Source organism: Pipistrellus hanaki, assembly GCF_964339955.1.
Source record: "Pipistrellus hanaki genome assembly, chromosome: 3".
NCBI lineage: Eukaryota > Metazoa > Chordata > Mammalia > Chiroptera > Vespertilionidae > Pipistrellus > Pipistrellus hanaki.
Genome location: NC_140505.1, coordinates 22,598,968 through 22,671,056, shown reverse-complemented (window position 1 = coordinate 22,671,056; position 72,089 = coordinate 22,598,968). Strand labels below are relative to the sequence as shown.

The 72,089-nt window shown below is 41.4% G+C and overlaps 3 protein-coding genes across 6 annotated transcripts; all 3 read right to left on the bottom strand.

Moving 5' to 3' along the window:
• Positions 1-11,497: 11,497 nt before the first annotated feature.
• MBD3L1 (methyl-CpG binding domain protein 3 like 1) lies at positions 11,498-12,079 on the bottom strand (the record flags this gene model as incomplete). The annotated part of the gene is made up of 1 exon (XM_084880217.1): positions 11,498-12,079. The coding sequence occupies one exon, from the start codon at positions 12,077-12,079 to the stop codon at positions 11,498-11,500; it is 582 nt and encodes a 193-aa protein (XP_084736343.1).
• Positions 12,080-27,905: 15,826 nt separating this feature from the next.
• GINS4 (GINS complex subunit 4) lies at positions 27,906-38,305 on the bottom strand. Of its 2 annotated transcripts, XM_084879787.1 has the most exons (8): positions 38,104-38,303; positions 37,385-37,492; positions 34,600-34,686; positions 33,164-33,277; positions 32,882-32,979; positions 32,632-32,720; positions 29,642-29,732; positions 27,906-29,558 (listed from the first exon to the last, which is right to left on the bottom strand). In XM_084879787.1, the coding sequence occupies exons 2-8, from the start codon at positions 37,478-37,480 to the stop codon at positions 29,462-29,464; spliced, it is 672 nt and encodes a 223-aa protein (XP_084735913.1). In that variant the 5' UTR covers positions 37,481-37,492; positions 38,104-38,303; the 3' UTR covers positions 27,906-29,461. The 2 variants fall into 2 exon arrangements, with proteins under 2 accessions (XP_084735913.1, XP_084735914.1); XM_084879788.1 differs by lacking the exon at positions 33,164-33,277 and having other exon boundaries at positions 38,104-38,305.
• An 8,179-nt stretch (positions 38,306-46,484) lies between these two features.
• On the bottom strand, positions 46,485-65,440 carry GOLGA7 (golgin A7). 3 transcript variants are annotated; one of them, XM_084877133.1, is made up of 6 exons: positions 65,328-65,440; positions 64,970-65,102; positions 59,244-59,396; positions 53,302-53,403; positions 51,980-52,042; positions 46,485-47,872 (listed from the first exon to the last, which is right to left on the bottom strand). In XM_084877133.1, the coding sequence occupies exons 2-5, from the start codon at positions 65,078-65,080 to the stop codon at positions 51,995-51,997; spliced, it is 414 nt and encodes a 137-aa protein (XP_084733259.1). In that variant the 5' UTR covers positions 65,081-65,102; positions 65,328-65,440; the 3' UTR covers positions 46,485-47,872; positions 51,980-51,994. The 3 variants fall into 3 exon arrangements, with proteins under 3 accessions (XP_084733259.1, XP_084733258.1, XP_084733260.1); XM_084877132.1 differs by lacking the exon at positions 65,328-65,440 and having other exon boundaries at positions 64,970-65,324; XM_084877134.1 differs by lacking the exon at positions 65,328-65,440 and having other exon boundaries at positions 51,980-52,047; positions 64,970-65,247.
• Positions 65,441-72,089: the final 6,649 nt, after the last annotated feature.

Genomic DNA, 72,089 nt, shown 5'->3' with positions numbered 1-72,089 from the left:
CACATTAGGCTTTTATTATATAGGATTTGTCCTCCATGAATAATAATCTGAGAGAATGAACAATCTTTGGGGTTAAAATCTTCCAAAGACTAAAGATTCCCAGGACACTGGAAATTGGAGCTAGAGGCATACATGGCACAAATACTCATGTATTACTCCAACCCATTGGTTGTGGGTGCCCCAGGTGTGGCCAGCCTAGGAGCCAGCAGTGCACATTGCCTGCCTCAGGATCTGTCCCACCCTTCCCAGATCCTGAGGCAGGCAAATAGTTCAGTATGCAGTTTCAAAACGATGTGATGGATACAAGGAAAGTGTGGGAACAAAAAATATTGTTTATAAGAACAAAAGTCCAACTTCTGGGTCTAGGTAAATGACACTCCAAAAAAAAAAAAAATGTACTAAACTATATACATTTGAGGCAAACAGAGTTTTTCCAGATTCTTAGCTGATAAAGGGCTGAGGAGGTGGGGGTGGGGGGAGGGAGTGGTATCAAGTTTTTACAACATGAACAGTTGAGCATGCTTTAAGGAACATTGCTTTAGGCAGAAGCTGACAGCGCAAGATACCGTAATTTCAAAGACACAAGATAGTTGCAAGTATGTAGCCAGAAAACTAGCCTTTCCAGATGGAGAGGAAAGTGAAAGAGCACATTTCCCTGCCGTCTACCACAGTCCTTCAGACACTCTGTCAGGCCTTTTAATCACATATAAAAAAGCTTTATTGACGTTTCTTCTGTTTCGGCACTCCAAAGGCGTCTCTGCAAACTGCAAAGGGCGCCATTCCCAGGTTTCCTGAAGGAAATCTCATCCCTCTGGTCGGGAAGTGAGTGAGACAAGAGGGCAAGGCATGCAGGGCCTTCTGCGTGGTTAGGAGTTGAATCCTGTCTCCCTACTATGTGATCTGGAGCAAGAAAGGTCGGAACAAAGTTCCAGGACAGGGGAAAACAACACCCCCTGCGCGAGGAATCCAAGCTTTGCCCGTGGGGAGAAAGCCACGCCCGGGGCTCACCACCTCGTAGGCCCTCAGAGTTCAATGTCATTCTGATATGTGAGCTGGGTACACACAAGGGTTTTGCCCTTGATTACTGTTCCCCAAAAGCTGTTGAGCACACGAAAGAGAAGCAAGATAGATGGTGCCCACCGGGCTTGGGGGACCTGGAGGCAACGCCTCCTGTAAGGCAAAGCGGTAAGTCTCGCCTCCGCAAAACATGGGGCGTGGGAACACAGGGCACTTCTTTTGAAGGAGCCCCAAGAATCAGAGGTGATGGCGCATCTGCACTGGCTTCTAGAAACCCAGCCCTTGCACCCGCAGGAAGGCTCCCTGCACCGCGCATTGCTCTGGGCACAAGCTCCGAGTCCGCAGGTACCTGGAGACCCGCGGAGTCCCGGCTGGGGGCAGGGATGCCCAGTGTGTAGGTGGTTTCTGGGCGCGGGAAACTGGACGCGGGATATGCGCCCTCTTCAGAGTCTGTCCACAGCCTCTTCAAACCTGTGCTCCGACGTCAACGCGAGCCCCTTCCTGTCTGCGAACACCACTTGCTTCTTGGGTCTCAAGAGGTCATGCCAAGCAGGAGCGAAAGGATGACTGGGACTGCAGCTCCCCGGGTCCAGAGTGGGCTCCAGGGTGGGCTATGGCTGAGGCAGAGGCGCATGGGGCAGGTCACAGAAGGCGAGCTGGCAGCACTGGGACCTTTGACAAAGGAGGAAGGAAGTGCCGATGAAGGGCAGAAGGACCAGGTGTTCTCAACTGCAGCCTGCACCTCAGTGCACGCCTCCCTGCTCACAGGTATCTAAAGACACTGGACAAAGAGCAGCACAGGCTCCCAATCGGGAGTGGCTCCATGGTTAAGCGTGGAACTATGAAACAGAAGGTCATGGTTCGATTCCCAGTCATGGCACATGCCAGGGTTGCAAGCTCCATCCCCAGTAGAGGACACCAGTGTGGGCATGCAGGAGGCAGCTGATCAATGGTTCTCTCTCATCATTATGTTTCTATTGCTCTCTCCTTTTCCCTTCCTCTCTCAAATCAAATATATATATATATATATATATATATATATATATATATACACACACACACACACACACACACACACACACACACACACATATATATATATATATATATATATATATATATATATATATATATATATATATATATATACACACACACACACACATACATACTAGAGGCTTAGTGCATGAAATTCATGCACTGGAGGGGGTGTCCTTCAGCCCAGCCTGCAGCCTCTCCAATCTGGGTCCCCTCAGGGGATGTTAGACTGTCTGTTTAGGTCTGATCAGGCAGTCGGACATCCCTCTCACAATCCGGGACTGCTGGCTCCCAACCGCTTGCCTGCCTGCCTGATTGCCCCTAACTGCTTCTGCCTTCCAGCCTGATCACCCCCAACTGCCCTCCCCTGCTGGCCATCTTGTGACAACATGGGGGCAGGCATCTTGTGGCAGCCATCTTGTGACAACGTGGGGGTGGCCATCTTGTGACGATGTGGGGGAGGCCATTTTGTGATGATGTGAGGGTGTGAGGGTCAGTTATATAGGATACCAGCATAGGAAAAAAGTAGCAGTGGGAGCTCTCAATTCCTGGAGAGAGAAGCACTTACCCCACTCAGGTCCAGGCAGTAAGCATGGCAGAGAGGTCAGTGCTTATAGTCTAAGACTAGTGTCCCCAACAGGAACTATGTATATGCTCCTGACCCCCAGTGGCACTGAGGCGCCTTTTATGTCTTATACCCTGGTTGGGGAAGTGACAAGAATTGTGACTCAGACACTTTGCCCCAGGCCACCAGCACTCACTCTGGCCAGGCAGCTGCAGGGGTCACTCCTGGGTTACCTGTGGTGGGGACTCTATGATCAGGAGAGGAAGGACAGTGATGAAATGGAAAACCTTTTCAGTCGTGAAGCAGACAGGCTTCGAGGAATGAGAAGGTTCCCAACACACTGCAGATGATTTTTCCAGAATTCTTTTCTCTGCCCTTCCTGTAAAGGAGTCCACTTTGTTGCTTTTCCTACTCTTACGTGCTACCCCTTTCTTATCTCTTTAAAAAAAAAAAAATTTTTTTTATTGATTTCAGAGGGGAAGGAAGTGTGAGAGAGAGATAGAAACATCAACGATGAGAAGGAATTGATTGGCTGCCTCCTGCATGCCCCACACTGGAGATTGAACCCACAACCTAGTGCTCCGACTGAGAATGGAACCGTGACCTCCTGGTTCATAGATTGATGCTCAACCACTCAACCATGCTGGCTGGGCATCTTTCTTCCCTCTTATCTCCACCTCGTGGAGTCTTCCCAGACTTCTGTTACTTCCTTCTAAATTTCTGTGTTGATTGACTCTGCACTAGTGTGAGTGTGTGTGATCCAAAAAGAGAAAGCATTGGGTGTGGCATCCATTGACCAATGTAAGAGCTCCCATAAGTCCTTGGGCATGGATCTCTGGTTCAATCAGTTTGTGGCCAACGTGGCAGGGTCACAGGATGCAATGAGGAATCCCACCTGGTGTGAGTACCTGGAAGGCACTCCTGGGCTCTGTGTTGCACATGGTCAGTTTGTCTCGGGAGGTGGACCATTTTCCTGGTGTTCTTACCTCCGGCATCTTTCTCAGTCTCCTGTATAGGCCCAGGTCACTCTCTCTTTCCCTTACATCTTAACGTACCCCAAGTCCTCAGCCCTCTATATTTTCTACTTTATACCTTTCCCTTGGATGGCCTTATTCAATATTGACAATTATTCAATTACTTTCAGAGGCTAACTCCAAGTCTATATCTTACCCCATCCTTTCTCTTGTACTCCAGAGTCCTTGGTAGCAGTTTTATTTCTTGATCTGAGTGGTGGTAACACTTATGTGTTACCTGTGTAATTTTCTGAATGTGTGCTTGACTTCAATCAACCAAAAGTTTATTTCAAAAGAAGCAGCAAGGAGGTAAAATTGTGAGTTATATAGAGATTTGGAGAAAATATATAATATATTTTCACTTAGTGGGCATCTTTTCATATCAGTATATTATAGATGTAGCTCATTTCTCATCATGGTGCATGGTATTCTGTCATGTTTCCACCTTACTCTATGCAGACATTTAGGTGGTTCTCTCTCTCTCTCTCTCTCTCTCTCTCTCTCTCTCTCTTTTTTTTTTTTTTTGGCTAGTAAAATAGTGTAACTAACATTCTTATATACATAGATTTATGAGAGTTTCTCCATGACATATATTTAGAATGAAGACTGTTAGTTCAAAGGGTATGTACATTTAAAATTTGGGTAGGTCCATATAACAGGAGATCTTTGAGTAGTTTTAAGCCAGGGGACAACATCTGAATTTCCTCTCATTTCAACCCCTTGAAGGTGCAGAGTCCCTTGATTCCCATCTGAAGAAGATGTGGGGACATTTTCAGGTGGATAGGACTGCACAACAGAGCACCAGGTAGACCAGGAACCCCCATAGGGCTGGCACTGTCTTCTCTGTCAGCTTGTACCTCTCAGGAGGCAGCAGACTTTGGGGATAAGGACTGACCTGGTGGGTGGGGTCTCCCAGCTGCCCTGGAACCTTAGGCCAGTGAATTCTGTTTCAGGAATCAGTTTTCTGAAATGTCAGATCCTGGGTTGAGTTAAATTGGAGTGTTTTTTTTTGTTTTTTTTTCCCAAGTGTTTCCTTTATAAGCAATGGATCTCTTTGTCAAATGTATGTCTACAAGAATGTTAGTTGCATTAGCAAAGCAGATCGGCTTCGTAGAAAAAGGAATGCAGGACCCATGGTAACTGACTGCTCCCATGTCACTGACAAACCGAGTACAGTTGGCTGAGCCCTCGGCACAGGGCTGGAGCAGTGCAGCAAGGCAGAGAAAGGCTGTGGTTCTTGCAGAGGCTCCACAAGGTACCCTGATCTCAGCCACCAGATCTCAGCACCAGCGGCAGACCCACTCCGGAGACCAGCTCAAGTGCAGCCCCTTCCTCAGCAGAGAGGCACAGCTGGGGCACTTGGGTGCGATGGGTCAGCCCCTCTCAACTCTCCTGGAGCTGACAATAGGAGAGCCCAGTGAAAACACTCACCAGATTGTTTGGGTCCTTTGGGTTCTGAAGTAAAAGGGATTTGCCCTCAAACCCTTCCACAATAGTCCCCAAATTTTCCACATTTCTCCCCCCCCCCCCCCCCTTCTCAGGCAGAGCTCCATAGAATTAAAAAAAAAAAGCCGAGCACCAAAGACCAGCGGGTGAGCAGGAAAGGAAGAAGGGAAGGGGGACAGAGCAGGACACGATTCAGTTAGTTTCTCACTTGAAATTTCTCTGAAAAATTCCAGTCTATCTTGTCATGATTGACAGGAAGAGGGATGCAGTTGGTACACAGGCAGGTGGGGGCAGTTTGGGGGAATAGGAGCCCCTGGACATGGGAAACAGGGGTGTTGATGCACTGTCCCAGGAGGGGAGGAACTGCCAGAATTAGCAGGTCCTGGCTTCCATGCTGGTCCGTCAGCCAGCACTCCTCAGGCTTCGGGGGGAGAGGGGGTAACTGGGTGGGTAGGGTTCCCTTGTCCCCTAAGTCAGCCACCCTGGGAACTGGGTGTCATGCCCATCATAGCGATGAGTGAATGGAGCCCCAACGTGAGCCGCCTGTCTGGTTCCCTGGGCTGTAGACCTGAGGAGTCAGGAAGCACGTCTGTGGGTGAGACCTCAGTGTCCTCATGACATAAGAGAGGGCTGGACTAGAAGGTCTTTAGCCTCAGCTCACGGACCACCCTTCTCTGGAGAGTCTGAGAGCCTGAGGAGTCAGCCAGCACTGGGATCCCAATTCCACTGCCTACCAGTCCTGTGACAGGTGTGTCACCTCACCTTTCTGGACTCAGTGTTCTCTTCTCAGTGTTCATTTCTGCTCTGGACTCAGAAATGGGTGATGCTAAATGACTGCTCTCAGGCCAGGAACAAATGGAGTACAGTTGTCTCAGCGCAGGGAGGAAGGCTGTCGTTCTTCAAGATAAACTGACTCTATGCAGCCACCAGGCCCCTGACACAGATCCCAGCACCAGCGGCAGACCCACTCCGGAGACCAGCTCAAGTGCAGCCCCTTCCTCAGCAGAGGGGCACAGCTGGGGCACGTGGGTGCACTGGGTCAGCTCCTCTCAACTCTCCTGGGAAGGAGAACATTATGAACTGTCTAGGGTTCCTTGAATCTCACCCCCTATCACTGACATGTCTTCCCCAGCACCTGTTACTTATTGGGGAGAGGAGATATTTATCTGTTATAAATAGTAAATGTCAGATTTGAATATTGAAATCCTGTTTCTTGTATGGTCTGGGAGTTGTGGTATATATAGCTCACTTCCTGTGCCCATCGAAATGAGATTCAGAATCTCACATTCCTCCTTGAATTCAGAAATCTTGCATGGTCATTGCTATACCTGGGAGAAGGGAGATGGGAGAAGGGCCAGCCGCCCGCCCTGGCTCTTGACACCCCAGGTACCCCTTACTCAGAGGAGAGGTTCATTTCAGCACCCTTAACCTGGACAAGGAGCAGGGACAGCCCCTCGGAACTCCTGTTCACAGGCATCGCCACACCTCTGGGTATGGAGGTGGCTTTCAAAATCACAATCCCAGAACCCCTTCCTGTGGCTGCCTGTGTACAGCTCCGGAGGCAGAGGACACATTCTCTTCTCTTGTTGAGGTTTCTTTTGACCAACGATTTAGGGACTTGTGGTCTGTTAGGCCAGCCTCTGGACGTGCATCGGCACTAAGTAGGGAAAACATCATTAAGAGATTAAAACGTACATGTGGAGAGGATGAGGCCAGAGGAAGATCATTTGCAAATGGACCAAGGGCAGGCAGCACTTTCCATCCTCAGGCCCTTCCAGGGCCTCCGTGATTATCCTTTACCGACATTTGAATCCTCCTGGGATCCTTATCCAGGATCTGGAGATTCCTTCCTTGCTTGTTTCTTATTAGGGGAAGATTTGTGATACAACTTTTGAAGCTACAGCTGGGCCTTGTTCCATAAACAATGTGGGAGGGGCAGCAAGTGCTGCCAAAACAAATGAAACTTACATAAACAATGCTCCCTATCATCTAGAATGTCCACCCATCCTGCAGCTCCTCATGCAATTGTCTTTAAGGCAGAAATTTCCCAGGAGGATGCCAGCCCCTCTATCAAGTACACTGTGGCTGCTCCTCCCTGGCTGGGCCTGACGGATCACAGGTGAGCTCTGGGTTGCCAGGGTGAGACCATAATCCTGGCCAATGCATGACCCCATTGTAGGAAGCAGATATAGGGTTAAGCCTCGGACTGACCTGCTGGCAAAGTTGCAGACAAGTCCCAGCTTGGAGGGCACAGTCCTCTAAGCATAATTAAGTTTGATCTTCTAACTGCTCCCTAAATCTTTCCTGGGTAGCTAGTGGGCTGTGGGAGGGGCAGCAAGTGCTGCCAAAACAAATGAAACTTACAAGGACATTATAAATTACCTTATTTGTCCCTGACTATAAATAAAGCGTCAGTTTTGCAGGCTGGATCTGTTGTGTGGCCTCAGCCAGGCACAGAAGATCCACCTAGACCCAGCTTATTCTCTAGTCTGTCTTTTTTCTTTATCTTTCACTGGCCCTCCCTCAGGCTCGCCGAACTCTTGGCTATGCTGGCGCGGCACACCCCATAATCTCTCTTGCTGCCCAAGGTAATTTCTGGGCCCTTGTGGTTCTGAGGCTCACGGTCTCAAACAGTCACCAGCTTACGTGCTCAATTGTGTTGTTACCTATGAAACCTAAAGGGAAGCTGTACCTGGGCCTCTAGAGCTTGTAGCCCCTGGGATCTACTAATACTTCTCACGACACCCTCCATGACACACACTCAGCACAAGACCGTGTATCTCTTCCATGTTCTTGTGCTGAGTGTACGTCATGGAGGGTGTGGTGAGAAGTATTAGTATTAATTAGCATCCTGAATGTTTTCAATCTGGGTGAAAAACAGACACTGCTCTGCATTTACCCCCAATACCCACCCTGTGGTCAGGAACTAAAGGTTTACCACCTGTTTTGGAACACTGTCTTTTGGAAATATCCTATAAGAGCAAGGGCCAGAAGAATTGCTTGACACTTCTGAGTGACCTCCCTCTTTTCTGATGGCTGCAAATGTCACCCAGACACTCATCAGGTGGACTCTGCCAGGAAGGCCTTTTCAGGACAGACAGAGCTGAGGATAAACGCTGGTTCCTGGAAGCCCAGGGCTTCCGTGATAGCACACAGCTACCCAGGAAAGTGGTTATCTAAAGTAAAGAAAGATAAGGCTGTACTTGGCCTCCAAAGAGAAAGAGAAGTGCCCATTCCTAGGGCTAGGCCAGGGCCGAGAAGAAGGCATGGGCGTCCGATGGGTTTCTCCTGCAGGGCTATGAGGCTCCTGAGAACCAACCCTACATGTAGGAATCCTATATAATAAAGAGGTAATATGCAAATTGACCGTCACTCTAACACACAAGATGGCTGCCCCCATGTGGACACAAGATGGCTGGCAGGGGAGAGCAGTTAGGGGTGATCAGGCCAGCAGGCAGAAGCGGTTAGGGGCAATCAGGTAGGGAGGCAGGTGAACAATTGGAAGCCAGCAGTCCTAGATTGTGAGAGGGATGTCTGACTGCCTGGTGAGATCGGGCTTAAACAGGCAGTTGGACATCCCTCAAGGGGTCCCAGATTGGAGAGGGTGCAGGTTGAGCTGAGGGACATACCCCTCCTTCCCCACCCCACCCCATGCATGAATTTCGTGCACTGGGCCTCTAGTATTTAATAAGTCTTATGCCCACCATATGGCCACAAGGGATAATTTATTGTGTCTTTGGGTTTCCAATGGCTCCAAATGCACGGATAGTCAACAAGAAGGGACCACATTTACATCAAGGGTCTATTGTAGCAGCCTTTTAAAAAAAATTCTATTTTTACATTATATACATATATATTCCTTTTGTATTTATATATTATACACATTATATATATAACATATTACCGGTACTTAATATATAACATATATTATTTATTACATACTAGAGGCCCAGTGCACAAAATTCATGCATGGGATTGGGGGAAAAGTTATCCCTCAGTCCAGCCTGCACCCTCTCCAATCTGAGACCCTTCGAGGGATCTCCGACTGCCTGTGGCATTGGGCCTAAATGTGCAGTCAGACATCCCTCTCACAATCCAGGACTGCTGGCTCCCAACTGCTTGCCTGCCTGCCTTCCTGATTGCCCCTAACTGCTTCTGCCTGCCAGCCTGATCATCCCCTAACCACTCCCATGCCAGCCTGATGGATGTCTAACTGCTCCCCTGACAGCCCATTTGCCCCCAACTTCCCTCCTCTGCTGGCCTGAAGACTCCTAACTGCCCTTACCTGTAGGGTTGATCACCTTCAACTGCCCTCCCTTGAAGGCCTGGTCCCTCCCAACAGCCTTCCCCTGCTGGCCATCTTGTGGTGGCCATCTTGTGTCCACATAGGGGCAGGATCTTTGACCACCTGGGGGCAGCCATATTGTATGTTGGAGTATTGGTCAATCTGCATATTAGTCTTTTATTAGATAGGATAGAGGCTTGGTGCATGAGTGGGGGCCAGCTGGTTTGCCCTGAAGGGTGTCCCGGATCAGGGTGGGGGTTCCCTTGGGGTGGCCTGAGCGAGGGGCCTGTGGTGGTTTGTAGGCCATCCATGACCCCCCAGCAACCCAAGCGGAGGCCCTGGTATCTGGGATATATTTACCATCTACAATTGAAACTTTGTAGCCCTGGAGTGGAGCCGAGCCTACTGCTGCTCTGTGGCAGCAGCTGTTTCTGTTTGGATTTGTTTACCTTCTATAATTGAAACTCTGTAGCTTGAGTGGAGGCTTAGGCTGGCTAGGGCAGGCGGAAAGCTTGGCTTGACTCCGTTGCAGGGGAATGCCTCCCTCCTGCTCTCTGTGGCTGTAGCCATCTTGGTTGGGTTTATTTGCATACTCGCTCTGATTGGCTTGTGGATGCGGCTTTTGGGCGTGGCTTTTGGAGCAGAGTGATGGTTAATTTGCATATTATTGTTTTATTAGGTAGGATTATATATCATATAATTACACATTATATGGTATAATATATATGATGTACTCAAACTTATTCATAACAGAATAGAGAATACTCATAATCATGAAATACATGTTTTTGTAGCTGTTCACCTTTTCATAGCTGGTATTTATAGCTACCATCTTCCATTGCCCATTTCATATTCCCTTTGTTCTTATCAAGCACCTCAGCAGTTTGTGTTTCTTTGCCTGGTTGTTTTATTTGTAGTTTTCCACTGACATCAATCACAGGGCATGGTAATATTAAGAAACATGCTAAAGAATTTCCTGAATTCCAGACATCATCTTCCTAACCTCCATTGCAGAGTAGCAGAAGGAAGCCTGAGTCCAAGTAACACCAAGGCTATAAAGACAGTGCCTGCTTTGGATATAAAGACGAATAAAACTCAGGGGGGGAAAAACCTCTGGGAAAAACAATTAAGTCTTTTCCTACCCCCACTCCCACCCCACCGCCACTTTTCTCTGCATTGAATCCAGTTAGACAGTTCTAGCAGAGGCTGCCCAACAAGCAGCCCAAAGCATCGCAGGCATGAAGCAGGCTGTGCTGTCCCGCTATGGGTATGTTTGAACAGACTGCATGTCTACACAGACACCACAGCTGAAGATACCCAAAGGCTAAAAATTAAACTTACATCAATGCCACCCATTCCCACATTTTTGGTGTGAACTTCACATCCTCAGTCATTCTCTGGAATGCTTTCTCTAAAGATTATAATAATAATAATATTAAATAATGATAATATCAACATGCTTGATCAGGTAAGTAGACAAATAAATCCCAACAAGCAGTAGCTGATTGTTAGATCAATGAGGCTGAAAACAGTGTCTCTTGATGTTGTAATCTCCCAAATGGTATGCCAATCTTCATGAACTCAATTGAAACACATATAAATCTAAAAAAAATGAAGTAAAGTCTGGTATTTTATTATATGCAACTCTAAATTACTATGCAACAAAGGACAGAAATAATACAGACCTAGAAGTAGATATCTTATTTTAGAACATAAATATAAAAGCTATTTCCTAAAATACTATTTTGGAATCTACTGGAATATTACACAAAAAGGACAATCCATTCTGACCGGTAGGTTTTACCCTGTGACTGTAAGGGCAAAACACTAAATAACCCCATGACTTTGATAACTCTCTGCTGATTTTAAAATACAAGTATATAACACACTCAGCAAAGGAAAATGAGAGTACAACATGAAAAGGAAAAATCTTTCTCTCTTCACCTGAAACCAAATCTCTCACCTCAAAGAGATGACGGTCTATATATCCTATGTCACATGAAGAAAAAGGAACGCATTGGTATATTTTAAAGTTTTAAATGCTCAAAGCAAGAAAACATTAGGGACTCTGCAAAGAGACATTAATAACATGTTGTACTCCATCCCATCTGCACCGTCTTCTCTTTTTCCCCCCTAGTGTTTTTCAGGATGTTCTTCTTGGTCCCTCACTTTCTCTGTCTCACTAGCGAGTCTGTCTGCAATCAACGCTCTCGCCAGTCTCTCTCTTGCCATCTTCATTTTCCTTTCCTGTTTCTTGATATCTTTCTCTGTTACCAGAAATTGTTTGCAGGGGAGCTGTGGGACACCCCGACGAGCTCCTGGAATCATCTCTGCCACACGTGCGGTGCCGGCAGCGCTGGACATGGAGCTGCCGTGAGGACCACCTGTGAGAACACCAGGCCGGGACTCACCTGTGCAACTAGGCACAAGTGTTTGCAGGGCTTTGGTAAGATCAAAAGGACTTAAGAGTTGTCCTGTGCTGCTGCAGGCCTGGAGTCCTTGAAGTCTCTTCTGCCAGCACACTTGTTGGGGCTTGTCCAAGGTTTCCTCCCATTGATGGTATCTGACCTCATTGCCTGGGTAGGATGTGATTCTCGTAACTGGACTCTTGAATATGTTACTGGACATCCTCAGTGGGATGGAGATGCTTAAATCAGGCTTTGGTTTGGATTGGTTTACCCAGTCATGACACTTCCTCTGTGAAGTCTTGACCATCGTATCTCTTTCCCATTTACTCTATAAAAAGAAATCGTGAAATTGGATCTACATGATAAATGAAGCTTGCCTTCTTAGGACAATTATTTCCGCTCTCTTGTACTTCCACCCTCCCTCTGGGGATAGATCTGACCTGCATCCTGGGAAATCATCAAGCAGATTTGTCAAAAACAGAAAACTCAAGGTCAAAACCCAGAAGTTAGTCCAGATCATTGATCCTCCAACACCTTATAAGACCCTCTCCTTTATGGATATGATTTTATTCTTTTTTTGTCTTTGTCACTCTCACTACACGTGATTTAGTCTTGGTACTCTCTCATGATACACAGTACTCAATCTTTTTCTAAGTCCAAATTCCTACCATTCTTTTGTATTATGTGAATATTTATTTGGTTAACCCATTGACCACTTGGATTTCAGAGCTAAAATCATTAGTGATATCACCAAGCAACCCACTTTTAGTGACTCACTCCCATATCCTAGAAGTTTGGTCATGTTCAAAAATAAATAATTCAGAAAACATATTCATCCACTACAAATGTCTGATTTCTAGTATTTTTAAACACTTATACAATAGATACCCATTCTTTAAGATTGCAAGTTATGCCAGATCACCAGATTCTTAATTTCCCCACTTCATATCAATTAGAAGGCATGGTTCTTTGGAAAAGACAATAATTTTGAGAAAAATAGAAGGCAGCAAGAAAAGAGGAATAACAAATAGTAGATGGATTGACTCCATAACAGAAGCTATAGGCATGCATCTGCAGGAGCTGGAGAGAGCTGTTGAGGACAGAATAGGGCTGTTGGACATAACTCATTCATAGGGTTGCTGGGAGTAGGAGCTGACTCAATGGCACATAACACACACATTCCTATTAATCCTGGATTCCATGGATTATGATCTCAATAATTCCCTGGAATAATCCAAAATTCTTTATCACTCATCATGTCTACCTTGTATAAAACTTCAAATTTAAAGATCTGATTATCTGCCCTACTATAGCTACTGCTGGTCTTAAGATAATTGCATGATATTTGGATACCACTGTAAATACAAAATCACCTACTTTTATTGTGAAACACCCATAATGCCTGAAAATTTTACCGTCTTTTTATGTGTTGACATATTTACTCCTCAATTTTTCCTAAAAACTGTTTCAAATTTTCTCAACTTTTTTTCCTTTATATATATTTGATATCCCTTAATTTGTCTTCTATTTCACAGAAAACTTGTAAAATACTACTAAATTGAAATTTTACCTATGTAGTTGCCAAATCAGCAAATATCTCTGATAAACTTCCATTGCTTCCCAGTTTGCTCTAATAATATTTAAACAAATTTCTTTTATTCTCCAATGGTGATCTGGATCTCATCTCTTCTTCCTTCTTACTAAGCTCTTCCCACCAACATTTCCTCCCCTGTACTTATTTTTGTTGTTGTTAATCCTCACCAGAAGATATTTTTCCATTGATTTTTCTTTTCTTTTCAGAGAATGGAAGAGATGGAGAGAGACGGTGAGAGAGAAACATCAACTGGTTGTCTCCCGCATGCACCCTGACCAGGGCTGGGGATCGAGCCTGCAACCAAAGATAGATGCCCTTGACCAGAATCAAACCCGGGACCCTTCAGTCTGAGGGCTGTTGCTCTATCCCCTGAGGCAAATGGCTAGGGCGCCCCCTGTATTTTAATCTTTTATGAACTGAATCATCCCCTCAGCATTTACGTAACTGCAAGTCTTTCCTAACTACATGGAAATTTCTCACCTGATCACTCTGGACCCCTCTTCAACCACTGCTCTTCCTACTCCCAACCCTTCATTGTGAACCATTGAGAAAGGTCATCTGCAGCATGTGTCTCTGTGGCCTCACCTTCACCCACCTCCTCAAATCAGCCTCGTCCGCACTGCCACCTGCCCTTACCATTCTAGGCTAAGGTCACAATGACTCCTTTGTTACTAAACCCAACAGGAACTTTTCATTGTTCATCTGACATGATCTTTAAGTGGGAAACTTTTAAATATACTTGGATAACTTATTTATGTGAATATTATTTGATGGCTGTGAATCTTAAAAAATCTAAAGTGAGAGTTTGTTATAAATGGAATGTATGACCTGGACTTCTGGACTCAGTACAAAAAATGTAAATGAATTTAATGTTTACACTGATGACATTTAGAAATAATAGCATGATTCTACTGTGTGAAAATATACAACTAAACTACTTTCACCTGTTTTGACTTTATTTAATGTGGCTACTAAAAATTATATTTCATAATATGTAGATTGCTTAATCCTACTATTGGACAGAGCTGGTCAGGCCATGAGGGAAAATAAAGCCCACAGAATGTGGTCAGGGAAAATTTTCTCAAGGTAAAATTTCCCCAATGCAAGATGCAAACTTTCTCTCTCTCTCTCTCTCTCTCTCTCTCTCTCTCACACACACACACACACACACACACACACACACACATGTACACTAACAAAATAAAACCAGTGTTGTCCCAGAGTGCCACCACCACTCAAATGCCATGAGGTTGCATTCCTACATAGTCCTATCTGGACTAATTTCAAGTGAGAAGTCAGAAGTCAGTTAGGAAGATCCAAAACCAGAGACTAAGAGTCAAGATTTTTATTAATTCCCCTTTCTTTGGCTTCTATTAAACATTCAATATGTTTGAAAAACTTTTTCAGGGAGGGCTGTTTTAAAAATCCCTTTACCGCCAAAACTGGTTTGGCTCAGTGGATAGAGCGTTGGTCTGCGGACTGGAAGGTCCCAGGTTCGATTCTGGTCAAGGGCATGTACATTGGTTGCGGGCACATCCCTGGTGTGGGGTGTGCAGGAGGCAGCTGGTCGATGTCTCTCTTTCATCGATGTTTCTAGCTCTCTCTCTCTCCTCTCCCTTCCTCTCTGTGAAAAATCAATAAAATATATTTTAAAAAAATAAAAAAATAAAAATCCCTTTACCTTTAATATGTGTAAATATCTAAGATATGTAAAGAATAATTACTCTAGCCAATAAATGAGAAGGAGATGATAGAATAAGACTATCATTATTACTAACTCACTGTTGGATTAGTGAGCCAGTCAGGGGGACAGATGACACTGGATTGATTTGGACCTCAGTAAGCTGATTCTGATTAGAATACTATTACGTTGATTGCTCTAGGCTGGGAACTCTGAAACTGTCAGCCCTGCCTACTGTTTAATTACCAAAGCCCACCAGACAGGCAAGTCCTTACTGACAAATCCCCTGGCTCCACTCCTCTGACAACACCTGGAGGGGTTTCCAAAATCCCACTTTGTCATGACACCCTTCTACCTGCCACAGGCCAAGAAAACATTTTCTGTGGTGCCCATTTCTGGGGGTGACACATGGGTAAAGGGAAAATCAGAGTGCAGACCTAGTGAATTGCAGGAATTAGCACAAAAACGGGTTTGCTGACAGAGAAGAGAACCTTTAGTATGTATAGCTATCAGGGTCCACAAAGCCCCAGGGGTCCCTACATAGTATTGAGGAAGAAGGTGCAGGACAGATCAGGTACTTTTGGGTGTGATTGTGCTTGGTGATGCCTGTAGCATGACATGGGTGATACTGATAATGCATTCAACAATGTTGTTCAGTGATTTATTCACTTTATGTTATGGAGTGCTTTCAATATATAATACATTTAGGCACTAGTACCCACCCTTTGGAGTTGATAGTGTCAGAAAATGTTTTACATTTTCTTTATAAACTATACATATAACAAGCCAGCGATCGGAACACTGGAACGAACAGAATGACTGGTCCCTATGATGCTCACTGCAGCTGGCCAACCGGCCTGATCAAGGGCAGGGCCAGCTGGATAACTGCCTGTGACCCCTCTCCCCAGCTAGCCCCACCCCTGATCGGCCCCCCACCCTGGGGACAGGGCTGGCTGACCTCCCAGCCTGATTGGCCCCCATTTGGGCGGGCCCTCCAGACCCCACTCGTGCACAAATTTGTGCACCAGGCCTCTAGTAAGTAGATAAAGCACATGCGGGAGTAGTGAGCCAGCAGACAGAAAGGAGATTTCCTTGGTTGGCTAGTATGTAAACAAATTTTCTTTGAAAAGTGTTTTCTCCACTTGAAGTATTCAAGTCTCCTATGGTTATTGTTATTCTCAAATTCATATATTCTCTAACAGTTTATGCTTTATATTAGTGTAACACTATTTTATGTGGTATGTGAAAACTGATTACTATTATATTTTCTTGATTATTTTCTCTTATATCAATAGATGATAAATCTCTTTTTAAAAAAATACATTTTATTGATTTTTTACAGAGAGGAAGGGAGAGGTATAGAGAGTTAGAAACATTGATCAGCTGCCTCCCGCACATTCCCCACTGAGGATGTGCCCGCAACCAAGGTACATGCCCTTGACTGGAATTGAACCTGGGACTCTTCAGTCCGCAGGCCAACGCTCTATCTACTGAGCCAAACCTGTTAGGGCGATGGTAAACCTCTTTTTCTTAGTTAGTCTTTTTGCCTTGAATTCTATATTGATAATTCTAGTAATAGCCCTATTTTGCTTTGTTGAGATCAGTCTGCTATAGTTGTGTTTATTTCTCTATTACCTACTTTTCTTTTGTGTATGAAGTTATTTTGTGGGGAAGAGAATTTTTCTAGATTTCTCTTCTTTTTCTCTTGTGCTAGGGACTTTCAATTAGTTCTAGGTTTTCTTTTTTTTTTTTTTTTAATATATTTTATTGATTTTGTACAGAGAGGAAGGGAGAGAGATAGAGAGTTAGAAACATCGATGAGAGAGAGTCATCGATCAGCTGCCTCTTACACACCCCCTACTGGGGATATGCCTGCAACCAAGGTACATGCCCTTGACCGGAATCGAACCCGGGACCTTTCAGTCCCCAAGCCGATGCTCTATCCATTGAGCCAAACCGGTCTCGGCTAGTTCTAGGTTTTCAATTGACCTGCATTGTGTAAAAGTTTGTTTTTCTCTATTTGCATTGGCTGAGGCCAAGCATCTGGCTCCGCGTGACCCTGGCACCACCATCAAAGCGAATGCAGACTGATAGAGTGATTTCTTCAGTCAATTATTTTGACCTTTTATCAGGATTTTGCGCATTTGTTTCACACGCTTACACCTGCCAAGTCTGTTAAACACACAGGTGCATGCACGCATATGCAAATGTCTCAGATTCTAGAAGCTTTTCACCCACAGAGAGACCTTGAGTCAGAAGAACATACTCAACCAAAGGGAGAACTGGAAAAGATCTCCCACAAACGAAGCAGCCTTAGCACTTAACGCAGTTGGAAACTGGGCAGTTGGGCAGTGATTGTGTGTGTCAGTGCCATCTGAAGGGTGCAAGGCCAGAACGTATTTCTGCTTGAAAAGCCCTGTGGGGTCAGGGCAAGAGAGCAAGAGAAGCGGTTTTCTGAGTTAGAAGTGGTAAGTTCCAGTCTTGGCCAAATCACTTCCTGATGATCATGGGAAAGCTCTGATACACCTGCCAATGGGAAAGTGGGACCACTCCACATCAATGTATAACAGACAAAGACAATAATGATTTAACTATTTATAATGCAAAGTATTTTCGAATTCTCCACATCCTTTCCGACCTCATCTCACTTTTCCCTGGCAACAATCCTGTTATGTTGGTATTATTATTATTATTATTATTATCCCTATTTTACAGAGAAGAAAGTAATTTCTCCAAGGTTCCCGAGTTAATAAAAAATGCAGATTCAGGACTCCAGCCTAGTTTTCTGACTCTGAATCCTGGGATCATTTCATTGTACCCTGCCCCTTGTCAAAACATTTGGAAGACAAAAAGTACAACGAAAAGGAACTGGTGTTGATTTTCTGAAAGAGACATATGTGGGACTTCTTGTCAACCTGCAAAAGACTGCTGGGCTGAAGGCAGATAGAAAATTGGAAGAAAATGCAAGAGGTTTTCTGGTCCTTCCCTTTACATGTGTTAGACAAGCAAGTGTTTAAACCTTTTCAGGACAGAAAAACATCAGTTACTGTTTTTGGCATTTCTATAATAACATCCTAGCTGACACAATCTTCTTTGATAACCAATTCCAGGGTTTTGTTATCTGGATGACAAAACAGACAAACAAAAACAAAAAACCCACATCTTTTTCTTCATGATACAATATAGGTCTCTTTCCTCTTCATAAAAAGTTCTAGGTTTGGCCTTCTTCATCACTTGTCACTGTGGTGGGGTGCTTCCCTTTTTCCGCGTCCCGCACGGAAAGGGAGAAGGACAGGTTCCTGAGTGGAGGAGCTGGGGATTAAGAAATAAAAGAAAGAAGAGACAAGAGGCAGAAATAGATCCACAAGCTGGGTGCCGGGTGGAGGCTGTCACTCTGATGGAGGGACAGTCACACTCACAGGCAACACAGCACATTTATTTATCCTCCAAAATACAAAGGGGTTTCACCGGGAAAACTTAAGATCAAAGGAGCTTAGGTGGACCCAGGTCTTATTCATTTCCTCTTTCCAGGATCTAGACTGGATATACATCTCAAAGCCCTCTCCCGAAACCTGGACAAAGATAAATCAGGACTGATACCCCCCCTTGCCTTCTTGGGGGGTTGTAACTGGCAACAGGACTCTGCCAGTGCCACGGGCTCAGCTGATAAGAATTAAAAGAATGTCCATGTGCCTTCCCAGAGGGCCCTCTACATGTCACTTTTCTCTTTTGTTCTCTTTTCATGTTCCCGAGTGTGCCAATTTCTGCTTTAGAAAAGCAGCTTGATTTTTATGAGACTCCCAGTTTCTTTTCCATTGCTTTCCTCCTACTAGTCATAATATTAGAACAATTTTGGTCTTTTAACATTCATTAAAAACAATACTTGTTTTAATTCCTTCCTTCTTCCTTTCAATTAAATAATTCCCTAACCATTTCTTTCTGAATTTTTTATCCCACAAGACTAATTTGTCTCTTAAAAACCAGGATCAAACTGGGTCATCAGATCTACTAGGCCTCTAATTACCACATGGACTGATGGCTCATCATGTCCAGATGCCTGGCTATTAGAGCTAATTCACTAAAATTAAGCAGTTTCATCTCAGAGGTCACTGAAGTCTAAGGCATCTTGGTTGACTGTGAATGACAAGCAGTAAGGGATGCTCAGCTTCCCATCTGATGGAGGGCGGAGCTACACCTTTCCCAGGGTCTCCCAGGGATGGAAATTCCATGGATCTCGATTGCTGTCTTAGTTTGGGCCTCTATAACAAAATACCATAGATTTGGGTGACTTGAAAAACAGACATTTGTTTTTCACAGTTCTGAAGGCTGGATATGCGAGACCCTGGTGCCAGCATAGATGGATTCTGGTGAGAGCTCTCTTCCTGGCTTGCAGATGGCCGCCTTCTTGCTGTATCCTCACATGGTGGAAAGATAAGATGGCTTTGGCCAATTCCTCTTCATATAAGAGCACTAATCCCATTATTGAGGTCTCACCCTCATGGCCTCATCTCCAAAGACCTTGCCTCCAAATACCATCACGTTTGGGGTTGAGGATACAAACATTTAGTCCATAACAATCACCTCATTCATTATTTTGGCTTCTAGGTAGTCCAGAGGCTGGCCTCATGTTCAGAGTACATTTCTTTTGACATAATTTTATTCTTGCCAAGTCTTTTTAAAAAAACGAACTACTGTTTAGCATTATTCTAAAAATCCTTTATTCTTAAAAACATATTTTATTTTTCCTGTGCTCCGCTATTTAAGCTAAAGAATTCCTTCTTTTCCTCATTAGGCCTGTTTTCCATTCATTTTATCATTTTGCTCAATCATTTAACTGTAGCATCAAAAAGGAAGTGTACACAACAATATTTTATTGGTGGTTATTTTAGAATGGTGAGATTTTTATTTTTTCCCTCAGCTTTTCTTTTCTTTCCAAACTATTTACAATGATATATATTTGAGCAATTTAAAGCTAAAAGATATTGTAATGAAAACAGTGTGGTTTTAGAATAAGAAAATATAAATAGACTAATGAGGGAAAGAATGGACTATTCAATAAATGATACTGGGATAAGTGGCCACCCATATTGGAAAAAGTTTATATTCCTACAATATACCATACCCCCAAATTCATTTTAGGTGAAAAACAAAACTTTAAAGTTTTCAAAGAAAATATTGGAAAATATATTGATGTGGTTGGGATGAGGAAAGGTTCCTATACATAAGAAGCACAAACCATAAAGAAAATTGAGTATGTATTCAATTGACTACTTCTCATGATAAAGGACACAATAAGAAAAGCCAACAAGCACCGCACAGACTAGCAGAATATTTCTGCAAAGTACATAACCAACAGAGGATTAGCATGCACAATTGAGAAGGTACCACTGCAATCCTACTTATCTTACAGCTACTCCTACACACAAATTAAATGACACAGACACAAGGCTATTCAATGCAGCAGTGTTTGTAGTAGCAAAAATTTCAACAACTGTAAATGTGGTATGAAAATATCTCATTTCTGTTGGTAAAAGAAAGTCACAAGTAGAACTGCTTAATATTGCTATGACTTGTAGCCTAGATTCATAACAAAAGAAAAGTCTAAGCGTCATTTAGAGCAGTGGTTCTCAACCTTTCTAATGCTACAACCCTTTAATACAGTTCCTCATGTTGTGGTGACCCCCAACCATAAAATTATTTTCGTTGCTACTTCATAACCATAATTTTGCTACTGTTATGAATTGTAATGTAAATATCTGTGTTTTCTGATGGTCTTAGGCGGCCCCGCTAGCAGGGTATTAAAGGGTCGCGACATTAGAAAGGTTGAGAACCACTGATTTAGAGTCTAGTGAAAAGGAAGATGTAATTTTTTTCTTAATCAGGTTCTCAGACCCCTTGAATTGAACAGGCTGTGAACCCCAAATTTGGGATCAAAATTATGTCAAAATGTTGCTCAGTCTCTTGGCTACCACTTGGCCTGGACAAATTCTGGACTCATCACCTCTTGGTCTGTCTTCTCCTAGGTCTTGGTGAAGCAGTTCCTCACTTGCTCATTAGTTCTTTTATGTCTGTAGGAAAATGCTTTTTATATTTCATCTTATTTTTAAATTATCTCCAGTATAGAATTGACCCACTTGCCTAGTTCACCATTACAGGAAGCAGAGGTGCCTGCATTCGAGTTATCTCCACCTTTATGTATGCAAGGCTTTATGTCTTCTCATTTTGATTGTCAGCACAGCCATGGGTTTCTAATCCTCCAGTATGGCCTCCATTCTCCAGTCACCAGAGAAAATTTTCTAGATGCAAATCAGGTTTCTAAAATTTAAATCTGATCATATTAGGTCTTAGCTTAAAGTCATTCTGAGGCTCCCAAATATTTTAGTGTAAAACACAAATTCTTTAGTAAAACAAACTCCTGTTAAGACTTCTATATTGTATAAGTCTCCTAAGTCTCCTATAAGACTTATAAAAGGGGGAAATGGGGACATCTGTAATAGCGTCAACAGTAAAAATACAGAAAGAGCCCAGCCCATGAGGCTCAGTTGGTTGAGTGTCATCCCATGCACCAAGAGGTCACTGGTTAGATTCCTGGTCAGAGCACATGCCCAAGTTGTGGGCTCCATTCCAGTAGGGGGTGTGCAGGAGGCGGCGATGTTTCTGTCATCAGTTTCTATCTCTCTTTCACCCTTTCTCTCTCTCAAATCAATAAAAACATACTAAAAAATAAAGACGTTTACAAGATTCCTAAAAGACAGGAAGTGGCTCTCTTCTCACACCCCAACTCTCATCCTATGCTCTTGCCAGGCCCAACTCCTTTGAGTATCCAGAATGCTGAATGTGCCCTGTAGCTTCTGCACCTTTACACATGGTATGTCTACCCGAGTCATCCCCTCTTTCCTCCTTGGACTGACTAACTCCTCTAGTGTTTTAAGTCTCAGCTCAGGCACCAGCCCTACTGGAAAGTTTTTGTGATTTGTCTTTGAAGTCCTTCCTAGGTTCTTTCACAATACCCATGTCCATTCCTCCTTTTATTAAAAGCACATTATTCTGTGATTTGTGTTCTTGTTGGTCTCCCTCACTAGACAATACACTGCTTCAAGTCAGGGGCTTTCTTCCTCTGAATGCGCAGCACACACCGCAATCTCTGACCCTCCATGTCCATTTACCAGATTAAATGGAGAAATACTTGGCATACTGTCATCTGTAGTAATTTAAACCATTCACTCTTTTTTTTAAGTGCTAGGGTGATAAGACACTATAACCCTTGCCTTCATCACCACTTTTGCCTATGTGCCTCACTTAGGAATTTGTATGCTGTTAAACGGCTCATTCCCATACATGTCTTAAAAACTAGGAACTCTAGGTTATACATGTCCAAGTTATAACTAGGTACTTATTTACCCTTTACCTAATTATTCTCCAAATTTGGGTTAGCTTTTTAAAATGAAGACAAAATGGTAAAAATTGTAGATAAAAAAGGAGATCGGAGACTATTTAATTAAGGAAAGATCCAGGTCAATGTTACAAGAAGCTGGGGTGAGAGTGAGCATAGTCATTGGCTCTGAGCTCTAGAAGCTGAAAAGTGGAAGCAATAGGATTCATCCGATAAAAGGAGTCATAGAATTTTGACTAGATAAACTTACTTGCACTAAATTCTGAGAAAAGTTCATTACATGGATCCTCATAAAGAAACAAAGAGATGTTATTCACATGGCTATTGTTTTTACTAAAAGCAAGGAACTAATATATGTCCAGGTATTCTGCTCTCTGGGATCAAATTTAATTCAAAAATAAAACTTGGGGGAACAAGAGAAATGAACTGATGACACACTCTTGTTTCATTTATTAAGCTGCTGACATGCTGTGGTTAGAAGTTTATTCTTGACTGAGTTGACTACAATGTAGAGACACTTGGTGTTGTTGGAGATCAGAAAGCTTTAGATACAAGATGGTAGTCGATGATCTATTATACAAATGAAGGAGATCTACTGTTTTGAATTGTCTGGAAACTAAGGGCAGCTCAAACCATTCAAATAGCTGAGTGAGCAGCATGCATGCTGTTTGTTAACAATGAAGTTCAATAAGGCATATGACATTTTAAATTGTTATTTTCATTATCTATCTTGGAAGTTAGATTGCAGTTATGACCAAATCATCTAATTTGCTTGTGTTACACACATGAAATTACTTAATTCCCCAAAGATTTTGGTGGGATTCTAGTGAAGATAAAATAGGAAAACTAAGTATAAAAAGGAGATGAAAAACCATTTAGAAAAATAGAAAGTATTAAGTGGTGAGAGACTAGTGGCTAACTCACAGGGTTGTTGTGAGAATTAAACAAGGTAGTTTGTAGAGAGCACAGATTCTCAATACTAATCTCCTTCCCCCCCTTCCTTTTCTGTAGGCAATGGAGATTTAGGCAATTAAATGTTCAGAATTATACTTGAAGGAAATGATTGGTTCCAAAATAACAGGAACAGGAATTCGAAGTTTTAAAAAATTTACATTGAGGTGGAACCACTTTGGGTCCCAAGGAGTACTCCATTAAGAGGCTTAAAACAGTCACATACAACAGTTTGAACCCAAGGAAATAATTTCCTTTCAACCTTCTTAGTCCTGTTAAAAAGCAAATTTTTCCCCTTGAGCCAAACAATATCTTATTTTTAGATTTACACTTAAGGGACTCTTCTTGGGATTCACTGTAAATTCCTTGGGGGCAGAAGTAGTTTTACTTTTGTTCTTTGTTCTCCCAGAACCTAATAGCACTGGACACGAAGGCAGACTTAAATAATTGTGTGCAGAATTTATTTTGAATGTTTTTTTTTTCTTAAGTTAGGTGGCATTTGTAAACATTGTGGTGTATAGAACATGATCTATGAAAATACTGCAAAAAAAATGCCATTTGCTCTGAAGTAATGTGAATGGTAGTGGAGTTTTTTTTTTCTCAAAGACTCAACCTTACTCCAGTGAAGCTATCTTTGCACAAAACAGGTTTGGGTCCTTTCCTTCTGTGGTATTTACTTGCAAAATACCACAAGGTAGTCCAGGAGATGAACTCTGGCCTCATTGGGATTTGCATCCCATCTCCTCTACCTAGTTATTATGTGGCTTTCGGTACCATAGTCTATTTCTCATCTATAAGACAAGGATACCAATATTACCTATGCTATAAATGTATAAAGATTAAAATTTGTGAACATTTATATGGTAGGAACTGTTGACTCTCATGCAGGTATAAAATGAACACGTGCCAAAGATTTTTATAACTTGCTCTTTAATGAGAGAACCAGGAAAATGCTACAAGTGGTTCAAATGAGGATTTGATTTTATTATTCTCTACAGGACAAAATCATTTGCATTCCCATGGACAGGAATCCTTTACATAGCAACAGTTAGGAAATATTCTCATTATTATCAGTTTTATGTAAATTAACTTCTACGTCTATTGAAGTGTCAAATAGCCTATTCACAGGCATGATCAAGCATCCCATTGAGAGGATAATGCAGTAATTTTTTTTACTCATTCCAACCTGTTAGTATTTCCTCGCACAGAGTTGTTGTGAAGACTTAAAAGTTTACCTAACAGTATGATTCATAATAAATAGTGGGTAAACCTTACTCATTACTATTGTCTTCAGAATTTACAGTTCATTCTTTTGGATATCTGTGATAGTTGCTTTTCAGCCATGGAAGGAATACTCAAATTTTTTTTAGAAACAGCTAAGTTATTTGAAATCAAATCTGTTAAATAAGTAAAAAATACTGATTTTTTTAAAAAAGTATTTTTCTTTTCTTTTTTAAAAATGTATTTTATTGATTTTTTACAGAGAGGAAGAGAGAGGGAAAAGAGAGTTAGAAACATCGATGAGAAAGAGTCATCGATCAGCTGCCTCTTGCATACCCCCTACTGGGGATGTGCCTGCAACCAAGGTACATGCCCTTGACCGGAATCGAACCCGGGACCTTTCAGTCCGCAGGCTGACGCTCTGTCCACTGAGCCAAACCGGTTTTGGCTAAAAAAGTATTTTTCTTTTTTTACAAGATGAGTCTACTTCCATTAGATACACTAAATCAATTTTTAGAGGATTATGGGAGGATGGTAGAGCAGAAAGCACCAGGAATCTCTCTCCATCTAGACAAGTGCACTAGCAGAATCTGTCTGATATAACTATTTTGGGACTCTGAAGTCTGTTGAAGGTTTCCAAATTCAGGGAAGATCTGAACGGTAAACTGCAACTAACTTTGGTCAGTTTCAGCTCTTACACAGTAGTAGCTACCCCTGGCCAAAGATATAGGTGACAAAAGAAAAAGTTGCCAAAGCAAGTGTTATGAAAATTTAAAAAATATTTTATACATAAAAAATACTATTCATGGAGTAAAAATGCAACCCACAGAATGGGAGAAAATGTTTGCAAATCATTTATCCGATAAGGGATTAATATCTAGAACATACAGAGAACTGGCAAAATTCAAGAACAAAATCCTAATTTAAAAATATTCTAAGGACCTGAATAGACATTTCTTCAAAGATATAGGAATAACCAATAATGACATGAAGAGATGCTCAACGTCACTAATCATTAGGGAAATGTATATCAAGACTACAATGACATAACACTGCACCCACATTGGGATGGCTACTATAAAAAATAATAGAAAACAAGTGTAGGCAAGGAATTTGAAAAACTGGAACCCATGTGTATTGTTGGTGGGAATATAAAATTGTGAAAAACAGTATGGTGGTTCCTCAAAGAATTAAAAACAGAATACCATATGATCTAGCAATTCCACTTCTGGGCATATATGTAAAAGAACTGAAAACAATTTGAAAAGGTATTTGTATACCCATGTTTATAGCAGCACTATTCACACTAGCCAAAGGATGGAAGCAATACATTCCCATTGACAGATGACTGGATACACAAAATGTGGTACATGCATACCATGATATATTATTCAGTCTTAAAAAGGAAAAAAAGTCTGATGCATGCTACAACAGGGATGGACCTTGAGGACACTATGCTAGGGGAAATAAATCAGTCATAAAAAGAGAAATACAACATGATCTATTTATTTAAGGCATTTGGAGTAATCAAGATTATAAAGACAGAAAGTAGAATGGTGGTGTCCAGGGACTGTGGGGAGAAGGGCATGGGAAGTTAATGTTTAATGGATATAAATTTTAAGATTTACAAGGTGAAAAAAGTTATGGAGACGAATGGTGGTGATGGTTGCATGAGGTAAATGTATTTAATAACACTTAAAAATGGTTAAAGTGGCAATTGTTGTGTTACGTATATTTTACAACACACACAAATGAAAAAGAAAAATCAGTTCTTGAAGAATTCCAAATGTTTGGGATGTTTAGCCTCCCATGATAAATTACTTGGACTTGGGCACAGAGCACACACAGCTGGGTCCTGTGGGAAGGTCACAGCTGACACACGGTTGCAGCTGGGGAAACCCAGACATGAACCTGCAAGCATTTCTCAGGAATAGCCATCTTGCTGGTGACAAGCTCATAAGAATAAAGTATGATGCAATCATTGGAAGAAAATGTTCCGCCATGCTTCCTGTGATGAGTTTTTAACAATAAAGCAAAATACCACAAATAGAAAAAGTTAAAGTCAATGAATGTCACATTAAGCCACATCATTTCCCTTTCTACTTGGGTTTGAAATTCAACTTCCCATTTATTTTAAAGCCAGTCTTCCTGTGAAGAGGTGATTAGGAAATGGAGCAATTTACTCTGTGGCTTCAGTAGAGAACTAAAACTCCTCTGTGCAGCCGGGCATGCACAGGACAGGAGCTGGAGACATGAAAATGCAGGGTCCTGCCACTCAAAATGTGGTCGCTGGGTCGGCAGCAACTACACAGCCTAGGATGTCCTCTGAACCATGGGCCCCACCCCAGAACTCCTGAATCAGAATCTAACATCTGAATAAGATCTCCAGGACCTGTGTACCATATATTAAGGCTTAAAAAGTACTTACCCTAAATAATAAAAGGCATGCAAATCAACCGAATGGGGGAACAATTGGTTGCTATGATGTGCACTGACCACAGGGGGCAGATGTGGCTCAGCCAGAAACCAGATATCCCCCAAGGGGTCCCAGACGGTGAGAGGGCACAGCCTGGGCTGAGGGGCTCTCCCTTCCCACCCCCTCCGTGCATGAATGTCATGCACTGGGCCCCTAGTAACAGAATAGTTCACGTTCCTCTCCTGGCTGCTCAGCACGATGGAGGCCCTGGTGAGTGAGTCACAAGCATACTTGTGACTAGGAAGGACCCTTAGGTTCTGGTCTCAGGTTTATCACTGAACATCCCGCTTTGTTTCCCACCTATTACACTCTACCAGCCCTGCCTACTCTCAGGACTGCTGGGAGGGCCGAATGGGATCTCTGCTAACAAACCCATTAATGATTTGGGCCCAGCCTGCCTCTCAGATCTTATCCCGCACAATTTTACACATTGTGTTCTAACCACACTGACTGAAAGCAGAGCCCGTTTCTACTTCAAGGCCTTTGTCCAAGCTGCCTTCTCTGCCTGGAATGGCGTTCCTTTTGATCTGTGTGTGTGCCTGGCTCCTCCTCAGTGATTCAGATCTCAGCCTATTATGGTGAGATTCACTGAATTCAGTGAGAACCTCTGAGACTACTCAATCTAGTCACTCTCCACTGAGGCACCTGTTCCAATTCTCTGCAAGGCATTTCTCACTGTGAGCAGGGACAGTTCCTGTCTTATTCTGGGTTGGAGCCTCAGTGCCTTGAACCATGCCTATCGCACTAAATGCTCAATACATGTTTTTTAAGATGACCAGAGAAGGTAAAAACATTCTGGAAAAAACAAGCTACTACATAAAATATAAAATGCTTTATTTGTAATCTCCACTTAAGGATATGTTTTCATTGATTTTTAGAGAGGAAAGGAGAGAAACATTGATAGGTTGCCTCCCATGCAACCTGACCATGTTTCGAACCCACAACCTTGTGAGGTATGCTCCTGGACCAGGAATCAAACCCACAATCTTTTGGCATACAAGATGATGCTCCAACTTTTGAGCTGCCCGCAGGGCTAAAATGCTTTTATTAATGAAACCTTCCTGCTTTCACTTGGCAATTTCTCTTGGAAATCATAGCAATATTACATTGATTACTCTAACAGCTTATATCACGTAAATAAAAACCGCCTGCCTTTTCATAAAGCAAGAAAAGACCGGGATGCAGACTGCTTTTTATCATGTTTCAAGGGAAGACAATTCATTCACTGTTCACATCCCTTCTTCAGGCATCAGGGTGATAGTCTTCATTCGTATAAATTTTAATGTCATTGGTTTCCCCTGATAAAGTGAAGCTTAAAAAAGACAATCTGCTACTGCAGTCACAATATAGGATATTAATGCCATTCCGCTAACAGAGCCTTGCCAAGGATGACCAGATGGCCCGGAGGCTGGCTTGGCGAAGCTGCCTGAGGTTCCGGGAAGGCTGCGGGTCAGCAGCAGGGAGAGCATACTGCGTTCGACTGCAAGCCGAGAACTGTCCCCAGGCTCCTTCTGCCACAAAACTGAAACTTAACGATTTATTGGATTAGTTGTTAAGCGAAACAGAAATCGGTTTGATGTCTCAGTTAAGCGAAACAGAAATCGGTTTGATGTCCAATGTTAGAGGTTCCAAAGGTTTATACAATTTAGAGACACATCAGAGAAGAAGGTCACAGCTGTTTTCTTTAATCTATTTACACTCTTTCCACTACGAAGGTTAAATGAATTCTGCTACCACCAGGTCAGCGTTAACTACAGTAGCCAAATCATAGGCAATGATGTCTCTTTATGAATTACCTTTGCCTCACTTTCTTTAGTTCAAAAAATACCACAAAGAGCCTGGATGGCATGGCTCAGTGGTTGAGCGTCAACCTATAAGCCCTCTCGAGGTCATGGTTCAGTCCCTGGTCAGGGCACATGCCCGGGTTGCAGGCTTGATGCCCAGTCTGGGGTGTGCAGGAGGCAGTCAATCAATGATTCTCTCTCATCATTGATGTTTCTATCTCCCTCTCCCTTCCTCTCTGAGATTAAAAAAATATATATTTAAAGAAAAAAAACCCCCTCATATTTCTACAGTAAATTTATAAAACACAAAACAAAACACTGCAAAGGGAAAAGGTGCACAGAGTGAGTCATGTACTTGCCCAGCAGATTGAACAGAGCAATGGCCCCACCTGCTGATTCTAGACAAACCGGCAGGAAGTTAAGGTACGTGGCAAGTTAGGAACCCTGCCTGAGTGCCTTCTCAATGCCCAAGTGACTCACAGCACTGCTGAGAAAAGCCCATTGTCCTTAGGCACAGAATGATATGTGTGGCTTCTAAATATTTCCTCTATGGTTCTATGTCTTCTTTCTTGCTAATTTATTTTTGGTTTTAAATTAGCTGTACAGCTCCCGAAGCAACTAGAGGTGCAATGGTTTTATATCGGATCAAGTGCTGCGAGCCTTCCTCCAAGTCAATCACATAGTCCCTGAAAAAAAAAATGTGCAGAGCTCAGCTGGTCGTCTATCGGAAGAAATATTTCTTACTGTCAAAGTCACACGCATCACTCACCTCTGCTCATCTGTTTCTGGTTCTACCAGGATGTTTTCTTGTCTTTCCTTCACTCTCAGAAATACATATGAATCCAGATCTGGTTTGGGAACTGCCACAAAAGCAATAATGTAATCAGAAAATGCTCAGCTAACACAACCAATATGGAAAAAGTTGCTGGGATTAATTGTACTGAGCACTAAAGGACCCGTGATGTAAAAGCATGTTGGGAGTAGAATGGTTTGAGGAGAGATCTGGCTTCTAGAAACAGCACACTTCCCACCCAGGTTCCACAGAGCAACCATTCATTCAGCAAATGAGCAAGACTTCAGGCGTGCAGGGAATTCTGCTACGCCTTGGGGAGGACACAGGCAGGCGGAACACGTGGTCTCTGGACGAGGTGGTAAGAGCAGCATTGATGAAGCCGCACATGAGTGGCACACTTCCCCAATGATGTGGGGAGAAATAAGTCGAAGTGCGTTTTAAAGGAAAGAGCAGGACTTAAAGAGGAAGCATGACCCTGGTAGGCAATGGTAAAGGCCACGACAGAAATAGGCATGGCCTTCTGGACACACACACACACACACACACACACACACACACAGTGTACAAATCTGACTAGAAAATATTTCTAATATAAAGGAGTAGGACGAGAGAGTACAGTAAGTCCTCACTTAATGCCATTGATAGGTTCTGCGATTAAGTGAAATAACATGAATATAAATAAGAATTAAGTTCCTATGGCATTTCATCAATGTTATAATGAAGGGACATTGAATGAAATGCTATTAGAGGTCCTGCTATCTTAGAAACTCTGGGATAAAAAGTGATCGTCTTGAATGTTAGCCTAAGCGGTCCCTCACTGGTTGATTACAGGTGAAGAAGCTGTGCCATCCCTCCTCTTCAACCGCCAACCAATACCTCAAATGCCCCAAGCTGGCTGCTCGACAGCTCATTTTCTAGCGCTCCATTTGTACCTGGAGACCCCACCAGCTGCAGGGCCCAGAACCTACTGACTCAGTTCTTAAGTCAGTTTCCACACTACCCTGACTCCCTCATATACAGGAGGGGGTTCAGGATAACTGGCTCCAAAGGTCTAAGGATGGTGCCCTGACTGCTCCAGGGTTCTGGGCCTGCCAAACAGACTCTAACTTCAGGGTCAGTTGACCCCACTAGGAAGCTACTGATTCCAGGAAACCCAGCTTAGATTTCAACATGCCTTCCCCCATCCTGCCATCAGGGTCTACAGTGCTCCAGAGGCCTGAGGGGGACTCAGCATCTGGGCTAACAAAGCAAGACTCCAATTTCACCAGCACAGGCTGTCCCCAGCTTCCAATTCCAAGACTGGCTCTAGTCCTATAAGGAATCCAGGACAGAGACATGTGTTTTAGGAGGTATCTGCCAGCATCGAATAGAAGTTCTAGGACAACGGCTTACGTTCAGGTCCAGGAATTCAGATGCATGCCCATCAGTAGTCCTACGGCTGCTTTAATCAACTGGTCGCCAAAGCAATGGGTAATGATTAGGGATGTGGTCCTTGCTGCATTCCTGTTCTTCTAAGGTGCAGACAAAAGCAGCTGAACTGGACATGGATTGGGCCTTCTGTTTCCCTCAGTCAGGCTCACCAAAACGATCGATTCAGAGTTCTACAATCTGGTATGGGTTTGGCTTGGTCCTGATGTGACAGGCTGCACTGTGCCCCCACCGAATTCATATGGTGAAACCCTAACCCCAGTACTTGAGAATGGAAATGTGTTTGGTACATACAGGGCCTTTAAAGAGGCATTTAAGTTGAAATGAGGCCGTTAGGGTGGGGCCTAATCTAATCTGACTGGTGTTCTTATAAGAAGGGGAAGAGACACTCAGGGGTGGGAGGAGGTGCAACGAGGGGTAGTCATGTGAAGAGGCTGAGAGAGAATGGCCAACTGCAAGCCAAGGACTGAGGCCTCGGAGGAATCCAACCCTGCCAGCACCTTGATCATGGACTTCTGTCCTCCAGATCTGTAAGAAAATAAATGTCTGCTGTTTGAGACCCCCAGTCTGTGGTACGCTGTCATCATAGCCTGAGCTGACTAAGACATCAGGGGAACCATGTCTCCATGCATTCTGTCCTAGCTCTTCCACCTGCCACAGAGGTCATGTGGCCCAGCACAGGTTGGTGGGAGACAGGCTCAGTTGTACTTGAACTTGTGGTCTCAGCACACTAAGCTTAGTTTGTGAACAAGGTGGATTCCTGTTTCTGGAGCACTGTTGGATTTGGTTGGGCAATTTTGTCTGACAAGGTCCTGCTCAGATATGGCAAACTGTGAAAGACAGATGTGGACTTTAACCTATACGCTAGGGGACTCCTGTTAGTTGATCCAAGGTTAGGAGTTACTACCATAAGTCCCTCCCCTCAGCAGAATTTTAAGGGGATTCTGAAGAGGGCAAGAGGTGGAGGTGTTGGCCATCCTTCACTTCCCCCAGCGCCCCTTTCCCTCCCACCTTTCCATAATGAGAGAAACTCTTCACAACGAAATGATTAGGAACCTTTACTGTGGGTAAGAAGGAATCACTGAAGGTTTCCTTAGCCTCTCGTTTAAATCCTCCTTGGAAGCTGAACAGTCCTGTAGTCTGGCATCTGTGAGGAAGAGATTGCTAGCTCTGTGAGAGCAGAGACCCTGTATCGTCAGTGCCCAGAATGGCCAGCACAGTGCAGGTGCCCACGAGACCACTGGATGACCACTGGAGGATGAGTGACTGAATGTGTGAGCGAGTCTACATCTATAAAGGCAGCCAGAAGAATTTCAACCCAACCTTGAAGAACACATGGCTACTCTTACACCTGCTTTAAATGACATTCTGTTTTGAACTCAAGACCCTGCTTCTCTTTTCTTTCCTGCTTAACTACATACTTATTTTTATGTTTGAGAGAAAAAGATTAAAGGCTAAGATCTTATTCTCAAACACCTGAAGATCCCGGACATGTAAATGATGGCCCCTCCGGATGACTGAAAAGAGAATGTTCTTACCTGACCTCAAGAGGTCCACTTTCTGTAAGTTAGGAGGCATATGCTTTAAGGCTACATTCCTTAGATAGGTCTCTGTATTTGCCATGTACCTGAAATACATAAATTAAAATCACTATGACAACCCAACTGGTAGGAGCCAACCCATTTATCAGACAATGGCTCTGAGATAGGTTTCATGGACACAACCACCAAAACTCATGCTCACAGGCCAGGGAAAGAAAGGCAGTTGCCACACTCACTGCTCACTCACTCTTTGGCAAAGGCAAACTCTTCTGGAGAAAGGCTGGAAGGCTCCTCCTCATGCCGTGTTTTCTCCTTTTCAAGGACATGAGGAAAAAACTTCTCTATCTGTGAGGATAAATGGAAATCATCATGAAACATCTGTCAAAACTCAAGTGTCAAACATACTAGTTTTCTTTTAAAATATGTATTTTTTTTCTATTGATTTCAGAGAGGAAGAAAGAGGGAAAGGGAGAGAAACATCAATGATGAGAGACAATCATTGACTGACTTCCTCCTGCACGCCCCACACCTTCATGAGCCGACACCTCAAGTAGCTGCTAAGGACATAGCGGATCCTCTCCATCTCCATTCGATGGATACTGATCTTCAGGTCCCCCTTCTTTGCTCTCCTGAGATTTTCTTCCTATTAAAAGGGAAAATGACGTTTATAAAAAACACTAGAAGCCCAGCGCACAAAATTGCGCATCCCCACCCACCCATGTGTGCCTTGCCGTGCACACAGCCTTTTGGAGACTGGTCTTTGGTTGTTAAGACCACTGGGTTTTTATTATATAGATAATATTCAAGGACTAAGAACCTTCTTTGTTTAATCTACCCAGAGCCCACAAGGATCATCATCATTGGCAATGCTGAGGACTCGAACACTACCTTTAGGTCAAAAAAGAACAAAATACTCCTAAGAGTTCTATTTTGTTAATTCGTTAATTATACAAATAATATATGACTTCAGTCTTATCACATAAAGTTCAAACAATACTCATTGACATACCTCAGATATATTGTGGTTTTTGTTTCAGACCACCACAATAAAGTCAGTCATCATATTTTTTTGCTGGGGGGCGGGGGAGGGTCTTGCCTTCAGTTTGTAAAAAAGTCAACATATGTGAAGTGCAATAAAACTAGATGTACCTGGCCTGGCTGGTGTGGCTCAGTGGTTGAGCACTGGCCTATGAATCAAGAGCTCATGGCTGGATTCCTGGTTGGGGCACATGCCCAAGGTGAGGGCTCGATCCCCAGTGGGGGACATGCAGGAGGCAGCCAATTGATATTTCTCTCTCATTAATGTTTCTATTTCTCTATCCTCTCTCTTTCTTCCTCTACTCAATAAAAATATATTAAAACACACATACAAACTAGGTGTACCTGTACTTTTAGAACAGTTAAATAGAATCTGAATATGATTGGTCAGAAGGACCTTCAAGAATTCCAACCCAATAGTAAAGGAGATAATACAGCAGACAGAAGAAATATCTAAAGTCTAAAAAGTAGGTAAAACATCAATTGAGGAACCATAAAATATCAATGTTTTAAAGCTACTCTGAGGTTGATAATGATTTAAGCCAAGCTCGTCTAAGACAAGAGCCACAAACTCACATGTCTGCTGAACAGGCAGGTAAGATATAGGAGAAAGGTGAGCAGTAGGGACTATGGGGCACTGAGGCTTCCCTGAAAGGGGGAGGCCCTTACCTTGCTTTGGTCAGCTGTTCTCGTATAAAAACATGGGGCTGGCGATGATAGGTTTTTAGACTTTTTATGGGAAGCTGATATTCAGATATTCACAGGTACTTTCACGCTTTGTAAATGTACAATAGATAACTAATTCAATACTTAAGAAACAAACTAGGCTGGGCCACACAAAGCAGATTTGTTATCATACCTCTCACTATACTGACAAACCCTTTTAAGATTCTCTTCCTTTATAACCCTGGGATGAGCGGCTCTTACCATGTGGTCTAGCTGCTCCATGACACATTCTACAATTTCAGGCTTGCTTTCCAGAAGGTCAGGGGCAAATTTTTCATTCATCCAAGCCTAAAAAACAACAACAACAAAATTACATACACACACACACACACCACTCATAATGGAGCTATCAACCCTGTAAGTCAGTACATATCCCCATGAAAATCACAGCTGTCTCAGGTAAAGAAAATTGCCTACCAGTTGGAAATACTGGAAATGTGTTGAAGGCAAGCTGTTTAATAACAGTTTTTCCATTTCTTTTAGTAAGAAATTGGGTTTGCAACCTTATATTTAACCATCATTACAAAAAAAAAAAAAAAAAAATCACTGTTCACTTAAAAAATGTTGCCAATAAACGTGTTGCTGAGAGTAACACCACCTGGTGTTCAAACAGTACCTTTCACCAAGTAGCATCAACACATTTCCTTCACCTGCAATTTCCACCAGGGGGCACTAGCACTTATCTATAATATTTGGGGAGATGCAATAATGCTAATAAATCTATACATCTCTTCATTCCTAAAGCTCAAAGCACTTTGCAAATAGTTTTTATTCATCAATATCTGAGAGGAAATGTAGTTATCCTCATCTTATTGATGAAAAAACACAGATTGTTATTTACTAATGTCCAAGAATATAAAGAATAGCAATAGAAGTGGATATTCTATTAAACAGCTTTGGAACAGAGTTTAAACCCCTAATTTATGACTCAGGCACAGATCTTGGTGCATTTTAGAAATTGCCAGGGCTTAGAAAATGAAAACTCCCACAGGTGATTGAAGAAATGTACTTACTTTCAGTTACAGGAAATTTAATGTTAGCACAGCTCAGAATTACATGCCAATTAGGCTCTATTTCTTTTGACATCATTGAGACTCTGCTTCTCCAATTATTACCATCAAAACACATTCTCAAGTTCTGGGTATTGCTACTATCACAAATCTTTTCAGGTGCTCAAGCTTCTGTACTAGTGTTGCAGAAGTAACCCAGAAAGACAAGAAATTCTATCTTTCTTTTGAGAGCCAATTTTTTAAAACTTAAACTTCTTTTAACGCCACTTCTTAAAATAGACTCATCCAGGCCGTGGTATTTTGTGGAAGAGCCACACTCAAGGGGCTAAAGAGCCGCATGTGGCTGGCGAGCTGCAGTTTGCCGACCACAACTTTAGGGTGTATACCAAGGTGTAGAATAATTGGGCCAAAAGACCTGTGAGCCTTCAACTTGACAATAACAAATTATTTCCCAAAATGACGGTATCAATTTATATGCTCTCCACAGTATATAAGTGCACTTCCCAATATTTTATATTGTTCATTTTTTTCATTTCTGCCAATCAGATGGGTATGAAGTTATATTTCATTGGGATTTAAATTTTAATTTTCCTGACCACTAAAAAGGTTGATCATCTTTTTATATGACTGTTGGCCATCCTGATTTCTGCTTCTGGGAGATGCCTAAGACTTCTTTTTTCTATAGGCCAGTTTGTAAAGTCTGTTTATGTACTGTGGATACTAATCTTTTGTCAGTTATATATGTTGCAAATATTTTCTCCCAGTTTTTGTGGCATGTCTTTTTACTTTCAAGGTGTAAAAACAGAGTTCTTAACTTTAATATAGTTGAATATGTCTGTTTTTTCCCCTTATATCTTGTGTTTTTTATTCAATGGATCCTTTCCTAATAAATCAGGGGCTCTTAAACTGGGGCCCACAAACTAGAAGAGCAGATTTCAGAGTATCTATGAACTCCTGAAATCACAAGCCAAATTTTGCATGGATATATAGATGTATTATTTTGGGAAGAAGGGCCAGATTTTTTAAAAAGTCTGTGATATAAAAACAAATTAAGAATCACTACTATATAGTAAGAATTAGGATAGAAGATAATCTTAAAATTATGATGGAATATATTGTAGGAAAGAATGAATATAGGTACTAAAGTAACAAACATGAGTGAGTTCTGCAAAGGGAGTAGGCAAGAATAAGGCAACAGGCCATAGCCGATTTGGCTCAATGGATAGGGGGTGTGCAAGAGGCAGCTGATCGATGATTCTCATCGATGTTTCTAACTCTCTATCCCTCTCACTTCCTCTCTGTACAAAATCAATAAAATATATTAAAAAAAAAAAAAGAAAAAAGAATAAGGCAACAGGTGTGGTGGATTAAGAACATGTGGAGGAGAGAGGGACAGAGAGCCAGAAACATCGATGAGAGAGAAACATCAACCAGCTGCCTCCTGCACACCCCACACAGGGGACGTGCCCGCAAGCAATGTACATGCCCCTGACCAGAATCAAACCTGGGACCCCTCAGTCCGCAGACCGCCGCTCCACCACTGAGCCAAACCGGTTTCGGCCCAGGTTTCTCTTTTTAAAAAAAAAGTGTTTCAGTACTTTCTTGCCCAAGTAGGCATTCCACAGGGGAACCAACATATGTTTCAAGGGACAAAGGCAAAAACTTACAAGTCACCACCACATTTCTGTAGTCCCTGCAAGTAACAAATGCTTGCTCTGTGAACTGTCCAGTAAATGTACCTAAAGCTGCTCCTTCCTGGTCCCACGTGAGGATTTTGTATTTGACATGATGAGGTCTCTAACACAGGCTGGCATTCCTATTTTTAATTTCTGTGTAGATGGTAAGATCCAGTATATCTTCTTCTTGAAATAAGCTTTGAATTCCATTTCTTTATTTCCTGATTCCTGACGTTTGCACCGCTGGACTAAATAAAAAGGCTAAGATTGGAGCAAGGGGATTCTACTTGGGGTGCTTACCTGCTCCAGCCTTTCAATGAGCTCTGCAGGAGTTAGGACCACCTCCTCACTACCCCCATCAGAGTCCTGTCCGGGGAGATCCAGTTCCTCTGTCATCTTCTCTGGTACCTATTGAAAATAAAAGAAATCAACACTCTTCTAAGTGTTTTCCATTCATTGCAAGAACAGGCAACTATGTATCTACAACTGGACCTGTAGACAATGGCTTTGATTTTTCAATTCTTTGCGTCTTCCTTCACACCTCAGATCGGGTATCAGTTTCCCAAAGTGTCTCCACCTACACCTGGAACTGAGCCCCTATCACGCCCTGCAATAATCACCTGTCTTCCCGGTAGACGTCCCCTCCGCAGCGGCTGTGCTCTGCTGGAATAGGAATCACCCGTCTGCCCTGTGCCCGGCACCTCTAGGTACTGAGGACAATCATCTGGGCAGTCCCTGAGCTCAGCGCGGTGCTTACCTCACAGCAGGCACTTACAATTGTTGGGAGAACTAGTAGTCAATGCCTAGTTTCCCACAGTCCCAAGGCCCGGCCACATCAGACCCGTGATGAAAGGCTTAGGAAGGAGCGTGCTGGGGACGAGAGGAAGCCGCAGGAACCTCAGGGAATCTGCATATTCCTCACTCCTCTCTTCGTGGCACGAGCACAGTCACCTCCAACACACACACACACACACACACACACACACACACACACACAGAGGTCCCACTAGGATGCTCACCTGGGCACCGGAGGCAGCCGGCGGCCAGGGCGGGAAGCTCCAGGGGAAGCACCCCCGTGGGGAAGCACCCCAGCTTTCCCCAGGAGCACCTGGCAGCGGAACCACCTTTCCTACGTCTTCCCGAGACCTTCTGGACCTTCCGGACTTTCCGGACCCTCCGCTTCTCCGTTCCCGCGCTCTTCTTAGAAACGTTCCGCCTGGGCACGACGTCACCACGCAGGGCGGCGCTGACCAATCACGGCCAGGCGTCCCGGTGGCCCCGCCCACGAGATGTGGATGTGCGTCTGGGGCGTGTCTTGTCCGCCCAACCTCACGTGGTCCAGCTTAGCCCCGCCCACTAGGTCTGTGCAGTCCCGGGTGGCACTATTGGTGATGGTCGGCAGGGGGCGCTCACCACCGCGGCTGAGGAGACACGGTGGCGTCTGGCTTTCAGATCCCTGTGAGGAGTGCGGATTCTCAGGCTTTGCCCAGACTTGCTGAGATAGAGAGCGCTGTCCAAGGAGCCCGTCACCCCTAGCTGTTCTGTCCCCCAGGTGTCTGAATTCAAGGAGCCTTTACGATTCCAACTCAGGTTCTGAGTTATCCCAGCTAACTTGGAAGAAGTAGAGCTGTCCCTGCAGAACTCTACCCAGGCTGCAGATTTGTGAGCAAAATGTTGTGTTATGCCCCTAAGTGTTTGGGTTGCTTTGTTATGCAGCATTCGGTGGCTGGAACATTAGGCCACTGGGCTCTCTGTGAGCACAGTCCCCTTCTTCCATAATTCTCACTACCTAGCTTTTCAATGGCCTTTATTAGCACAGCATTCCTTAAGTGGTTCAGATGTGAGTCCCAATACCAATAATTTCTCCACGCCATTACCTATGACCTCCTTTACTTACTCAGATACTTCGCTTGCAAACTGCCTTTTACAATCTCCCTTGGCAACTCTCTTGGGGAGGTGGAGTCCAGCCTCTGCTTCCTCACTGAACAGAGGTGTGACCTTAAACGAGTCACTGCTCCCGGCGTCAGTTGCACTGCCTGATAAGTGAGAACACGTGTCTTCCTGAAGGCAAAGGGATAGATAAAAAATTCGGGGGAAGAGAGCTTTCGCTTCTAAGATCTTTGATTTCAACGAACACTCATCAGACACAACCGCTTCAGAGTAAAATGAGTCTGCAGAGAAAGAGTTCTGCTATGTAAAGAAGGAGAACTTAACCTGGTGAGGAGACATCCAGAAAGAATACATCGAGCGGAACGTATTGGGCCAATGGCACTGTGAAGTTACATTATGTAGGATGAAGAGAAAAATCAGGAGCACCTGATGGATGCGCACCCACTGTCAAGACATTTTAAAAGTAATTACACAACCATATAAGTGGAATAACACGCATTAAAATAGTCCCATAAAAAAACGAGAAGTACATACATCACGATAGCAGGATGGTGAAGTTTGATGGTGATAAATGAAACTGCAGGACAGCATTGCAGGCAAGTTGTAATGATTAAAAGAGTAAAATGAACATGCTCACATTAATTCAGACAAGTAAAATGTGAGGCTGCAAACATGGTGAAAGGAAAGTTACTGCTCTAAGTTGAAGAGGACGTAGAAAGGAGGACCCTATGCATTTGAAGAAAGGGTAAAGTCATTCCAATTTCCAGATACTGCTCAGTGAAGAAGTCAATTGCAGTTAAAGACACAGCAAATAGAAACAGCCAAAATACTTGTGGATAGCTATGGAAATATACTAAGAATGAACCGAATTATTTTCCATCACCAAGAAGAAAATATAAACTATACATAACCATACAAAATTGTGAGCTTTTTTTCTTTTGCAGAAAGATGCTTTTGAAATACAAGGTAATATAATCATTATTGCTTTCATATCATCACTGTCCTTGCTCATTTGGCCAACAGCTGTTTCTCACTGTTCCCTTCCTTTGAATTTCATCACATTTTTGGTCTCACTATCCTGAAAGCAAAGCATTCAGTTTTAGGGGGTGTACACTTAAGCAAAGTTTAACCCCCAGTTGTTTTGAATAAATGAAGATTTGGACTAAAGACTGGAAAGTCAGAGGGCAGTTTGGATTTTTCTAGAAGGCAGAAAAGTACTTTTGGAATATTTTATTCTAGCCTCACCAGGAAAACTATTGACCGGTGAATTTGCAAGTATTTTTCTGACCAGTGATAAAACCTGATACTTGTTGTATGGCCGGATACTGAAAAACTCAGCAGGCCTGGGACAGACTTAGATCTCTCTGACAAATGTAAAATATGGGCAGTTTATGATATTCCTAATTCCTTTCCCCGTCAAATGTTAGCTCCTCATCCTTTTCTCAGATCCCATCTCGATTTCAAGCACATTGTATTAACCCACACATGTCCCCAATGCAAATGTAAACTTTTCAGAGCTAAGTTTTGATATCACAGTTCCAAGTTTTGACAGGTAAAAGGGAATCATGTAGATTTGTAATATTTTTTAACTCGAAAAAAGCATGTCCAAAACTTTAATGTTATGTTCTGGGTTTTTTTTGTTTTGTTTTGTTTTTGCCACTTCCTTAAAGGAGCCTGGGATGACTCTCCTTCCCTTAGTTTGGTCTTAATGTGCTCAAGGGGACCAGACGTCCTGATTTTTACCAATTTGTCCCGCGTCCCATGGTGTTTTAAAAAAGTCCCACGGGAAAGAGGGACAAATTGGTAAAAATCGGGACTGTCCCGCCAAAAGCGGGACGTCTGGTCACCTTATCCTAGTTTCTGGCACAGACACAAACCCTACCTCCACCTCTGTCCTGTATGTCATTTTCTCATGGTTAATAGGATGCTTTTTTCCCTCTTTATCATGACTACAGAATCAGTATTGGAAATAACTAAAAAGAGTCAGTTTGCTACAATGGGGTACTTATATCTTCTGAAAAGAAAACTGAGGCAGACAGAGGGCTTCAAATTCAGTTCTAACAAAGGCTTCCCAAGCCCAGGCAAAGACCTGGAGATGCCATCTCTCCTCTTTGCCTTCACTTTGCCAATAAGGTCACAGGGGCCTTGATACCTGTCAAACGCTGCCACCTCCTTAAGCAAAGATGATATCTTCTCACTCCAGCATACTCTTTGACATTTTCCTTGGCAGAGAGTACACAGAACACCTGTAGGCTGGCCCCTCATTGCCCACAGGCCTGGACGGCTGCAATGAAGGGCAGGCTGTTGGAGGATGGAATAGGTTCCCTTGAGAGAAGTACTAGTAGGGTGGTCATCAGGTGCAGGTGTGGTTTTATGGACTGAGACAGTGCTGTTGATTTCTTTGTAGTATGAGGCTCCCTCCCTTACACTCTGCTCCAGTCGAGTTGAACTACTTAAGGACATGAGGTATTTTGTCTCCTTTCTTTGCAGATGCTGTTCCTCTCTTTAGGCTTCTCTCTTTCCCTTTAACCACCTGATGAACTCCCATGCATCCTTGAAGACTCAGCGAAATAACTTCCTCCATGAAACTATCCCTAACATACTGCCCCTTATTTAGGTCACCAATAATACCATATACTATTCTGATGTAACATTTATCGTGCTATATGGCAGTTTTAACATGTCTGTTTCTTCTGTTAGATTGTTAATTTCCTGAAGTGTCCCCCAAATCTATCAGAGTGCCTATCACTCATGCGCACATTGATTTCTTTCTTTTTTTTTTCATTTAAAAATATTTGTTGAGTATGTTTATTAAGAGCTAAATCCTGTGTTAGGTGCTAAAATACAGACATGAATAGACATAGTTCTTGTCTCAAGAACTTATAGTGCAGTGAGGGAGAGACAAACAAAAACACTAATAATCACACATTGATTTCTTCATTCAACAAACACTTCTTGAGCATCTAGTGATATTTGAGTATCTAGCGCCAGACTCTGTGTAGGTGCTAAAGATAAAGCAGTGAATGGGACACACAGACCTTGTGATGGGAGATGGACAACAAACAAAAACCAATTATTTGTCAGGTGGTGAAAAAATAAACCTGGATAACAGAGAATGTTGACGTTGAGGGCATTTAAATGGCTGGGGCAGGCATCTGTCTAGTCCCTTTGGGCTGCTATAACAAAGTACCATTGATTAGGTGATTTATAAACAATAAAAAATTTTTTTAAATATATTTTTTATTCATTTCAGAGCAAAAGGGAGAGGGAGAGATAGAAACATTAATGATGAGAGGGAATCATTGCTTAGCTGCCTCCTGCATGCCCACCACTGGGGATCGAGCCCACTTCCCAGACATGTGACCTGACTGGGAATAGAACTGTGACTTCCTGGTTCATAGGCCCACGCCTAACCACCGAGTCACGACAGCCAGGCTAAACAACAGAATTTATTTATTCCTCTTTGTTCTGGAGGTTGGGATGTCCAAGGTCATGGAGCTGACAGAGTCAGTGTTTGGTGTGGGCTCAAGTCCCAGATGACCATCTTTCTACTTTAATATCATAAGATGGGAGGGACAAGGGAGTTTTCTGGGCCACTTTTATAAGGGCACTAATCCCATTTATGAAGGCAGCCTGTCCCCAAGAATTAATTACCTCCCAAAGGCCCTACCTCCCAATCCCATCAACTTGGGAAGAGGTTAGAATTTTAATGCTATATGAAATTGAGGAGGACACAAGTATTTATCCTATAAGGGCCTCCCTGAGGAAGTGACATGTGACATCGTTTGTAGAAATAATGAATAAGTTCCAGAAGAAACAAGGAGGAGATACGAAAACTGTACTTTCATTTGCTCATTGCAGAATATATGACCAGGAATTAAAAATTTTTTTTTTTAAATTTATCTTCTGAAAACCCATGGCCAATACAGCATTTAGCACGTAAGTAAAACAATTTTTTAAATGCTTTTTCTGGATAACAGTTAAAGAGAAATGTGACCTTCCCATCAAGAACTTCATGTGCCTTTATTGCATGGGCATCTGCTGAAAAGCACATGTCTAAGGTCTGGGCAGGTCTTCATGTTTATTAGGGTCCATGTAATTTGCTCTAGGGAGCCATCTATAGGTCCAAGAGAAAAAGAGACCAAACTAATATTTCTACATGCTTTTGTTTTTAAATATACAGCTATAGGAAAAGATTTGATTATAGTCACAGGAAAAAGATAAAGGTTAGCCTTGCTCAAGAGTGTGTATCAAAATTCTACTCATTGCTTTCATTTTAATGCCTTACCTGTCTATGTATTAATAGATGATAAATATGGCAACACTTTGAGAATGTAACACAACTAATAAAATGAGTCATTCCACTTCAGACTAAAGTTTATTGAAGTAATTTTTCTGCATAGGGACAACTCTTAGAATACAATGGAGATTCACCTGTATATAGGCCATGGTTTCCTTGAGCTGATGTACAATAAGATTTATTTTAAAATTTTAAGTTCTCCCTGGCAGTGTAGCTCAGTGACCTATGAACCAGGAAGTCACAATTTGATTACCGGTCAGGGCACATGCCTGGGTTGTGGGCTCGATCTCCAGTGTGGGGCACACAGGAGGCAGCCAAGCAATGATTCTCTCTCATCATTGATGTTTTTATCTCTCCATCTCTCTTCCTTTCTAAAATCAATAAAGATATATTTTAAAAATAAAATCTTCAGTTCAAAACTCCCTAGAGTACAGAGATCAAACTATATTATAATTGTTACCATTTTATTTTTATTTCTACATGAAGCATCTATAAATTATACAACTCTTGAGGTATCAATATTTGGCATAACAAGAGGCCTGGATTAATATAAAAATGTGAAATTTCAAACTTTTTGACACTTTAAGAACTTCTGGCATTTTGTCTAGGTTTCTTCATTCGAACACCTCTTATAGATTTCTCACTGGTGAAACCAAACGTATTAATTGACTTTAATATTCACACTCTAGCAGAAGGCTAAAGAATGGATGATTAATTATGTTCCAAGATACATGACTTACCTGGTATTTTACTATTTATAATAATTCCATCTTTAGAGGATCCCAAAGTGATAGAAACTATTAGGTTTTTCAGTTTATATTCAGTTCAGTTATAGAAATATTTCAGCTGAAAATATTGAAAATCAAGTCACAAAATTGGGTTAATTGTCGGTATTTTTTGGACCAAGAACCAGATGCCTTGGGTCATTTTGTCTGTCATAGCTGATCTTGCTGTGAGCAGCTGTCATTCTGAGCTGCTAACTCACTGGAATCAGTAAGAGTTGGATGTGACCCAGGCAGCTCTGTAAAGGCTGAAATTACTTTGGACTTTCCCCTGCTTGTGGGGAAATGAGGTCATGAGTTTCCCACCCATCCTCACTTTGTTTCATCTTAGACATGTTTACTCTAAGTTAGAAATTCAGTGACCCTGAACTTTACCCTTAGTTATGGGCTGCTTCTAGGCTGGAAGTTTATTCATTTACTAGAGGCCTGGTACATGAAATTCGTGCACTTGGGGGGGGGGGGTGTCCCTCAATCTGGATTGTGAGAGGGTGCAGGCCAGGCTGAGGGACCCCGCCAGTGTACAATTCAGGCCAGGGAAGGCTGCAGGTTTGCCAGCTGGGGAGGGACCACAGGAGAGCTCCAGGGTATGTCCAGCCCATCTCTCTCAGTCCTGATTGGCCAACACCAGCAGCAAGCTATGTAACCTATTGGTCAGAGTGTCTGCCCCCTGGTAATCAGAGCACATCATAGCGACTGGTTGTATAGCTTTAGCATAACATTAGCATATTATGCTTGGATTGGTTGAATGGCCAACCAGATGACCAGACACTTAGCACATTAGACTTTTATCATATAGGATTTTAAAGGTCTATTCATATACCTGTAAGCAGGAAAAGTCATTTGTCCACATTTTTCACTCCCCCACCCTTTTTTGTATAATGAGAACAATCAATGAGACCAACTAGATAAATAGGCCTGAAGACTTAGAGGAAATTGGAAATAGAGAGCATTGTGAGATCTCAGGGTGTGGTGGGAATTGTGTCCAAATTATCAAAGCTCATTATGATACCAGAGATGGTAAGTGGTGTGCATCATATTTAAATAGGGTTATTTTTATTGACAAATACATGTGGTTGTTTTTTATAATTTGGGGGATATTTCAAATATTATAAGAAATACTAAGCCACTTATTTGCTCTAGCTCTGTCCCTGTGCAACTCTGACTCCATTCCTTTTCCCCTCTTTTTTTTTTTTTTTTTTCCCTTTTCCCCTCTTTACAGGTAACCACCACTTGGTGTTTATTGTTCCCAGGCATATGTATCTTACCACATATATGTGTCAATAATATATGAATTGTGTATATGTATTATCAACTAGGATAACTCATAATCATAAAATGTTATTTTTGTCCATTTTACATTTACTTACTGAGTATAATTCTTTCCCTGTACTGGAATAAAAACTGAGGAAGGTCCATGATTACTCTTGTCATTCTTTGGTTAAAAAAATAAAAAGTCCTATGTTCTCTTTAAGTCACAAAACACAATCCCAACTCAGTAATTAAAATGTACAGTTTTGTTATAATCAAAATCCCCTTCTGGAGAATGGTACCATATTGGTTGTCAAAATGGTTGCTGTTGAGAATTCTGGTTACTTATAACGTAACCAGACTATTTCTATCCTGAAGTAGTCCCTCCATATCATTAGATAGTAAGTACAGATCTCTTTCTGCAATATTAAAAATGCCCCAAACATGCTATTAGGCCTTTCCTTTCTCGTTTAACTGAAGCACACTTCATTTGTTACGTTAGATAGTAACAGCTACACTAATGTTGCTTTTTCAAGCACATAAACCTTCCAACATCTAAATTAGGAAATGGACTAAATATTTGTACTTTGTATGAGATGCACAAAGACGTGTAGAAGTTGTGAACACCTATTCTTTAATTGGCAAGAAAAGGTTACATTATAATACATCTGGGTTTGAGTCCTTATATAATCACAGGGTCTGACTTCTACAGTTACGCTGTTTGGCACTTGGTTGTTCCCAGATTAATTGCTAAAACATTTTGAATACAGACTATTATGTTCATTTCCTGGCAATAAGCTGGTCTGTAAAAATGAGGTAGGAGAATATATACATGAACAGGAACATTAAGATCAAGTGCTCAGATTATTCAAAAAAGTAACAATAACTGTGATACTTTTTTCCTAATGAAACATTCTAATCTCTTACTTTTTAGTTGAATGCATTTTTTACTGTTAGGTAGTATTTCTTGGTTTTTATCTATTTAGCTAACACGTCTGCTCTTATGAGATAAAGCGTGTCAAAAACTGAGAAGTGTGACAAACTATATAAATGTTATTTTTAAAAATATAAAGCTAGACTGTACCAGTGACTCTCGTACTACAGTGCTGTCTATCTGCCAAATTTAATGCCACATCATTCATCACATTACCAAATCACACCAAGCATGACACAGAGACAATTTGTTTAAGAAAAGTTTTACTAATGTGTTAATATTTCAGCAAAGTTATTGCATTGCAACGGGTTTAAAAGGCAGACAAACATTAATATAGCCTATAAAGTAACAAAGGTGTTTTATATAATTAAAATATTACACAGACCTGTGAGATTTATTGAGAAACTATCAGACCCATAAAAGAAATTAAATCTGAAAGAGTAAATCCAGTATTAGCACCTACATTATCTCTGAAACTAAAACTTGTTACTATTTCATTCTCTCCTAATATATTTAACTCTCTCTCAAATACGGTGCTCTCAAACCTCAAAGGTAAATGAAAGCCATAAGAAGCCCAGTACTAAAAACATACAGCCAAAAGAACTAGAAATATTGACTTAGACTTAAGTTTTAATTGGAAATCACTTAACTTACTGTACTTAAATCTATCATAAGATTTCTGTGCAATGAATACTGTATATAAGGAAAGTCTATGAATTATTAGATTTGCCAGTGGGGATAGTTAAAAATTAGCAATATACAGTATTATTCCTATCAAATTTTTTTCTCATAAGTTATATTTATAACAAAACTATAATTAAAATATTTATTACACTTGCTTATTACACTTTCAGGAGCATTTATGTGTTTGATGGTTTAGCATCCACTGTATTGTGCTTACTTATTTATATAAGGAACAACCAACACATACCACATCTTCCCAACATTCAAGGTAATGTAATGATAACAAAATCCTCCAAAGAAAAATACTGGAAACTGTATTAAATACTGCTTTATTAGAAATAATTGCTATAATAAAACAAAGAACACATTATTTTTCCAATGAACTTGAGTTTGAGAAACTTAACAGAAATAGATCTTTAAGATTTGAGTCATGGCAAAACTGATAGTTCTTTGAAATCTGGGAGATGCATTAGCAACACCACAGACACAGCCTAACCTGTACTAAAATTCTGAAGAAAAGCATTTTGTTAATTTGGGGGAATGAGACTGAACACTGGCTAAGACATGACTTTGAGGTCTTTAGCCACCTAGGAAGCTGGCCCCAGGAATGAAGAGAACCATGGGTACTGGTGGCAGATAAATAAACTTTGCGTTGGGCTAACCAACTGCATATTTCATTAATGGCTCTGAATAAAAAAAGTGAAATGCTTCATTGTGTTTTCTCAGAAACTAATGAAAAGATTACAGAGTCCTACACAATTTGGAGACAAAAAGTGGATGCTGAGCGACTAGCGGTCACTCCAGGTGTGGAATTTTAGAAAGTTAGTCCTTGGAGTAAATGGCACCGTGGCTCTGGCAGCAGATACAAAGGAATGACGCTCTGTAGAGGAGGTAGGGGATGCTCTGCGATCAGCCAGTGGAGACATGAGGTTCCCAGCTGGAGCTGGGATCTATAATCAGAGGGAAAAAGTAAAGGTTTTAGAAAAGGATGCTAAAAATAACCTCTAAAACATCTCTCTACACCAACTGATATGAGTGCCTAAAATGTGGGCTATCTAATACTTGAATCTGTACTACGCGCTTACGTTCAGAGCTCAATAGTGTAGAAAGCTAAGCCCTCTATATTTTTATCTCTGACTAATCATGTCACGAGAGTAGAATAGCACAGGGTTAAGTGGCAAATCTGGGGCCAGGCTGCCTTGGTCACTACCTACTAGTTTTTAACCATGGACAACTAATTTAAGCTCTTTGTGCCTGAGTTTCCTCATCTGAAAAATTGAGATAACAATATCTGGATTGTGATGATTAAAATTAAGCATTTACAAATAGTGCCAAAAAATATTAGCTATTTTTATTATCATCAATTTACTGTGATAAAATGATTTGTCCTATTTTTTTTTTAAATAAAGACAATCTTAATGCAAAGAAATAAAACACCATTAATATATTTAACTAAAAGCCTGGTGCATGAAATTTGTGCACTGACAGGGGGAGGGTCCCTCAGCCCGACCTGCACCCTCTTGCAGTCCAGGACATTCCTCTTGCAGTCTGGGACCCCTCAGGGAATGTAGCAGTACACCAAGTGGTAGGCGACCAGGGAGGAGCCCGAATCTGGCCAGGTGCCTCTCATGCTCATCTTGGCCAGCTGCACCTGTTGCGGCTGCTTGGTAGCTGCCGCTGATTCAGGAGAGGCTCCCACTGTGGCAGCTGTGCTTGCCAGCCATGAGCCTAGCTTCTGGCTGAGCAGCACTCCCCCTGTGAAGTGCATTGACCACCAGGGGGCAGCTCCTACATTGAGCATCTGTCCCCTGGTGGTCAGTGTGCATCATACAGATCATTTGTTCTGGTTATTCTGCTGTTTAGGTTTTTATTGTATAGACTACAGGCCCAGTGCATGAAATTCATGCATGGGAGTGTGGGGGGAGGAGGTGTCCCTAGCCCAGCCTGCAACCTCTCCAATCTGGGGACCCTTGAGGAATGTCCGACTGTCCCCTCACAATCCAGGACTGCTGGCTCCCACTGTTCACCTGCCTGCCTTCCTGATTGCCCCTAACCACTTCTTCCTGCCAGCCTGATCATCCCCAACCACTCCCATATCAACCTGAGTGATGTCTAACTACTCCCCTGACAGCCTGTTTGCCTCCAATTCCCCTCCTCTGCTGGCCTGGTCACCCCTAACTTTCCTCCCCTGCAGGGTTGATCACCCCCAACTGCCCTCCCTCGCAAGCCTGGTGCCTCCCAACTGCCTTCCCCTGCTGGCCATTGTGTCCACATGGAGGCAGGTTTCTTTGACCACATGGGGGTAGCCATCTTGTGTGTTGGAGTGATGGTCAATCTGCATATTACTCTTTTATTAGATAGGATAGAGGCCTGGTACATGGGTGGGGCCAGCTGGTTTGCCCTGAAAGGTGTCCTGGATCAGAGTGGGGGTTTCCTTGGGGTGTGGAATGGCCTGAGCAAGGGGCCTGTGGTGGTTTGCAGGCCAGCCATGCCCCCTGGCGCCCCAAGTGGAGTCCCTGGTATCTGGAATTTATTTACCTTCTACAACTGAAACTTTGTAGCCTGGAGCGGAGCCAAGCCTCTTGCTTGCTCCGTGGTGGCAGCCACTTCTGTTGGAATTTATGTATCTTCTATAATTGAAACTTTGTAGCCTGTAGTGAAGGCCTGAGCTGGCCAGGGCTGCAGAAGTTTGACTTCCTCCACTGCCTGGGGCAAACCTAGCCTCCTGCTCTTCCAGTTCAGTGGCTGCTGCCATTTTTGTTGGAATTTCTTTACCTTCTATAATGAAACCCTTGAGTGGAAGCCTGGGCCTGCCAGGGCGTGTGGAAAGCTTGGGTTCCTCCATTGCCAGGGAAACCCAACCCTTCATCCTGCTCTCTGTGGCCACAGCCATCTTGGTTGGGGTTAATTTGCATACTCGCTCTGATTGGATGGTGAGTGTGGCTGGTGGGTGTTGCTTGTGGGTATAGCGGAGTGATGGTTATTTTGCATATTATCTTTTATTAGATAGGATAATAAAGATATTTTAAAAATTCAACTTAAAAATAACTAAATATTATGTTTAAAGATCTATTTGTGTACTTTTTGTCAAGTCATTAATTCCCATATAATGCTTCAACCTGCAGACACCCTCTAGACTTAAGAAAAATAGTAGAATTGAATTAATTATTCTTATAGGTTTTCCCCTCCTACAAAGGTTTAGCCTACACTGGTTCCTGTGCTTGAGAAACACATAGCTCTTAAAACTAAATTGTGCTGAACAAAAATATTTGCATTCATGAAACTATCCAGAAGTTCCTAATGTAAATCTTACTCATTGCAAAATTTTACAGTTGTTTGAATATTGATAGATTAGTCTCTGGTGTGTAATTGCTCAAAACCCCACACCACTTCAGAAAAACATTATATTTAGCAATAATAGCTACAAAATGAGTCATGACAAATGCATTGTGCCAAGTCAACGCAGCTGCAATTGATAAAACAAACTTATTCCAATGGCATGTAACAAAAACCACACATAAGGTTCCTGACTGCTTATTTGAGAAATATCAGTTTGGAAATTGTTCATGAGAAAGTGTAAGAACAAGTACCACTAAGTGTTCCAAAACAAGGCCATTTTAAAGAAATAAAAGGTATCATGGATGATAACATCATTTAGGCCTTTGACTTTCAAGAATTCAGATGACACATTCCCTAGTACTAAAGGAAGGCAATTTTGGAATGTTGGTTGGTCTGTAGGATTCAATAAATGGTATAATAGCAGACAAAATGTATTTCCAAAAAGTACTGAAAAAGAAAAGGCAATAAACACTTAGAGCAGTGGTCGACAAACTCATTAGTCAACAGAGCCAAATATCAACAGTACAATGATTGAAATTTCTTTTGAGAGTCAATTTTTTAAAATTTAAACTTCTTCTAATGTCACTTCTTCAAAATAGACTCACCTAGGCCATGGTATTTTGTGGAAGAGCCACACTCAAGGGGCTAAAGAGCTACATGTGGCTCAAGAGCAGCAGTTTGCCGACCATGGACTTAGAGCAATCTGATCAACTTCCCTTTCTCCATATTCTTGCTAGTGTTAAGTACTTAAAAAGGAAGTATGGTATAAAAAAATGGGTTTATGGCCAATCAGTGCAACTTTGAGAACATAATTTAACCTATTTGTACTTTGGTCTGTGCATTTATATAATGGGGGAAAATTTGGCAGAATCCTTGTGAGAATTAGAAATACCATTTGTTTAATATCTGGCACATATGAGGTATCTCAAAATGGTAGCTATTATTATCGTTGTTCTGGGAAGGAATATATTTGCTTTGATAGATTCTATTTCTATGCTGCCCTGTTAGTGATATGTGACAGTAAACAAAGTTAGTTAGGAAAACACAGCAGCAGAACACTATCTGTAGAAAGACTAAAGACTGAAATTGGCACAAACAGTGTAAGTACAATTTCCCGTCACTTAGAAGACTGTGCTAATGTACTATGGCTTATACTTGATTTTGTTTATAGATTTCTATTAATATCACCTAATCTGTTTCTCACTTATTCAATGTCATTTTATGGATATATAAGAACATAACATTTGAAACAAAAGAATGAAATTTATGGTTCTACCCACTACAGGTAGATAAAATACTCATCTATGGGGCTATGAAATACTTATACTTTCACCACTCCACTCTGAAATGTTTCTTTGGTTTTTAAATGCCATTTATCATACAGGCAGGGGAACCTAACTATTTAAATGCCTAGAACAGTTTAAAATATTAAAATAAAACATAATTACCTTCCACCTCCAAAATCAAAGTAACAAAAAAAACTAGTCTGAAAACAATACTGGGGAGTGTGGCGGGAGGGAAAAGGGGATCAGGATTAAATTCTGTATCACCAAACAGACCTTGGGTTAAGTAAACATTTAAATATACACTTAAGTAAACACTTAAAGTAATACAGAAAACATGCCACCATATAACTATTTACCATGCAGGGAAGAAAATTCATATACATCCTACAAAATTACAAATACCACATATAAATCATGTAATTCCATATTTACCTTTAATTCCATGGTTTATCTTCCACTGCTCATCCCTCTGTCTTCATAAATGGTAATTTCAATCTAAACAGCATGGCTGTTAAGAAAACACACTATAGCCGAAACTGGTTTGGCTCAGTAGTAGAGCATCAGTCTGCGGACTGAAAGGTCCCAGGTTTGATTCCGGTCAAGGGCATGTACGTTGGTTGCGGGCACATCCCCGGTGGGGGGTGTGCAAGAGGCAGCTGGTCGATGTTTCTCTCTCATCGACGTTTCTGGCTCTCTATCTCTCTCCCTTCCTCTCTGGAAAATGTCAATAAAATATATTAAAAAAGAAAAAAAAAAGAAAACACACTATAGAACATAACATATAAAAGGGGGCTATAGCAAGATATGTACGGTCTGCACAGACTTTAATTTGCTTTGCTTATTTTTAACTTATGAAAACTTTCTATTTAAATTAAATATGATGCTTTCTCCACCTTGTTGAAAAATTTAAGAAATATAATTGCTTGTAGCATTCTACATATAGTTCCTCCCCAAACGTTATTTATTGAGGAAAAAAAATCTGAAAAAGAATACTTTACTGTAAAATTGTGTTTTGTTTTGTTTTTAACTGAGAATCCATAAAGATAGTGAATTCAGGGGTTCAAAATACCCTGAAATCATATGTAAACTTTTATTTGAGTGGGGGTTCATGACCTCTAAAAGTTTAAGAATCACTGGTGTAGACTATAATAAAACTGAACTTATTATCAGCAGGAAGGCCTGGGATTATCTGACCTACGTTTTTTTAAAAAAATACTTTACCCATTACTCCAGTTATCAAGCTGTATTAGTTTTTTTTTGCAATTTTATTTCCCAAATTCACTTAGTGATTTTCAAAGCTTACTGCCTCTAAAAATATGCACAGTATGTCAAAGGTAATGAAATTATACATTTGGCAGCTGCAACTGATTTCAACTAGTCAGATGAACCCATGGAACTGCAATTCATTTGGATGACAAGTCTCACCACATTTATGAGTTTATGCATTTCAAAGGAGCTTTAGGTTCAGAGTTTCTGCAGATGAAATGAATTACTCATACCACCCCCCTTATTAGTACAAGATGCCCTCAGAACCACCAAAAAAGACAGTAACCAGAATACTAAACAATCCAGAGATCTGAACGGTGCAAAAGCAGGAGAGGCATGCTTTAAGAAAAAATGCTGGAGATAGGCGGCTGATGGTAGGTATGCAATTCACAAAGACAACTCAGGAGTTAAATTCTCTTTGGCCAATGCCAAATAGTACCACTGACATTTTCTTTTTATAGACTTTTAGATCTGGACTAAAAAGATACAACTCGAAGTCCTCTCTCAATGGGATCTGTCAGGAGGAGGCCTTGGGGAGCATATATCTTCTCATTCTGCTCTTGAATGTATTTGGAGACTTTCTTCAGAACCTGTCAGAAAGAAACAGCAGTTTTTTGTTTTTTTTTGTTTGTTTGTTTGTTTTTTTTACAAATTTCATTGGATTTCCCTTTAAGTATCAGCCGAATTTCCAAATTTTCAGACAGTGGGATTAGTTTTCAAAGCAAGTCATGGATATTCCTATGGAAGGATACAGCTCTGATTACTTGGCTCACACCTGTTGCATACAACATACAGCACAGCATGATGGACTCTTCAAGTCACAAATATCTTCAATGTAGTGTTTAGTAGAAATGCATACAAAAGCATGAGACCCAACCCCCCTCCTTCTTACCTCCTAGTCACCTCAATCCTGGATTTAGAGAAACAGACAGTTACATACACATTGGTGAGTTATGCTTTTCTCTCTCCCTACTCATAAAGTGTCGTTAATGTGACATCTTCTAATATCAAGGGTACTTCTTGGCTTTCTCCTTTAACACTTAAGAATTGCTTCTTCTTTGTACATTTTCATCAACTTTGAGTACTGATACAAAGTTGGCCTATAACAAAAGATAACCCAGCTAGTTTAAATGGAACATTTTTTGTCCTTTGAAGACATGTGGGCGTTAGCTGCCAGGGAGTTTCTGATGACTACAAGTGTCTTATATCATCTCCATGATCGCATGTAGTGCTATTCTGCAGTTGCTCCTGTGTCCTAGACGGGAACCTCAATTTATAAGTTTAGTATTAAGGTTGTAAAAGTCAAAGCAAATGTAGACAAAAACCAGATAGGATACAAAGGAACTTCTGGAAATTGCCAAATCTCCAGCTTTAATAAGGGCAATTCTGAGACAGATAAGCTAGAAGAAAATAAATCTTAATAGCTATATACAAAATCAAAGAGTTACACGTTTTATTTCAGATTCAAAGCCATCAGAACCCTCTTCTGGCTCCAATGTTCAAAGGGACTTTGATCCAGTTCTTTAATTACTATATATTTTCTTAAATTCACACTATCAGCATATGATAAAGTCACAGATAAATCTGATCACAAAGGGAGAAAAAGAACTGTATGAAAATAAAGCTGGAAATTAAGAAGTGATTAAGAGTGGGGTCTATAATGTAACAGGCCAAACCAACAGGTTAGGATGCTACAATTTAGGTTTTAGTATAAATTGACTTAGAATTTAAAACTCTTTGTGGTTTGTATAATTAATTTTCTTATTGTAGGAAAATAATTTAAATGGTTTATTCAAGTTACACTTTTAGAAATAATAAAATGTTTTATGCTTTTTAAAAAGAGTATGATTATACTAAAAGAGCAACCTTACATGGTGTAAATTAAGAAATACTATTTCTAAAGAAAAACTTTTTTTTTCACCTAATTATCTGAAGTAATACATATATCATTCTCCTATTTTCAACTCTCAAAGAATTTGAGCAGTGTTCAGTCTTTATGGGGAAAAAAAAAATCTTAGGCACTATCTCTATATCAGAGTTTGTCAATCATGCTAAAACAATGAATAGAAGGAAGTAGCCGCTAAAGGTACCCAACTCAGTACTCCCAATCTTCTCTCCGATTTCCCTCTCAGCTCACCTGACAGATTGGAAATTGGAGAATCAGTCTCCCCTCTCCAAGGTCCATTAATACTGAGAGGACACTCAGATAAATGCTTGCATGGCTGGTTTCAAAGAAAGGATTCCTTCAGAACAGCTTTCCTCCCTCTCTCCTTGGGCACAGGTTAGTAGCAAAGAAATGGCATTCCTTTATTTGATTCAAGCACAACTTTGTTGTGTAGGTTTTTGTCTAAACTTTAATAACATTCATGAGCACTTGGGTATCAGTTTAGAAAGAAAAGAGGTTTTTTTTTTGGTATAAGCTCCAAATCCTCTTATACTATTTTGGTGAAGGTAGCACTATCCTAAACAGGATGCTCTTAAACTCTTAAATCTCTTTAGCATAGGAAAGCATTAATATGAGTAAACTCATACTGCATCCCATACTGAACAAAGCCCATTCTCACCCCCAAGAATCTTATGTTGACATTTACTCATATTTTATATCTGTTGACTTCAAAGCCTCAACAAACCCCAATTTGCATAATATTTACAAAGCTAAACACAATCAAAACTCCTGGAGAATAATAAACTGGAGAAAGCCTCATAGATCTTGTGAAAAAATATCTTTAAGTGAGACTAAGAGAGGACACTAAGATCACAGCTATTTTCAGAAAATATCTAAGTTCCTTCTAACTGTGTTCCTTTTACAGATTACAGCACATAGGCAGAAGGGATGTTTTATAGTTGATGAATGAGACAGACAGCTATTGAGGGAACCTTTACAATCCCATTTGTTCCCTTATTATCTTGGGCAGCAACAATAGAGAAATAACACTGAAGTCTTTATTTTCATTTTAAACCAATAAAGAGCACATTATAGGAAAAATGCATGATTATTCTAGTGAGTTTTCAAAAGCCTATTTATAATTTCAAAAATTTGACCCACATGACAAAGTGTAAGCACTATTATATTTGGCTGACTGTTTGTAAATTACAAATTTTAGTGTTTAAAACAATAAAGACTAAATGATTCAATCCTGTCTTTTTATAAAGTAGAAAATAATAGCACGAAAATTCCTAAGGGATAAACTAGAGGGAGAGGGTAGTTGTTTTCATACTTTTATCACTTTATTAAAAATACAAATATACATATGAAAAGTTTTCTTTTAAAAGCATTTGTACATTATATCTCAACTAGAGGCCCAGTGCACGGATTTGTGCACTGGTGGCGGTCCCTCAGCCTGGCTTATGGGGATCAGTGGGCCACCACCACAGCCCGGTCTTATCCGCCAGCTCGTTGGGCTCCAGCCTGCTGTCTGCGTCGATCCCGCACAGAACAAAGTAGTGTGGAAAGTGGCAGACAGAGGAGGAGCTCAAGCGGGGCTGGGTGCCTGGGTGCTGCTCCTGCTCATCCCGCCCCCGCTGTGCCTGCTGCCACAACCACGCTGGGGCATGCAGGGAGTGTCCGCAGGAGAGGCTCGCACTGTCACAGAGCTGTGAGCCTGGAGTCTGGCGCCCATTCATCAGCTGAGCGGTGCTCCCACTGTGGGGGCACACTGATCACCAGGGGGCAGCTCCTGCGTTGAGCATCTGCCCCCTATGGTAAGTGCACGTCATAGCTACTGGCTGGTCACCCAGTTGCTTAGGCTTTTATATATAGATTATGATCATTCTAGTTATTAACTTCCATGATCTAGTTATTCTTGTCCAGTTTTTAAAGTAAAATCACCCATTTATATTGACTGATTGATTTTAGAGAGGGAGAGAAGAAGGGGGAGAAAGTGAGAGAAATACTGATGTGAGAGACATCGATTGGTTGCCTCCTGCACCTGCTGACTGGGGACTGAAACCACAACCTAGATATGTGCTCTCACCAGAAATCAATCCCGTGACCTTCTGGTATACTGGAGGATGCTCCAACCAACTGAGCCCCACCAGCCAGGGTTAAAATCCCTGTTTAAAAAATGTGGCTATGCGCCGAAACCGGTTTGGCTCAATGGATAGAGCGTCGGCTTGGGGACTGAAGGGTCCCGGGTTCGATTCCGGTCAAGGGCATGTACCTTGGTTGCGGGCGCATCCCCAGTAGGGGGTGTGCAAGAGGCAGCTGATCGATGACTCTCTCTCATTATGTTTCTCTCTATCTCTCTCCCTTCCTCTCTGTACAAAATCAATAAAATATATTAAAAAATGTGGCTATGCTTTAAACTTTTGGTTTCTTGACTAATTCTACTTGGTCTTTACTTGCTTTATAATAGTTACTTTGTAAAGAGACCTTGATTAGACTTATAAAGTACTACCTTATATATTGCCTATGAAGTCAAATTAAAACATATAATTAAGATCAATCAATTTCCACTATATTTTTGATACTGAGAACTGCCTTTCAAGATTAATACTCAAAATAATTTTAATTAAGAACTGAAAAAAGATTACTTGTACCTGAAATTTTAAAAATCACGTTACTTCACAAATATCTGATTAAAACATACATATATTCTAACTTAATTCTTAAATTTATCTTAAGAAAACACTTTCTAAACATTTACCATATATGAGGAAATTTATTAATACTAACACCCATTTTACAGAAAGCACTCTTAGAGAATAACCTCTCTTGTCCATAATCCCATAATTAGTAAATGACTTGCCTGTCATCCAATTACCAATTTCTCTTTACCACTGACATCAGAAGGAGTTACCTGTATCTATTTCAGCCAATGCACATGGGTAAATAAGTTCATTAAAATATTAAATTTAAAAGCTAGAGTGAAATGACAACTCAAGCATCTAATATTCCACAAGCATTAATAAAATAATGTGGAGGACGTATTTCTAATTTAAATTGGCAGTATTCTATACTTCTTTAAAAGACCATCCTGGATGACCAAGTTTTTATCCATGTGAATTCAGTCTTAAGACCCCTCCCCCCTCTACATTCAGCTCTTCATCAAGTCTTGGTTCTATCACCAACATATCTCTTGAATCTGTTTATCTGCTTCCATCTATATTGCTCTGTTCCTTGTCCAAGCTATCATCATCATCTCTTGCCTAGATTTCTACAGAGCATCCTAACTGGTTTCCCTGCTTTCACAACTTTTTTTCAGAGCAGAGAGATCTCTTTATAAAAAAAAATCTGATCATATCCTTCTCCTGCATAAAACCTTTGAGTAGCTTCCCCAATGCACTGATTTCTCTGCCTAAATGTCTCTAGGCTTTCATCCTTCATGTAATAGCACTAAATGTTTCCTCCTCAGAGGCCTTTTCTGACCACAGAATTTAAATTAGGTCTCTCCTATTATTTTCTATCATAGGAGAGTTTGTTTTCTTCAAGGAACTTAACATATTTTATAATTTTGCTGATTTTGTTTCCTTAATATCAGCTGTTATCACTAAATTACAAACTCCACAAGGTCAGCAACCATGTTTGCCCTATTCAGTTATACCCCTGCATACTGGTTAGCATATAGTATACTTTCAATAAGTATTTATCGGATTTATCCTCTTCATTCAGAAAATGTATTATTAAAGAGAAGCTGCTGTGACAAAACAGACTGAAAGCTGACATTGATCCTTTATAACTTCTGATTCTAAATGTTGACCAGGAATGAAAGTAAGCTGCTTCTCTATATGATATGGAGAAGGACATAAACTATGAAGTTATTATTTAATACTAGAGGCCCGATGCATGAGATGCGTGTAAGAGTAGGCCTTCCTTCCCCCGGCTGCCGGCTTCTCTCTGGCACCCGGGACCCGGTTGGCTGGTCTGATTAGCATATTACACTTTTATTATTATAGATACCCTTTTTGTAACACTAGTTCAATATTTTAGCTACAATTGTATCTGCTCTATGCTGCATGGAGTACAAGACAATCACAGGGGCATTTCTATACGTGGGATATAATGTAGATATCACGATTTAATAATAGGGGCTTACTATGATTAACTTAAATACATCCATTTAACACACGTTCAGGGAGTTCTAATATACCCAAGGCATGGTGTCAGGCAAGAAGAGGGATATATAGTGGTTAAGGCACTTTGAACTCAAGAAAAATTCATACTTGATGGGCAAATAAGAATGTAAACTTCTGCATTCCAAAGTAGAGTGTTAAGTGCCAGGAAACAAGACACAAATAAAATATTGTGGGGATACCAAGGAGAGAAAGACTGATTAGAAGACAAAGGAAAATTTAGATAAAGTGAGACCTAAGAGACTGGTGAGATTTGAACATGGGAAGAGTAGCATTCTAGGGTCAAATAAACACAAGACTAAGGTGGGAGGATAAAATTTAAAAGAAATTTGGGGAAATAGAGTAAAGGTAGCCTTACCTTCTCATAATGAGTTTCCATACATAAGAAGATGGTGTAGGCTGTTAAACAAGCCAAACAACCTTCAAGATATGATTGACCCCCAAGCTTCTCTGCTTCCGCATAAAGGTTATTTAGAGTTCGAACTGTTTCTTCAAACTGCTGCCTATCAATCTGTACAGAAAAGAATTTAAAAATAAGTTTTGGAAAAAAATATTAGCTACTCACTAATGCTTGTCATCACTAACTTATTTTGCTTTTTTGTCAACATTCTTATCTAATAACTGGCATACAATTTTTAGGTGATTAAATCTGGACCTAAGTTACTGAAACTGCTTAGTATCTGTTTAATTTTATCACTATTATGAACATTAGATATCTTCAACTTTCAATATAGTTCTTTTATTTTTTATACAGTAGGTCCTTGGGTTAAATCAGAGATCCGTTCCTATGGCACGATGTATCACAATTTTCCCTAAGTCGGAACCCACTTACATAAGCACTTAGTACGTCACTCACATGGAGCACATACATAGCAGTAGTGAAACAGTAAAAAAAAAATTTTTTAAAATAAAGATAACAATTCCTGACCTTTATTTGTAGTAAATAAATAATAAAAAACATAAAGCACATATGTTCACACATCGAAATGACAGAACGTTTTAAAAAAATAAATACTATAAATGGGAGATGGCAACGTAACCACGAAACGTCATATGTCGAGTCTTATGTAACCCGAGGACTGCTTGTAATGAATTTCAAGTAAATTAGATTATACAATTCTTCGATCTTTCAATTTAGTTATATTCACTTTTCCTGAGCACCTACCATTACATACTATGACAGGCCTTAGAGAAATATTAATAAGACAGACTCAATCTTCAAGGAGTTTACAGTTGAATGAGCAGCACAAATATGTAAATATAAAAGTGCAATAAGTTGCAGAGTACTATAATAGAGGCATAAAGTACAATTGAAGAGACCTTCCCATGATCTGGAAAGAGCAGATAGTCTTAAATTCAATAGCTAAACACAGGCAGGGAAGGACATTTTAAGCAGAAGAATCAGAGTGCAAAGTTCTGTTTTTTGTTGACTCAATATTAAAGTAACTATTTAGTATTAAAAGCTCATCATGAACAAGGCAAAATCTCAAACTACTGCACAACTCACACCAAGTCATTCCTATCACCTCCTATTCAGTGACACTATCATCTTACATTTATACCAATACTATTGTCATTCACTTCCCACTCTAATCATCTGCTTTTACTTCCTTCTTCCAGTATCACTTTATTTTATAACAGTGCTTTCTACATTTTTAAATCTTAATACTTTATGCTAGAACTTTCAAGGGCCATTAGTAGAGTATTTCATCTGATACTATCATTCTTGGTAACAAAAGTACAATTAGTCTGTCCTTATTTTAGGCCTTCTTTATTCCTAAAACTAGGAACTACTTACATATGAATTCTTTCATGAAGTCTATATAAAAATAGACTAATAGAAGTCAAAGAACCTCAATATCATAGTTTGAGACAAATTATTTCCAAGAACATAATTTTTTAAATTATGATCATCACCTTTAAGCTATTAAAACTGTTTAGATTAGAGAGCGTTTTTCAACCGCTGTTCCGCGGCACACTAGTGTGCGGCGAGATGTTGCCTGGTGTGCCGTAGGTGCAGACAAGACAAGAATTTTATAATTTTTCACTATTTTGTTTACTTAATATTTCATAATAAAGTAATTATAAAATACTTTCTTTGTGTTTATTTGATTCCTATTCAAGAGAATTACTTTATATATAGTCATTATAGGCACAGAGTTAAATTTTTTAACATTTTCTAATGGTGGTGTGCCTCGTGATTTTTTTCATGAAACAAGTGTGCCTTTGCCCAAAAAAGGTTGAAAAACACTGGATTAGAGGCAGCTGTAATCATTGTTTTGTCCTATGGGGAAACAATGAGCCAAAAACATGAAAAAATTTAATATAAACTTTAAAATGGTGGTGGCTCTACCTGTTTTTCAAAAGGAGCTACTTTTACTTTCCGAGAATATTAGAGTTTCTGACAAGGTTTGGGTGGGTGCCGATGGTACTGAGAGCCAGAGCAGTAACCCTTCACTGAGCCCAAACTACTTGAAGACATGGTTTGTCAAGAATGGTCACGTGCAGAACCAATCTGAACCTATGCTGGAGTTCTCATTCCCTGAAAACAGACTTGGGAGACCTGCTCAATGAACAAATATTAAAGATAAACTGTTCACCTAATTATACCTAAGTTAATGCCTCCAGTTTTGTCCATCAGTAAATCTGCAAAAGTCTAAATAATTTCAATCACTTGTGCTTGTTATGATTGGATAAAAAAGTCATTTGAATTATTTACATTTCTTTGGACATAATATAATTCAAAGCCATGGGATGTCTCTTTCAGATCAGAATCACTAATCACTAATCATATCAGCAACACTAACTCTTAAAAGTTATTCCAAGATTGCAATGCTTTTGTAGGATGGAAGCAAATCATAGATCATTAAAAAAATAAAAATAAATGAAGGATTTTAAAAAAGTTAAGACAAAAAGATTAAAAAAAAACCAGTCAAGAATTTCTTGGGAAGGTTATTTTTAAAAAGGAGGAAAGAGTAAAAACCATGGGAGGCAGCAGAAAAGGCAAAGGGCACACTTAATATGCAAAGGCCCCAGCAGAACAAATGTGGGTATTTCCACTTCTCTTCAGGCAATATGAAAAGCTGCCAGTGGTCTCCCCTGATTACCTGGACATTGGTAGAGAAGCTATATCAATATCTGATATGTGAAGTTGGAACCAAATATAAATTTGTATCAGTAAACATTGAAAGCCATAATGGAAATAGGAATCAGGCTCATCATTTTCCCAGAATTTTTGTTTCTTAAAGTAGGTGATAAAAAGCATGGTACTGAAGCTTAAAGCAACCACAAGTCACAGGTAATTTCTACTGGTCAAATGTAGAGTTATATTTTTAAAGGTATATATAGGGGAACAAATGCTTCATTTATAGTTCATTCATTTCTCTCTCTTTTAAAAAAAATATATTTTTATTGATTTTTTACAGAGAAGAAGGGAGAGGGATAGAGAGTCTGAAACACCACTGAGAGAGAAATATCAATCAGCAGCCTCCTGCACACCCCCCACCGGGGACGTGCCCACAACCAATGTACATGCCCTTGACCAGAATCAAACCCAGGACCCTTCAGTCCGCAGACAGACGCTCTATCCACTGAGCCAAACCGGCCTCGGATCATTTCTCTTTTACCCAGACCAAAGGTGCCTAAAATGTCTATATTTTGGGTAAAGTGAAAATAAAGCCTCCTTTAAAGAACTGTCCTGGCAACAAAGCATTTAGGCATCAAAGTATTACATTTGAACAGGCAATAGATAAAGTAAACTTTTTAACAGACAGAATTCATCCTAACTCCCAAATTAAAGAGCACAAATGTGTGTGTTTTTAATGCTTAAAGTAACACAAAACACTTGTGCATTAATTTCTTCTTCTATTAAGTTGCCAAGTGTAATGTTCTCACAAAAGGAAAAACTGGCCTCAGTGGCAGAGCAATCAGTATAATTTCTAGGGTTAGTTGAGAAACAAAGAGAGAAACCTTTCAGTTTTCCATCAAACAAGGAAGGAAAATTTAAACCTGTAATTTAAATTTAATCTCAACACGGGAAAAAAAACAACAACAAAGCTTTCTCAAGCAATTTAAAAAGTATAAGCCAGTGTTCTAACCCAAACATTAAAAAAGAAAAAAAAGGACACAACTGTACAGCACCATGTAACATTCCATATAGTACTCAGAATCACAAGCAGTTCTGGGCTGTATGCAGTCAAAGAAATAAATGGACTCCAGAATTCAGAAACATCAATTTCCTGTAAGAAACAGTGGAAAACTGTGACTATATTATGATTCTGTATTCCAACTATAAAACACACAGTGGAAGACCAATGTCTGATTATGCATAAATATATGGGGCTCAATTGTGAGTTCAAAGTTTGACAAAGGAATCTTGTAACATCTAAAGTGTGGTGAAAAAAAACAAAACCAAACCAAAAACAAAACAGCTTACATTCTGATTTGAGAGTACAAGTCAGAGTTTCCAAAACAGGCTTAAAAATAAAACATTTGAACCATTTCACATAAGTCCTTCCATGTAAAACATGCTAACTGCAATGTTAAATTATTTTAAGAACAACATTGAGTAGTTTTAGCCAGTAGGCAACTGGCTCAATTTCCACCTTTTCAAACTACTAGTGTCAGGGTGGAGTTAACTCATAACATAGTGACAATAAAGTACAGCATTCATATGGCATTTCATAAATAAGCTTAACCTCATCATCTTTATGTGACATGTCTGATCTTTAATTTGTATTTAAAGAAACATACTTGGCCCACTAACCTGCTCAAGGTTATAAATCAAGCTAAAGGACATTATACTTGATTATTGTTGATTTTCCAACCTTGGCCATCAGGTAAAACCACCTACCTTGCTACAAGCTGGTTTTAAATGACAGCTCTATACATTTCTCTAGTACAGACTCACCTACACCCACTTACTTCACGACCAGCATTTCTTAGCCCCACACCCACAGCATGTCTGATCACTTACCAGTCCCTCTTGTCAAAGAGAAAAGCCACAAAACTGGCTCCCATCTGACCAGAAATTGACTTCTGGACAGTAAACTGATGTAAGGTAACATGGCTCAAGACCAAAAGAGTTTCTCTTTGGGTGGCTGAACAGATGTGGGCACAAGAAAACACACACATTCAGCCCTCGCTGGTTTGGCTCAGTGGATAGAGCGTCGGCCTGCGGACTGAAAGGTTTGTGGGCCCAATAGGGGGCATGCAGGAGGCAGCCGATCAATGATTCTCTCATCATTGATGTTTCTATCTCTCTTTCCCTTCCTCTCTGAAATCAATAAAGAAATATATACTAAAAAAAAGAAAGAAAAAGAAAACACACACATTCAGGTGGCTTACTTCATTATACCTTTAAAATAAGATACAATCACCCCATTCTTGCATGTCTGTATGTAGGGTTGCCCAAAGGACCTACATCCTGATGACAATTTTGACATGCAAGCCAACATAACACAGGTGGCTCCCAGTGATCAGCAACTGGAGAGTGGCAAGTGTAAGGCCTCGTAATCTTACTATTTCCCTGTCCAGGCCCAGCTCACGCTCTATGTTTTTCAGGTTCCAAGAAGGCCTGTCTGCACTGCCTGGCACAGCACTTAATAAAACCCTTTTCTGCCGGAACAGTTCGGCCAGCACAATGGCCACAAAACGCCAGTCTCGAGGATGATGAAGAAGATTCCTCTTGCGTGACGAGGTAGGACTACATAGCTCACAACATGTTTAGTGAGGTGGCCTGGAGCCTGAGGAATTAGTGCCTCATCACTGCTGTCAATAACCCGGGGGAGGGGTGGGGGCGGTGGGCACCAGAGGGAAGAAGATGGCTGGGTACCCATTCTCGGCGCTGGGCATCGCAGTTAGTTCTACAAGGTCATCACCCCCCGGGGGGGCTTGGCATGGTTCCTCCTGCTCCAACCACCAGGTCCCGCTGAAGGACCCTCTTCGTACACCTGCGGCCAACGCCCCTTCTCTGACAGCCCGAGCCCAGAGCCCCGGGGCACTGGGCGGCCGGGTGTCAGCCCAGCCCGCCTGCCCTGCCCTGGGCAAGTCCCCCTCCTTCGCCGCCGCAGAGCAGGTGCCTACCCGGTTTTCCAGCTCCGCGGGGAACTTGGTCTGGAACTGACAGCGGGTGCCGCTGCTGTAGTCTCGCTGAATGAACACCTTCCCGAACACCGGCGCCTGCTGCGGCCTCATGGCGAGCACAGGACGGGCCGCGCTGTGTGGGTTCCGGGGGGACAGCAACCTCGGGTCAGATCCCCGGCCTGGACCCGAGACGCCAGCCCGCCAGCTCCTCAGACCCGCCCGCCGCCGCCCTCCGCAGCCCGAGGCCTCCGCCGCCCCGCTCCCCTTCGCCCATGCTGTCCCTGCAGGCCCGGAGCTGCGGCCCCCCGCTCAGGCCCCGCGCCCCCCACAGCCCGATTCGGCCCCAGGAAACACTAACCCGCCTCCTCCGCCCTCCAGCTGCTGTCGCGCCGCCTGGAGCGTCAACTTACGGCCTGTCGTAAAAAGCACCTTTTTTTTTTCCACGCCCTTTCAGCTGGGCCTTCTTCCGCATGTCTGGGGCCCGCCCACTTCTCCGGCCAGAAAGCGGCTCTGCGCGGCTGCGCGAGGCGGTGTCATGAGGCACCCTGTGGGCGGGGCCCCGGCGGACTCCGCCCCGCCCCGTCCCGCCCCGCCCCGAGGAGCCCAACCGGAAGGGAAAAGAGGGGCGGAACCGGAGGGTGTGGCGGGCCGAGGCGGTGACTACAGTGGAGATGGGAGTATCCTTTGCAGGAGTTTGAGGTGGGGATTTCCAGGTTGCGTCATTTCCCAGCCTGATCTCCGCGAGGTAATTTCTCACCATTGCTGACTGTAAGGGTTTACTTTCCCTGTGGTTTGAGGGTCGCCGCTTGCACGTGGAACACCACCCAACTCCATCTACACAAAACATAGGGCTCAAATATAGAAATAGCCGGCTGCTGGGGATCCGTTTGACAACGGGGCAGAAAGGAGGATGAAGAAGCTGCCAGGGCGTCACAGTCAAAAGCCTCTCCAACTTCTCTGAGGCGTTGTTCTCCTGCCCCAAAGATTGTCATGCAGTGCCCGAGCCTGCACTCCTCAGCCCACCCGAGAGGACAAGCAATTCTCCCCTCTCCGGGGCCACCGGCAGCCTCACCTAACTCAGCTTACACTGTCTTACCTCTACCTGGCCGTGTCTGGCTAATAACTTGTTACCTGGCTATAAAGCAGGTCATGTTCCTGTGCTGAAGAACTGCAAGGAGACTAGTCGTTGCTACACCACTGTCTGATCCTTAGCACCTCTGTCTGATCTTACCCTTTATGAATTTTTAAAATACTCATTGTATCTTAAAAACAGCTTTATGGAGGTATAAACAACATACAATAAACTGAACTATTTAAATTGGAAAAATTGTTTCGTTTTGACAGGTATATAACCATGAGACTATTTCAATCAAGATAGTGAACATTTACCACTTTAAAAAGGTTCCTCCTGCTCTTTTGTAACTCTCCTTTTTAAAAAATAAATAAATAAATCTTTATTGTTCATATTATTACAAATGTTCCTCATTCTCCCCCCCTCCATTGCTCCCCTCCACCAGGTTCCCACCCCACCCTCTGCCCTTTCCCCACCCCCCATTGTCCTCATCCATAGGTGCACAGTTTATGTTCAGTCTCTTCCCACATCCCCCTCTCCCCTTTTCCCTGAGAATCGTCAGTTCACTCTCCTTCCATACCTCTGATTCTATTATATTCACCAGATAATATTGTTCGTCAGATTTTTTTTTAATTCCCTTGGTTTTTAGATTCACTTGTTGATAGTTACGTATTTGTTGTTCATAGTTTTTATCTTTATTTACTTTCTCTTCCAAAAGAACCCCCTTCAGCAATTCATATAATTCTGGTTTGGCGGTGATGAACTCCTTTAGCTTTTTTTTTTTAATTAGGGGAGCTCTTTATCTGGCCTTCGATTCTGAGTGATAGCTTTGCTGGGTAGATTATTTTTGGCTGTAGGTTCTTGCTATTCATCACCTTGAATATTTCTTGCCATTTTCGTCTGCCTGCATGGTTTCTATTGAGAAATCAGCTGACAATCGTATGGGTGCTCCTTTATAGGTAACTACCTGCTTTGCTCTTGCTGCTTTTAATATTCTCTCTTTGTCTTTTGCTCTTGGAATTTTAATTATGATGTGTCTTGGTGTGGTCTTCTTTGGATTCCTTTTGTTTGGGGTTCTGTGTGCTTCCTGGACTTGTAAGTCTAATTCTTTCACCAGGTGGGGGAAGTTTTCTGTCACTATTTCTTTCAGTATGTTTTCGATATCTTGCTCTCTCTCATCTTCTGGGACCCCCATAATTCTGATGTTGGTTCGCTTGAAGTTGTCCCAGAGGTTTCTTACATTATCTTCAATTTTCTGGATTCTCTTGCCTTCTAGCTTCTGCGGAGGAGTGTCTTCTGGCTCTTTATGTTCCAAATCTTTGACTTGATTCTTGCGATCTTCCATTCTGTTTTTAGGACTCTGTATAATATTTTTTATTTTAGACAATTCTTCTTCTTTTTTTTTTTTTTTAATATATTTTATTGATTTTATACAGAGAGGAAGGGAGAGAGATTGAGAGTTAGAAACATCGATGAGAGAGAGTCATCGATCGGCTTCCTCCTGCACACCCCCCACCGGGGACATGCCCGCAACCCATGTACATGCCCTTGACCGGAATCGAACCCGGGACCCTTCAGTCCCCAAGCCGAGGCTCTATCCATTGAGCCAAACCGGTCCTGGCTAGACAATTATTCTTTATTTCTTGTTGATTCCTTATTATTTCTTGTTGATCCCTTATTATTTCTTGTTGATCCCTTATTATTTCTTGTTGATCCCTCATTATTTCTTGTTGATCCCTTATTATTTCTAGTTGATCCCTTTTCATATCCTCATAGGTCTTATCAGCCTTTTCTAGGAAATTCTTGAAAAACCTTTTAAGTGTGGTTTTGTACTCTATCCAGTCGCTTTTTGTCCTCCATTTCTTTCGTTTGTGATCTGTTTCCTTGTCTCAGCATTTTCAAAGCTTCCCTGAGTTGGTAGCCTTAAAAGTCTCTGTGCTCAGCTTGGGTGGGGCGGAGTTTCAGGATGGAGCCTACAGCCTTGGCTTCCGTCAGCCACGCCCTATGAGGCTCCTGAGTCTCAGTGTTCCTCAGGGTCCTTCAGTACTCTCTGCTTTGGTACTTGCTGCAAGCACCTCTGAGAGGAAGGTGCCCTAGAGTTTCGCCTGCTACCAAACCGTCTAGGCTCTCCCCCAATGAGAGACCCTCCCCAGCCCCTTTCCTCAGGCACTGATCTGGTTTTTGTCACCATACATTAGTTTGCATTTCTGTGAATTTTATATTTAAAAAAAAAGAATCATACGGGATGTACTTCGGGTATAGGGTGGTGTTCTGGCTTCTTTCACATAAACTATTTTGAGATTCATCTGTGGTTATCAAGAATTCCTTCCTTTTTTGCTGCTGGATAATATTTCATTATATGAGTATTCCACAGTTTGATTATTCATTCATTTGTTGCTTTGGGTTTGGGGTTATCTATATATATTCATTCATTTGAGTTGCTTTGGGTTTGGGGTTATCTATATATATAAAAGGCTAATATGCTAAGTGTCCCACAATCTGGGTAATGACTTAATGTAGCAACACCTGGCTTCCTCTCTGTAGCAACAACTAGTCTCCTTGCAGTTTCTTTAGCACAGGAACACAACTTGCTTTATAGTCAGGTGCAAACTATTTTTAACCAAATGTCTGTCTGTGAAGTGTTTTCCCTTGCCTCATCTCATTTGATCCTCACAGAAGTCCTGGAGTAGGTAGATAGAAGACTTGGTGGAATTTTATTTTCTTCCCATTAGCTGGAAAACAGAGATTTAGAAAGCTTAGAAACTTGACAGGACTGAAAAGAAGTAAGAAATGGTGGAACTTAAAAATGACTAGGTATTCTCACTGCACAGAATATAGTCAAACACTGCTGCAGTTAAATATTTTACCCTTTGTTCTCCCTGCATGATCTACAATCTGCTTTGTGCTGATGTTTACTGCTGTGTTGCTGACAATTATCTGACAGAGAAGGTAGGATGCTTGACTGGGCTGGAAAAAGTTTAGCTAAATCAGAAAGCAGGTCTAATTAAGCTATTTTATTCTATATCTATAAAAGGCTAAGCTGACTCACACATGAGCGATACATATAAAGCTCTTACTGGCACCAATCACATGCATGTGTTTCCATCTGTCATTGTTGATCATGAATTTAGTTGACACTTTTATTGCAAAGGGTGAATAGTGACAATAAAATATTTCTTCTAATTAATTTCCTTTTAATGTGCATGAATTTGTGCACTGGGCTAATAGTTACAAATAAAGCTGCTATTGGGCATTCATCTATAAGTCTTTGTATGGACATATGTTTTTATTTCTCTTGGGTAAATACCTAGGGATAGAATGGGTCATAGGATAAGTATATGTTTTATGTTTTGGGAAACTGCCAAACTTTTCCACAGCGATTGGCAGTTTTACATTCTCATCAGCAGTGTATGAAAGTTCCAATTGCTCCACATCTCTGTCATCCTTGTAGTTTTACCTTTCACATTCCTATGACTGATGATTTTGAACATCTTTTCATGAATTTGTCATCCATGTATCTTTGGTGAGGTGTCCAAACCTTTTGCCAATTTTTTGTTTGTGTCTGTTTTCCTGTTACTGAGTTTTAAGAGTTCTTTATATATTCTAGCAAAAAATCCTGTATATATGATTTGCAAACATTTTTTTCCATAATCGATAACTTGTCTTTTTACTTGCTCTTTTTAAAAAATGTTTTCATTCATTTGTTTGAATCCAGTTCCAAACAAGGTTCCAAACATTATAATAGTCTATTTTAAGTTGATAGCAACTTAACTTTGATCACATACAACACTCTACCCTGTTACTTCTCCCCCCATTGATGTTATACTTTTCATCTATTTTGTGTGGCCATTAACAAATTACTGTACCCATAGTTATTTTTTAATTTATTTTTAAATATATTTCTTTATTGATTTCAGAGAAGAAGGGAGAAAGAGAGAGAGAAACATCAGTCATGAGAGAGGATCATTGATTGGCTGCCTCCTACACGCCCTCTACTGGGAATTGAGCCTGCAACCCAGGCATGTGCCCTTGGCTGGACTAGAACCTGGGACCCTTCAGTCCAAAGGCTAAATGCTCTATCCACTGAGCCAAGCCCGTTAGGGCTCCCGTAATTATTTTTAATACTTCAGTCCATTAATCTTTATACTCAAGTCAAGTGAGTTACATACCATATTGCAGTGTTAGAGTATTCTGAATTCGATTATATACATTACCAGTGTGTTTTATAGTGTAATGTGATTTCAGGTTACTATTAGCATCCTTTTATTTTGGTTTGAAGAGCTCTTTTCACCATTGAAAGATTATTGGAGTGGTGTGGCATTTCCTCTGAAACCACATTAGAAGGGATTCAACAAGACCATTCTGAGAGCTTTCAGGGTGTCCCTTGGAGTTTGAGGAACTCATACTGAAATGTGTCAAGTATGGAGACTGTGCTTGTAGCTGCTTCCTCCTTGTAACCTAGTGAAAAGGCTGCATTGGAAGGGAGCTGTGCTTTCTCTGATGTTGCAGACAGGTACATTTTTTCTAGGAATCCAGTGATCACACAGAAGTGAGCTGGTCTTGGGGCCTTTTTAAAAAGGTTCCTATGAAAGAGGATTTCTTAGAGGGACAAGGGGATCCCAATAGACTAGTGGGTGGCCAGGGAAAGCTGTTAATCTTCAAATGGGGTGAGAGGCCCTGTCTCAGTCAAGGAAGCCTGGAGGAAGCCCAATTGTCTGTCTGCCCCCAAGAGGGCACACCCATCTCATACAACCATATCTATTATATGTCTTTGCTCTTTTATTCTAATCTCCTCTCCCCTTGGGTTTGACCCTGAAAGAATCAAACATGGTGACTGACAATCTGGGGAAGGAGATAGAGTAAGGAAGAGACACTAAGCCAACCACACCTCCTCCCCAAATTTCCTCTCTATTGGTTGTCAAGCTGGAAGAAGAGAGAGGCCTTAGTAAGTTTAAATGAGTTTGGGGTGTTGATGTTACACTGGAGGCATATTTTAATTACTGAAATGAAACTGTTGATTAAAAGGATCAGAACATTATGGGAAGTGCTGGAATTTCATTATGGGATAGGAGAGAACAAGTCCAGAGAGCAGGCTTGGAGGGGCAAAGGGAGAAAGATTAAAAGTTTTTTTTCTTCTATCCAATAAAACTGTAATGCTTCCAATCACTGATCAATCTAGTTTCTCGTCAACATTTTGACAAATCTTCAGGTATTTTAAGAGCTCACAGACTCGTGCTCCTCCCCACCCTGGTCAGATTATATATGCTTACTTTTTCATATAATAGAATTTTTGTGTAACATTGTTATACTTCAGCTCATCAACATCCCTCTAATCATACCACTTGTGGCAGCACTGTTGCTTCCTGAGGCTTGGTACCAGACCCCCATTTATGCAGCATCCCATGATTGATTCTTACTCAGTTTCATTTCTTTAAAACCCCTCTTAATTTTTTACATGAGCTGCTTTTAAGTTAAGCCTCACTGTTTTTTATTTGCATATTTTTAAAAACTCAGATGCAGGACGTTATATATTTTTTTTCTGTGAAGTTTTATTCTACAGATCAATAGATTTTGGGTCATGCCTGTTGTGATTCTGTCGTCTGTGGTAATTAGTCATCCTTTCTGGCTTAACATCATTGGCCAATCTTATAAGCAATCTTTCTGTGACTTTGTGGAAGTGACTGAGAGCAGGATCTTGTGGTGATCATGAGAATGGACTCTGGAGGCACATTCCTTAAGTTGAAGGCCTGGCCTTGACACTTTGTAGTTCTATAATACTAAAGGCCCATTGCACAAAGATTCGTGCAATAGGCTTCCTTCCCCTGGCTGCTGGCACTGTTTTTTCTCTAGCACCTGGGACCCGGGCTGCAGTAGAGCCAAGCCTTCAGCCTTCAGGCTTGGCTTCGGTTGCAGTGGAGCCTTCAGTCTTTAGTCTTCACTCAGTGCCTGCATATGCAAATTAACCTTCCATCTTTTGTGGGTTAATTTGTATACTCACTCCTGATTGGCTGGTGGGTGTCACAGAGTTACAGAAATTTGCATATTTCT

Bases quoted from the DNA above. Each gene is read 5' to 3' on its own strand.
- GINS4 (XM_084879787.1), bottom strand. From the start codon at position 37,480: ATGACAGAGGAACTGGATCTCCCCGGACAGGACTCTGATGGGGGTAGT. The intron at 34,687-37,384 runs GTAAGCACCCCA...GTTGTTTTTTAG, and splicing joins TCATTGAAAGGCTGGAGCAG to GCTTGGATGAATGAAAAATT. The intron at 29,733-32,631 runs GTAAGAACATTC...CTTTTGTGGCAG, and splicing joins AGTGGACCTCTTGAGGTCAG to TTCCCAAACCAGATCTGGAT.
- GOLGA7 (XM_084877133.1), bottom strand. From the start codon at position 65,080: ATGAGGCCGCAGCAGGCGCCGGTGTTCGGGAAGGTGTTCATTCAGCGA. The intron at 53,404-59,243 runs GTAAGGCTACCT...TCTTTCTGACAG, and splicing joins TGGAAACTCATTATGAGAAG to GTTCTGAAGAAAGTCTCCAA. The intron at 52,043-53,301 runs GTATCTTTTTAG...CATGCTGTTTAG, and splicing joins TTGAGAGAGGACTTCGAGTT to ATTGAAATTACCATTTATGA.